The sequence below is a fragment of the Ziziphus jujuba genome, chromosome 12 (assembly GCF_031755915.1).
Source record: "Ziziphus jujuba cultivar Dongzao chromosome 12, ASM3175591v1".
Taxonomy (NCBI): domain Eukaryota; kingdom Viridiplantae; phylum Streptophyta; class Magnoliopsida; order Rosales; family Rhamnaceae; genus Ziziphus; species Ziziphus jujuba.
Window position 1 is genome coordinate 20094414 of NC_083390.1, and position 70366 is coordinate 20164779.

General features: G+C 30.9%; 6 protein-coding genes and 1 non-coding gene across 13 annotated transcripts; 4 read left to right on the top strand and 3 right to left on the bottom strand.

The window, feature by feature from the left end:
- Positions 1 to 3639: 3639 nt before the first annotated feature.
- Positions 3640 to 5168, top strand: LOC125418592 (uncharacterized). Its single transcript, XM_048462455.2, has one exon. It carries the CDS (start codon positions 3949 to 3951, stop codon positions 5050 to 5052), a length of 1104 nt encoding a protein of 367 aa, XP_048318412.1. The 5' UTR covers positions 3640 to 3948; the 3' UTR covers positions 5053 to 5168.
- An 85-nt stretch (positions 5169 to 5253) lies between these two features.
- LOC107429326 (uncharacterized) lies at positions 5254 to 7651 on the bottom strand. 4 transcript variants are annotated; one of them, XM_048462457.2, is made up of 3 exons: positions 7402 to 7651; positions 5965 to 6039; positions 5254 to 5769 (listed from the first exon to the last, which is right to left on the bottom strand). In XM_048462457.2, exons 1-3 carry the CDS (start codon positions 7504 to 7506, stop codon positions 5428 to 5430), a joined length of 522 nt encoding a protein of 173 aa, XP_048318414.2. In that variant the 5' UTR covers positions 7507 to 7651; the 3' UTR covers positions 5254 to 5427. The 4 variants fall into 4 exon arrangements, with proteins under 4 accessions (XP_048318414.2, XP_048318413.2, XP_048318416.2 ...); XM_048462456.2 differs by having other exon boundaries at positions 5965 to 6048; XM_048462459.2 differs by having other exon boundaries at positions 5965 to 6085; positions 7402 to 7545.
- A 21181-nt stretch (positions 7652 to 28832) lies between these two features.
- Positions 28833 to 33616, top strand: LOC125418733 (quinolinate phosphoribosyltransferase [decarboxylating] 1a). 4 transcript variants are annotated; one of them, XR_009635296.1, is made up of 11 exons: positions 28833 to 29487; positions 29630 to 29763; positions 29898 to 29961; positions 30039 to 30121; positions 30701 to 30784; positions 30879 to 31031; positions 31341 to 31517; positions 32032 to 32099; positions 32672 to 32801; positions 33328 to 33410; positions 33501 to 33616. XR_009635296.1 is itself a non-coding variant. In XM_060813658.1 (10 exons), exons 1-9 carry the CDS (start codon positions 29250 to 29252, stop codon positions 32766 to 32768), a joined length of 1098 nt encoding a protein of 365 aa, XP_060669641.1. In that variant the 5' UTR covers positions 28833 to 29249; the 3' UTR covers positions 32769 to 32801; positions 33328 to 33616. The 4 variants fall into 4 exon arrangements, 3 of the variants coding, with proteins under 3 accessions (XP_060669641.1, XP_048318996.2, XP_048318995.2); XM_060813658.1 differs by having other exon boundaries at positions 33328 to 33616; XM_048463039.2 differs by lacking the exons at positions 33328 to 33410; positions 33501 to 33616 and adding an exon at positions 32938 to 33269.
- Positions 33617 to 41551: 7935 nt separating this feature from the next.
- On the top strand, positions 41552 to 50279 carry LOC107418264 (putative 1-phosphatidylinositol-3-phosphate 5-kinase FAB1C). Its single transcript, XM_016026957.4, has 11 exons — positions 41552 to 43444; positions 43994 to 44791; positions 44889 to 45042; positions 45129 to 45473; positions 45630 to 46388; positions 46474 to 46805; positions 46896 to 47022; positions 47187 to 47351; positions 47513 to 49051; positions 49159 to 49425; positions 49602 to 50279. Exons 1-11 carry the CDS (start codon positions 42882 to 42884, stop codon positions 49854 to 49856), a joined length of 5304 nt encoding a protein of 1767 aa, XP_015882443.3. The 5' UTR covers positions 41552 to 42881; the 3' UTR covers positions 49857 to 50279.
- Positions 50280 to 51786: 1507 nt separating this feature from the next.
- Positions 51787 to 54545, bottom strand: LOC107418234 (uncharacterized protein At1g66480). The gene is made up of 2 exons (XM_016026918.4): positions 53713 to 54545; positions 51787 to 52016 (listed from the first exon to the last, which is right to left on the bottom strand). Exons 1-2 carry the CDS (start codon positions 54388 to 54390, stop codon positions 51960 to 51962), a joined length of 735 nt encoding a protein of 244 aa, XP_015882404.2. The 5' UTR covers positions 54391 to 54545; the 3' UTR covers positions 51787 to 51959.
- A 2732-nt stretch (positions 54546 to 57277) lies between these two features.
- Positions 57278 to 60425, bottom strand: LOC107418223 (U-box domain-containing protein 11). Its single transcript, XM_016026907.4, has 4 exons — positions 59966 to 60425; positions 59250 to 59366; positions 58718 to 59167; positions 57278 to 58588 (listed from the first exon to the last, which is right to left on the bottom strand). The coding sequence occupies exons 1-4, from the start codon at positions 60311 to 60313 to the stop codon at positions 57518 to 57520; spliced, it is 1986 nt and encodes a 661-aa protein (XP_015882393.3). The 5' UTR covers positions 60314 to 60425; the 3' UTR covers positions 57278 to 57517.
- A 5080-nt stretch (positions 60426 to 65505) lies between these two features.
- Positions 65506 to 65579, top strand: TRNAN-GUU (transfer RNA asparagine (anticodon GUU)). Its single transcript has one exon. It is a non-coding gene; the product is annotated as a tRNA-Asn (tRNA).
- The last annotated feature ends 4787 nt before the right edge of the window (positions 65580 to 70366 follow it).

The following is a 70366-nucleotide window of genomic DNA, read 5'->3' on the forward strand; positions in this document are numbered from 1 at the left end:
AATGCATAGAGGCCCAGTTTAAATATCACCTGCCCAAAAAACCATGTGCATGCGAGAGTGTCTCTAATTTTGATTTTGATTTTTTATTTTTTAAAATGAATCTGGATGGTTTTTTTTTTTTTTTTTTTTTTTTTTTTTTTTTGGATAAACGGAATCTGGATAGTTATTGGTTGATAGAAGTTTCTGCTAAGCTTATTTTGGACTTAATCGTACCAAAAGTTTTGTGATCTTGTTTTGATCCTAATTATTCATAATCATGAATACTTGGTTGGAATTGGTATTACCTTATAGAATTACTCTCTGGTCCCTGCCAAAATTATCAAACTTTTCACGTAAGTCGAATAATAATAATAATTGTGGAAATTATCTACACTAAAATAAATAAATTAAGTTCAATGTAGAACCTTTATGATTCTATAAATTAATAATATTTTAACGGTTGAAATTGAGATCATAGTTGAACCGGTAAATATCATACTTTTTTATTTTTTTCTGCACAAATTTAAATTTATAACAAAATAATAATACCGATAATTATCTTAAAAATAATAATAATCTTTTAGAAATGATTTAAAAGAAGTATGCATAAATAAAACCAATTTGATTGTAAGCATATATAAATAAATTCAATTATTAATTTTTGATATATATATATATATATATATATCCTTACACTTCAACAAAAGTTTACCTTTTTTACAAGTTATATAAATCATACACACGCACACACACACACACACACACACACATATATATATATATATATATATATCTGAAAACAATTTGATTGTAGAGCATTGAAAAATAGTTCGTCTTGTGTAGTTAAGGCTTAAAAATTCATAAGAATGACTAAATTTGGGTTCGGGATTGGAATGATTATCACTGGAATGATTGCAATTGTTTTTACAGTTGAAGTAGAAGTAAATCTTCCTCTTCCACCACCACTTCCATCCCATTTTTTTGCACCTTTTTCACTTATCAATGATAAATGCACCTACTTCACTTATCAGTGCGCTCTTTTTTTCTTTTTCTTTTTTTTTGATAAATAACTTATCAGTGCACTCTTGGTTGTACCAAATACAGAACCACTGCAAATAATATTAATGTTGGATTAGGTATCAAAATCTACCTCTTATACTTTTAATTTGGTTCAATTATTTTTTACATGCAAAGTTATGTATCTAGATGATAAACTAGAACACTTGGTATATGAATATGGTGTTCATTATAAGATAGGAGAATATTCCGCTAAACCAAAATAACATATATATATATATATATAGATAGATAGAGAGAGAGAGAGAGAGAGAGAGAGAGAGAGATAAGCTTTTGATATTATATATATGTGTATGCAAGCATCTGTTATTTGTTTTCAAAATTATAAAATTCTTGTCACCAATTCCTTACATTAACAAAATTGAATCAAGTGAATGATTATACGGAAACCTGCTACAAGGATTGCAAGAAGGAATATTAGCTATATATATATATATATAGTTAATTTGTTTTTTATTTTATTCTTTTGTTTGTTTGCTGGTTTGTTGGTTTTTGTTTTGTTTTATTATTATTATTATTATTATTTTGACGATCACTGCCTCTGTTCTGCGGAATGTAAGGCATTTGCCATTTGTTGTGTCATCAGTTCTCTTGAGTTTCTTAGGCTGGCATTTATATCTTAATTAAGATAGGAGCTTTTAGAAATGAATCCGATTTTCTCCTCAGCAAATCTTTTTCAAACATTTTTAGAAATTTGCATGATCAAGACCTAAGAATTTGTTTGGTCAGTTGTTTTTTAAAAACAAATTTTTTATTTTAAAAAAATAGAAAATAGTTCTTTAAAACATTTATATTGTATTTGGTTGTTGTTTTCTTAAAACAATTTTTTAAAACAAAAGCGAAAAAACAAACAATAATATTTCTTCATTTTCGCTTGTTTTTCAAACAATTTTAATATGTTCAAAAAAAGTTATGTAAACAAGCAATTTAATATCAATCAACGATCGAAGGTCTAGGTTGAACCGGATCAAGATTTGAAACCAAATAGGTTTGGAGCGCTAGAATGGGCTGCAATTCTGAATTGCTAAACACCCTTTGTCTGTTTGTTTGCGTTATTATTATTATTATTATTATATATTACTTCGTTTTTGTAAAACTATATAAAAAGTGTTTTTTTTAATTTATTCTTTATTTAAAAAATAAAAAATAAAAAAAGCACAGCCAATCAGTGCCTATTGAGGGGTTTTCTTTACAATTCGAAAATGATTCTATACAATTCTATTATTTATACACTATTATTTAAATATATAAAAAATATAAAAATACTTAATGCAATATTATTAATACTTAAGATATCCATGCTTCGTACCATTTCAAAATTACATATCTTTTATAAATAAAATTTTTTTTACAATTCTAAATTAACTATATACAATCCTATAAAAATTAATTTTATTAGATTATTTTTCTTTTCTTCTTTCTCATTTTGAATTAAGGTTGACTTTCATCTTCTTTATTTTTTTATATTTTTTGTTAGTTTTTAATGATATGAAGTGTTATTTATTTGATAGGAAAAAACCAACCATCACGAACAAAGTAGGATAGCTAGAGACTGGGTTTGACATGATTTATGAACATATTTGGAATATTTGAATTTGTTCAATCCAACAATTTCGTAACATTTTTGTGAAGTATATTCTTAGATGGTTCGATTATAAACTTTTGTTAAATTTTGAAATAGTTCGGTTATAACCTTTTGAATAGATTTAAAGTAGTTCATACGTGTACTTTTGAACATATTTAAAATTATAATTTACTATTTTGGAGCATTCGATCATAAACTTATTATTAAGTGTGTTCATTTGTATATTTCTGAACACGTTAAATTTATTTAATCCAATAATTTCAAACTCTTTTCATAATATATTTTTTAATGCTTCGATAGTAAAATTTTGTACAACTGAATATGTTTAGTTATAAGCTTCTAAACATATTAAAGTTGTTTAATTGTGTACTTTTGAACATCTTCAAAATTATAATTTATTATATTGGAGTGTTCAGTTATAAACTTCTATCCAAATTTCAACAACACATTTTAATCCAACACTTCCATTATCTATATCATTTTTATCCTGCATATATTTTATATTCAATTACATGTAAATCGTCAATAATTAAAAAAAATGGACATATTTCATAATGTTAATATATGTATAAATATATAATGCTCTAGATAAATGTCAAACATATTAAGAAAATACAGATAAACGCTTCTGAACAATTAAAAAATATTCAGTTTTAAACTATCAAATAAAAGATAAATTTTAATATAACATGATCAAATATAAAAGTATTGTTCCGACCTGATCGTTGGTAAGCCATGGAAAAAAAAAATTCAAACTAAAATAATTATTAGAAAATAAAAAAAATAAAAAAAAATTAAATACATTTTACTGTACCTATTTTTAGACTTATTTATAACGTATAATTTGAGAAAAAAATAAAACTATATAAAAAAAATAAATAAATAAAATTAATAAATATTTTTAATAATAATTTTAAATAAAAATATAAATATAAATTAATAATGAACTCAATAGAATCCAAATACTAATAAGATTAGAAATCCTATTTTCATGTACTTTTTATTATTATTTTCTTTTATCTATACGTCTCCACGCATAGAAGAAGAAGAACAGCGGATGATACTGCCACGAAGCGTTCGTTCCAATCCGATAGAAGCCGAAACCCATTTGACAAGAAATTCATGAAATTGTTTCTTTTACAAGAAAAACATTTTGTCTTTTTTTGAATGAATTCTTTGACAAGAAACTCATTTCAATAGCTTTTGGTCGTCTATGTTTTTTAAGGTAAAGTTTTGGGGTCGTCTATTTAGTAGCTTTTTTTGGTTACTCTCACCACCAACAACACTCTCTCACCCCCAATACTACCATGTCTCGAATCCAGTCTCAACCGTCCATAATCATCTCCTTCATCTTCTTCTTACTTGCCCCACTTCCATACCCGACCCGAGCTCGAAACCCTCATGTCATCGATTTCCGATCCCCAGATCTCTATCCGGAAGGCATCACTTGGGACCCATCAGCCCAACACTTCATCGTCGGCTCCTTCCGCCACCGCACTCTCGTCTCAGTTTCCGATGCCGGCGTTGTCGAAACCTTAATTTCCGACACCTCGCTCCCAGAGAACGTCAGCTTCGTCGGCCTCGCCGTCGATTCCGTCAACAACCGTGTCCTCGCCGCCGTCCATGCCGCCGACCCATTACCTCCCTTCAGCGCCCTCGCCGCCTACGATCTCCGTTCCCGCCGCCGCATCTTCCTCTCCGCCCTTCCCTCCGAAAACGACGACCTCAAGCAACAGCTCGCCAACGCCGTGGCCGTTGACTTCAAAGGCAATGCCTACGTCACCAACTCGATCGGAAATCTCATCTGGAAAGTCAACGCGCAAGGAGAGGCTTCCATCTTCTCCAAGTCGCCGATCTACACCTCCCACCCGGTGGACCAAAACGCACCGTTCAGTTTCTGCGGTCTAAACGGCATCGTTTACGTCAGCAAAGGGTATCTCCTTGTGGTGCAAAGCAATACGGGGAAGATGTACAAGGTCGACGCCGACGACGGCACGGCCAGGCAGGTTCTGCTGTCGGAAGATATGCCGATGGCCGATGGAATTGCAATGAGGAAAGACGGCGTCGTTGCGGTGGTTTCGCCGTATAAGCTGTGGCTGTTGAAGAGCCAGGACAGTTGGGGGGAAGGAGTGGTTTATGACAAAATTGACCTTGACAACGAGAGGTTTCCGACCTCAGTGATTGTGGCGGATGAGGACAGGGTTTATGTGATATACGGGCATGTTTTGGAGGCTATAAAGGGAAATTCCGGTAGGGAGGAGTTTAGGATAGCGGAAGTGAGGTCGGAAATTGAGAGTAGGGAAGAGAATGTGTGGATTTATGTATTGGTCGGTTTGGGTTTGGCCTATTTCTTGTTTTGGAGATTTCAGATGCGCCAGCTTATTGGAAACTTGGACAAAAAGACCAATTGATTTTTTTTTTTTTTTCCTTTTTTTCTTTTTAAATTTCCACTCTCTGTCTGTAAAACTTGCTCTTGTTTTTATTTCTAGTAAAGTTTAATGAAAGAAAGCTACAATCTTTTGTTTGATACAGCCTTGCTTGCAATGGTGGCCACATTTTTTTTTTTTTCAACTAGATGTAGCATAAAGTACAGGAAAAATGTTATGCAAGAATTTAAACTAGTAAACCCAAATTCAGCTATTTCCATTATTGCAAATGTGGCAACAGCCTCTGTAGGAAGTAGTTTAGATTTACATAAATTACCTTGCAGAAGTACCAGGACTTTTGGTGGCTTGCAATTCATAATGATTACTTTTTCTTGCTTTTGCTAAGGTACAGTGTTTCTGCTACGGTAGTGTTGCTTCACCCAAAGGTCGAACTAGGCTTCCCATAGAATTGAGAGATGGTGATGAAGATTGAAGCTTTGTGGCCTTACCAGATGATTCTGCTGCTGGAGATGAGTTTTTTCCACTCCCAGTTTTTGGTTTTGAAACCCCTGCTTCTTCCCTAAGTTTCTCGAGCTTCTCAAAAATCTTTCTCCTGGTTTCAGGCTTAACAACACGTCCATTGGCCGGTTGTGCTGTGAAAAATGCAATTCCACTAAGCGTTCCAGCCGTCAAAGATATCATCGTATCCCTCCGTGAAAAAACGGTTTCTATAGCTTGTAATTTATGTCCTTCATTTACTACCTGCAATGGCAACAAAAGGAAGAACCTAAATAAATTTGCAATTCAGAAAATACATCATAAAATGAGGGCTTTCTTTGTCATATTCAAATACAAATGCTATCTACTAACACTAGTTCATATTAACCAAAATGATGTTTGTGCTAACAAAGTATTAGGAATGTGATCTCACAGGAGAAATTCATTTTGGTATCTTACCTGTGGCCATATCAAATCTGTTCTGATAATACCTTTGAGGCTCATTGAGCTTTCAAAATGGAAAGCATTCTCTGCCTGCATCATCTAGAGGTTTCCAACATTGAACATTGATCTGAATAGCCTGTACGTAAAATGTTTGGTCGTCCTTATCTAGCCAGGCATCTTTTTTTTATATTCTGTTATTATTAGTGTTAAGTCTTCCAAAAATTTACTCGCACATCCAATAGAATTTAATTCCGTAACTCTTATATTGGCAAAAGAGTTTTCTAACCAAATCAGAAACTCACATGTTTTCTCCTCTCTTTCCAAATTGAGGAGTAAAAATCTAAACTAGAAGAATTAAAGTAGAAACAGAATAAGAGTTTATCCAATTTGCGATTAGCAGGCTATAAGTAAGAAACTGACTGTATCAAAGCAAATACACTTTGTTATGACCAATAAATATTTGTACAGTACAAATTAGGGCAATAAAACTTGTAGCAACTTCTAAACATTCTGAGACTGACCATTCAAACCACAGGAAATGAGTATTTGGCATAAAGTCAACAAATTATTTATTATAAAAAAAAAAAAAAAATCATGAATTTGGAACTGCATATTATATCGTTATCAATTCTGTAAGCTTTACTTAGAGCATATATCAGATCAAAATTTAAGCAACACAAGTAAAAGATAGCTTAAAAGATAGATCTGGTGAAAGAATAAAAAGTTCATGATGATAAGTAGAGGAAGCACAACATGAATTTGTCTCGTTTCCCTCCTTCTCAAAGCAAGTTTATAAGATCCAGATAGTAAAGAAATGTGTCAACAATGAAAATCCATGGATGGAAATCAGTTCTAGAGTTGTGTAAGTTGGACCTTGGTTGGCATATTAACTTTAGGTGTTATATTCAAACTCTAAAAAGAATCGAAGTTTTTCTTGCAAATGTTCATATTTTTAGCTTTTCCACTCATTGCTAGAGAAAATATATCCAGCTTAATCCTACAATATTGACAACTTCTAAATGGCCTTAGTTAACACATATCCAATTTCAAGCATAAACCAATACCAAATCACCCAAAATATTTGGATTATACCCTGAAGCAGCACCTAAGTCTACCATTTTTAGGTCCAATAAAGGAAACCCATAAGATTCTTTCCCTTTATGAGTGTCACAAAACCCACCACTAATTACAAATTTTTTACCCGCATAAGCTCAAATTTCTGTTAACGACCTAAATCTTGTCACAACCCACCAAAAATAACTACATAAATAAATAAATAAAACTGAGCTCCAAATAGTCCAAACGGTGCAGAAGTAGACGAGTGGTAGGTATTATCTTAATAGGTTTCACTTCCCATTTTCTTTTCTGTCCATCACACTCTCACGGCATGAAAAACAAAAAAATAAAACCCAGATTGAAAAGCTATTTGTGGAAGATAGTTGAAGTTAGAACCTGAAGAGGACGAGCTCTCTTTATGGATATGATCCTGGGTAAGGTATTCTCACCGATGACCGGAGTCAAAGGGCTTCCGACCAGCTTCAGACAAACGAACGTCATTTTCCGGCGAGATAACCGTCGTCAGACTTGTGATATTGACGATGTTGAATAGAGTACTCTTACAATACGTTCACTTTCCACCGACTGCGTAATCGAGCTTTTGAAGGTCGAAAGATGGGCCAGCCTCCTGAGCTAGTTAGGGTCTAGGCTGAGTCATTTAAGAGTTTTGGGCCTAGAATGAAAGCCGATGCGGGCTAACTGTAGTAATTGTGTTGCTTTGGGTTAATTTGATTGGGCTGACTGCTAAGTCTAATTATACTCTGTTAGTTGAGTTCCGCAAATAAAACAAGGCTTGTATAATTAATTTGATTGGTTAATTTGAAGATCCATGCTCAATTTTCCCATGATTAATTAATAGGTTAATATTTAACATAAAAAAAAAAAATGGAAATTGAATAACCAGTCCATGTCCGAATGTGGCCAAATCATTTTTATTTTTTTATTTTTTTTGGGTAAACTAATTGTTTGAATTTCTAGCTGGCCTTCCCGAGAACAACAAATTCAAGTCCAAAGGATAAGTAGATGAGTGTGTAATCAAATCAACAAATATGGTTTTTGGTTTTACTCGTGAGTGTGTAATCAAATCAATAAATATGGTTTTTTGGTGTTTCTCGTTCTTTTGTTAGTGTTCGATATATACTTTTACAATATTTAGTTACATTTAAAATTGTGTCTTATCAAGTCAATATCTTTCTTTTTCGATTTAACTTTTGAGTTGATCCAAGAAGTTATCAAACTCCCTAATTCCTTAGAGTAAGTTGATACGGAAGTTATTAACATGTAATGAAAGTGACTCTACATAATAGGTATAAACTTCAAATAATAATGGAATAAGAAGATTTTAGCCAAAAAAAAAAAAAAACAAAAAAAAAAAGAGCCAATGACCCGAAAAATAAATTGCAATATCATAAGAGAATAAACCAACTATATAATTATAATTATAATATAATTTTAAGAAATCACAAGCCCCTTTAAACAGAATCATATATATCAATGTGAATATTTCGATATTAGTTGTATCAGTATATATACATATATATATATATATAATACCATTAAATATGATGGATGCAGAATTATCTAAAGGAGGCAAAATGTTACTTGTAATTAATTGAATGGATGTGTTCTACTTGGAATGAAATATATAATTAATCATTAAATTAGTTTTAATAAAAAAAATGATTGATTGAGTTTATTTTATTTAAGCACATATGATATGAAACCTCGAATTATTGGTCTATCCGAGGTAATGCATTAAATTTTTTTGTTCTTGATAGAAATTAGTGAATCAACTATTGTTAAAAAATGGATATTATTAAAGTCACATTTGATATATATAGAATGGTTATTCTTGATAAAATAGGAATATCTATTCATAGAAATTAAAAAAGAAAAAAAAATATTCATATTGATATGTTTGGTTATTATCTTGAATTGGGTTCAATGTTTAGTTTTTATGATTTTTTTTTCTTTCAAAAAAATCAAATTTTGTAAAAATTAATTAAAAGTTAAATTTTATTGTCATTTATTTATTTTTAGCTTAGGATAATCATTTGAATATAGTTTAAATATAATAAGAATATTTATTTTTCAAATGAAGAAATAATAATTTTGAACTTTTTGAAATGAATAATTACTCCTTAAGATGAGAGAAAGAATAAGTAATTTTATGGAATATTTATTTTTGAAATTTAAAATCTACCAAATATAATAATAGTTAATCTTATATATTAGCTGTTATATTTCTACATCTATTCCACATATTAAGCATTCCATAGAAAAAAGAAAAAAGAAAAAAAGAGAAATCAGCTTATGGTTGGATTGACAAATTTACATATGCATGCACTGTGCCACTTATAGCTTCCAAGAGTAAGGGTTGGATAGATGTATTTTCAATGGACTATTTATTACAGTTAATTGAACTATAAGTTTGTACATGATTCTCAATTTACAAACAGCTATTGCTTGAACCAAGTCCATAGGAACAAACCAGGGATAAAAATCATTTTTTTCTCTGATAATAATCTGATTTCAAATTCATCTATATTGAAAGGAAGGAAAGACGCCTCATTCAAACCCGATCATATTAGAATCTGAAAATGTATTCTTAGAGACGATTTCATTCAAATCAGATCATACTAGAATTTGAAAATATATTCTTAGAGATTTTACTATTGAACCAAGTCTAATTATTATATGAATACAAAATAATAATAATAAATAACACTATTGGTTGAAATATTAATAAATAAACCAAGTAATCAAATTTTGTTAATTAAATATTATTGTCCAGAGAAAAAATAGTTTTACTATTATGCTGTACTTTGAACAAATCTCAGTCTTGCATTTACTTTGATGTTATTGTTTAAAAGTTATGTTTAAATTGAATTATTATTTGTATTAAAAATTTAAACTGATAGGAGAAGGATTATCATTTTTTCTCCAATAGCACTCTCTCTTTTCTATAATCAAATAAGCTATCATTTTTTCTCTAATAGCACCCTTTCTTTTCTATATTCAATTAAACATTTCGGAAGAAATTAAAGCAGGCTTAGAAATACATTCATTTACTTAAAGCCGATTTTTAGAGCTAGAAGTGACAAAATAATATTTTTCATACATATATATAAAAGGATTGGAATTAGAGTTGTACCTGTGAGACGTAATAACTGTATGTGCACCATACCTGTAATTCCTTGATGTTTGGCTTCGACCAGGAAAATTGAATATATAACATACATACCATTCTGTGACAAAATTAGGCTTTGAGTCTTGAAATCCGCAGAGGGTTGGAGGTGTTGGATTCCATGCAAATCCTTGTCAAATGAACAGTCCTTGCTCATACCTCAGTTTCGTTTTCTATTCGACCTGTTAACTTTGCTCAGCATGCTTCTTTGAATGAGTAGTATTTTATACCTTGTTATATATACGTGCGTGTATATATATAGAAAAATATGTGTGTATAAATTTCTGAATTTAAGTAGTAGTGTTACTTAAAAAAACAAATATATATATGTATATATATATACATGTATAAGTAACTTTTTTATATATAAGAAAAGGTACTATCATGAAAAAAGTCTATAATTTATAGATTTAAGTAATATCAACAATAATTACAGATTGAAGTGCTATTCTGTACCTTTGGATGAAGATTAGTTAAGATCGAGTTTAGGTGACACTAAGAAAGTCATTAAGATCGAGTTTAGCTGACACTAAGAAAGTCAAGCAATCTTTTCAAATCAAAACTAACACAGAGAGTTTTATTTACCCAACATTTAGATTACTATATGTCAGGGAAAATATATAGTACTTATTAAAAGATTCTTATTTCTGTTTTACACAAATAATTTCAATATAAGAGATTGTGTTTTTCGCTATAATGAAAATGCCTGTAAATAAATATATATTTGTGTGTATATATAAATATTAAAACACTGAATAAGATAGAAACAATACCCCAAAAAAAAAAAAAAAAAAGCACATGCATACAATAATGATAATAATAATAATCTTTGTTTTGGTAATACTTCAAAAGCAAGCATAAATTGGGACCCGTTGTGAGATATTTCTTGTGGGAGCACAAGTAACGTCTCTTTCCATGTACAAAAACCGTACAAATACTAGTGACCGGTAGATAATTTGCTTTCATTATATATGTATAAGTTTTTTGTGTCAAAGTACGTAAACCAAAAAAGCCTGCTTAAAAGTTTTAGTATAGGTACCGATCAGTGATATATTTTTCGGCAAATATTGTTGAGCAAATATATATAATTTTTCTTTGGTAAATGAGTAAATACATTTTTCGCGGAATAAATGAGTAAATATATATGTATATATATATATATTTATTTATGACTTAAATAATATGGACACAAGATCAAAAAACACATTTATTATGAACAAATCTTTTGCATTTTCTTTTCATGGGGTTTCTCTCTTAGTTTTCAAAATATGTCTATATGAACCAAATATCTAACAATATATGAAAAAGTAACCAACTAAATAGGAACTATATATATATATATTGAAAATATTAAAAAATAATTGAAAATATTAAAAGATAAACTAAATTTGACATATGAACTTGATAAAAAACAAAAGCATAATTAATTCATATAATTCTGAAATCCGTATTATTTTATTATTTTCTATTCTTTTATACCATGTATCGCTAATTTTACCATGTTCATTAAGTATAAATTAACTGACACAAACATAATATAAATTTTTTTATAATTTAAGAGACAGACAGCATCTTTATTTTAGTTATTAAGGTGTCTTAGAAGAATATTAGGATAAAATATGATGATGAATATGTATGGATCCACATAAGAATGGTCCTATCACTTTTACTTGTTTTGGTAAAAAAGATTGGTCCTATTAATGCTTCTCTACATACGTTGGCCTTTTCATCATCTGGAAATTAAACCAGTTCATTTATTAATCTGCCAGAAAGTTGGACTACCTAGCTAGCAATAAATCCAAATCCTGCCTAGACAGCTTTTGGTCACAAAATCCCGACAAACTTGAGCTCTCTAATCATCAAAACTGATCTTTTTTTTCTTTTTTTTTGGTAATTGATATGAAAATTGATCATTAAATAAGTAATTAATATTTCTTTATTCAGACACACACACACACACACACACACACACACACACACACACACACACACACACACACACACAGACATATATGTATACATGCATATATATATATATATATATCTATACATATATATATATATATATATTGAACTACTTAGTTCAATCTTTATTTTCTAATTAAAATTACAACAATTAATTATGAATCTATTGTATTCACCTCATAATCTTTTCAAAGTATACCAGTACTAGTCTTCAGTCACAACGCTCATGTGAAAAAGATCGATACGTTAAGTTCTACTCATGTCTTAATCTTATGTTGACAATTATGGGTCAAGAGTGTGGGATTGGTGCAGCTCTTTTATTTTTGAAACTTCTATAATGTATATTTTATGCAAGTTAATAAGGCGCAGAAAGGGTAGCTGAATTACTCCACCTACAAAAGATTAATATCTTTTACCTAAAGCAGTTCATCATACATGAATATCCGAACTTTGTAATGCATAGAATCCAGATACAAATACAGCTAACTAATTTCTCAGTAAAGAGACATTGGATCCCAAAGATTATATGCAGTGAGTGTATTTAGATTTTGCTAAAATCTAAATATCTGGATGTCAAAACCATTGCAGAACTGTCAAAAACTTTTTTAATTTGCCCCTTCTTCTAGTCCTGCCTCCTTAAATTCTTACAAAACTAATATGGATGTCCCAATATATCCCATGTAATAATCCTACAATTACATAACACCTATCATTTAAAGTTTCTTTAATATGTGATTTAAGACCTAAAAGAAAAACAAACTTATCCAATAAGCATTTACACTAGGTAGAAAGTTGAAGTTGCAAGGTAGAAATTGAAACAGATTGATGTCGATCAGTGTTTATACAGGAATATTTTGTTTACAAAATTTTACCGCTTCCGGGCTTCCAAAGCAAAAGAAAACTGATTACTTAAAAAATACTATATTTAATTTTATCCTCTAAAAGCTACAAATCTAATAGAAATTTTGGTATCTAATATTCAATCTTATCGTACCCATATGATCATATGTGAAGTGAAAAGTACTTCAAACATAAAATATCATGATGGGTTTATAATCATGGGAATATATTAATCAAAAAGTTTCTTTATGTTTTTTATATTAATTGGTGCAAAAAAAGGTAACTAATTATATAAACTTATAATATGTATGCATATCATATATCATGTGCTCATGCAAGTTTTTATGCCGGATTTATTAGTTTGATGCATGTTGATCATAAGGTAATTAGGGTTTATCATATGTATATGATCTATAGTCCTCATAGCATAGAACCAAAGTTCAGGTCGAACAGACAACGAAACAAAGATTAGTATGCAAAAAGGGACTGCTCACTTGACAAGCTTAGCATCGAATCCTCTCACCCGTTCGTCATGATCATATCATGATGATTGCCACATATAGAAGCTTAATTAATTCAACCCCATCTGGAAAAAAAATAAATAAATAACTCATAATCAGAAATTAATTGATTGTAAATATAAAGTTAAAGACCAAGTTGTAATAAATCGACCTAAACGAAGAAGAAGAAGATAAAGAAAGAAGAATAAGTAAAAGAGAGGAGTACTTAGTGGGTATATAATGGTCGGACTACAGAAAGACCTCCATATATGGTTTTTCTTTGTACATGCTGTGTTTTTTAGCTTGGTTTTTATAGAGATAAGATGGGAAAATAAATGATTTTTTTATTACAATTTTTTAATATTTTAAATTGATGAAGCGTGTAATTTTATACCAAATCTGCATATGCCACAGCACAGACACGTGAGGAACTTTGACTAACTGGTGATATTGCTCACCAGTCATTTTTACACTGTCTTCATATTATTTTATTTTCTTTACTATTTCTTCATCTCCGTAATTTCTTGTTTTATTTTATTTTATCTTCTTTTCTCTTTCTGCACCCCCCTTTCGATTCTCTCTCTCTTTTCTCTCTCTCTTTTCAAATAAATCAGAAAAATAAATGGCTTGTTGGTTGAGTGGAAAGGTTTAATTGCAATTGCCGACCTTTTAATCGATATAGTTAGTGGGATGATTCATCAGATATTTTCAAACTTGTCATGTTACCAAAAATTGAAATAATATTTCAAACTTCTTGATGGTTTATACTTTACACCGACCTTTTTGTGCTAATTAATAAGTTTAACAAATTGCGATTTTTTTATAAGTTAATTCTATTCTTAATGAAAACTGGAACTTTGATTTTTTTTTATTTTTTCTTTTAAAAGCTATGCATGCAGCATTGATTTTCATTTTTCTTTTCAATTCAAAACATAATAATGAAGAAATTATATTTTCATATTTCTTAGCTATACTATTAATTACCAACAAAATTTTGTTTCTGGTAACTTGTACTTACTTTTTGGTTTTTTTTAGGTCAAATAGACGGTCACTTCCATGAATTATTTGATGTTTGTCAAAGTAAGTAGTTAATTAGAAGGTAAATCTTTTCAATTTTGGAACAATAAGGTTTGAAATCAAATTTAGAATATATTATGCAATTATGCGCAATATTTCATGATTAATTAATGTTAAGAGGGTTAAACTAGTGCAAATGTATCTCATTTTCCTTTTCTTTTTTTCTTTAAAAAAAAAAAAAAACCATCTATAGCATCGTCATAACTTTCTTAAATAGTTAGCAGTATTCATGTCTTCTGCATGTCGGAAGGAACTTCCTGTATACTGGTCAAAAAACACATATGACCAGGTCATCTGTTCACTGTTCGAAGAACACCAAAAAAATGAAATGAATTAATAAGTTGATAGTATTAAACAGGCCGTATAAATTTGCTTTGTTGTTTCCTTGTATCATGGATCAAGCATATTCCGAGTTCCATATTTATCACAATATAAGCCAAGGATTACGGAATCAAATGCTCCAATCAACCGCGCAACTTAAGGAAAATACTTTACAATTTCACGTTACAATTTCCCATCCGTACTTTAAGGAGCTAACATATAATTTGTCTTTTTTGTTTTTTGGCCTGTTAAACATGCATTTAAATATAGCATGTAATTCTTATATATACACACTTCTGATCTAATTAAATACATGGTAAGGACATTTGGTAAGAACAGTATTTAAATAATATTTTGAATTTTTTATATAAAATTTAAATCGGAATTAAATTTGCATTAAATCCATAATATTTGTTATAAAAGATTAATTTCATATTTTTTTTTATAATTTATTTTTTTATGTGGCAATCAATATGAATCATATGACAACCAAATAAGATTTGTTTACCGTAAATTTCTTACTGTGTTCTTAAACACTATATCAAAATTTTGTATATACATCTCACTAATTCCACGGGACCAAATATAAAATTTATTATTCAGCCCCATTGAATTCTTCACATGGTTTACTCATGACATAGCATATAACTTGATACCAGATTATGTGTTCGTTTTACAAGAGTTCTATCGTACCTTCTGATATTAATTGGTCCATATATATTTGATTATAAGTCAGCTGTCGTCTTTAATAGTATCCATATTTTATAAGTCTTCAGCAATATTAACATGATAAATTCTTAGTATAATATATTATCAAATTGATTTAAAAAAAAAAAAAAAAGACTATAGAGTCTACAAACATCTGGTGTGCATTCAGTCAAAATGCAACGGATACAGTGTGGCAAATAAATATTGTTGAAGTAATTGACTTTCTTTTTTCCCTTTTTAATCTTTAGACTCTATTACCCTTTTTTTTTTTTTTTTTTAATCATGACTCTGTTATTAAGTTAATCCTAAACGTTAGTTGGAGTAATGGACTTAAATATATCATCATATCATTTACAATTAGAATGTCGCTAATATATCATACACTTCGTTATATATTTTCTTTAACTTTACGTAAAGGTTTATGAGCATCATCATACACATATAGAATTAAAATCCTAAATTTAAAAAAGAATATGAAAATATTTAATGTTAGCCAAAGGACTCCTTAAGTGAGCAGCGAGCTACCGAAATAGCATACTGACTCTCTGTGTGTCTTTTTGAGTAAACTAGCTAGCTAGAGCTTGGTCATGTCTTTGTTGTCTTATGTAAAGGAAACAAGGAATGGACTAAAAAGCTGACTAATTAATTAAAGTTCAAATAATACGAAGTAAAATAAATAAATAAGGAAATAATACTAAATTATTATAAGCAACTAAGAAACATGTGAACGTTAAACCCAAGTTATACATACTAATTAATCTATATATATATATATATAAATGGTCCAAATTGGATCTATAACATATTAAAAGATATGTGTTTTATATATATGTTGTTGTATATGAATTTTAGGGCTAAACATCAATACAATAGCATTCAATTAAGAAAGAAATAGAGATACTAAACGTGGAAACTCACCTGGAATGATTGAATTATACCTCTATTATGATAGTATGTCATTTTGGACATAAAAACATCTGAAAGTTCTAGGGTGTCAAATCCCATGCAAAACCTTTCAAGTAATCCGTCCCTCGCTTAAAACCTCAAATTCATTGTCAGATCGACCTCAAATATTATATGTTTACATATACATACATAAAATATAATGATCTACTATGAATATATGTATGTATATACATAGTGATGTCAAGCATAATCAACATTGTGGCCAGCACATATATCTCTAAAGTTGAGGCTCTTACTTAGGATTTTGGATTAATTTAAAAGTTCAAAAACAATCTATAAGCATTAATAGGCACTTAAAGAGCTAACAAAGGCGTCTATAAGCGCTTGTAATCCGTTTCAAAATTTTCTTTAAGTTTAGGATCCTGAATTAAATAAAAATTTTAATTTATACAAAGAAAAATAAATAAATAAATAAAACAGTGAAAGATATAAGGAAAGACTCTAGTTGATCTTATTGTCTAACAACAAAAATAAAAATCTTAATAAGCTAATGAGTTAACCTTTTGCTACTTCATCTATACAGGTAACCTTATATGGCAATCACATTTATCATCGACCAGAAAGTTCTACTCCTACCTGGTCAAACCACATTTCCTGCTCTTTGTTTCTTCTTGAACTTGTATTGAAGAAAAGGTACAATGACCGGGTGGTTCTATATATATGACCTTTCTATGCAGGTAATCATTTCTCTTACCGGTATGGATGACAAATTTGAGGCGTAGAGGGAAAAGATATAATAGGTTTTAGATTACGAAAGCAATGGCCTTACTTATATCAAATAGCTGTCACATTTCGTTTTTTTTTTTTTACTTTTTTTTTTTTTTTTTCCTTGCAAAGGTACAAATTATGTATAAGCCAATTAATAAACTTGCATCGTTGTTGGTATATATACCGGCTAGGAGGGCAGAAAAGTTAACCTCCCCTGGGTCAAGTTTGGGAATGAACCTGAACCACAAGTTTGGAATCATTGGCGTTTTTGTCGCTAATAAATGGTAAAAGTGCCTTGGGGGTTGAAATCCAGTACAGTTTCTATTTCACAGAAACCTATGTACCAACTAAAGTTTTTCTTTTTTTTTCTTTTTCCTTAGAAATTCAGCTTCAGTATATTACCTGAAAGTCACATGCAAAAATCTGTATAAACTAACGTCATCTACATTTTATAAGTTTCAGCACCTAACAAATTAAACACAGAAAATATAAACATATATATATATATATATATATAAATATATATCTAATTACCTATAGCATACACATGTTTACATACGTGCATATGCGACTGATAATCCCTTAAATTACATATTGCATGGACTACTTATCAATTTATAGAAAACAATTTGTTTCTGCATAGTTATGTGAAGGAAATTAAAAACAAATCTAGCCATTTAATTAGATTTTTTGTTTTTATAAATTACCATTAATTTCAAAAAATTTAAACTTTTAAAAAATAAATTTAATATGCATATCAAGCTACATCATCAGTCTTAGATTGAGCACGGATTCAAGGTCGAACAGACAACGAAACCAAGGTTCATAAGCGGAAAGACTGCTCACTTGACAAGCATGGCATGGAATCCACTCACCCAAACAAAAAATATGGACTCCAAATCTCCAATATCTGAATACATATATATAGTTGCATCTGGATTTGAAACTGTCACCTCGCCTGATCACAACCCATCAAAAGGAAAAATACATAAAAAGAACAACAGGAAAAACAAAAAGTCAGAAACAATTTCTGAATCAAGCAAAACACAAAGCAGGGTTGTATAAGAAATACAGAACTTGAAAAAGAACAAAAGAATGATGAAGAAGAACAAGAAAAAGAAGGTGAAGATGAAGATAAGAAGGTACCTTCCAGTTCCCTTTTGGGGGCATAGATAAACGAGCTCAACATACTCCTGAACTATGTCCTTTCAAAGGGTCCAACCTGATTTTATAGAAAAATAAAAAAAATAAAACAAAAATAAGATAGTCAAGAAGCGTGTGTATCTGCTACATATGACACGTGAGGAAGTTTGACTCATAGATATCGATGAGTATTAGAGAGAAAAGTGATGCATGTGCTTCCCCTGTTTAACAACAACCTTCCTTCTTTTTCTTATTTTTATTTATTTATTTATTTTAAACTCTATGCTAGTGACTGAGAGAGTACCAAAGCCAAAGGGAGGTATCTGTGATTGCGAAAGCATCAGTCAAGAGAGTAAGTAGATGTGGAAATTTTGAGTAAATTTTGAGTGGAAGAGCGAGTGAATGTTAACGTGGAAATTTTGAGAGAGATAGCAACAATCAAGTGGTTAGCTGTGCTCGTGTAAATCTGAAATGTTGATGGAATGCCAGACTTTGATGTATTTGCTTTGTGCCCAATTGCACATGATCCCACTTCCATCTACTCACTTCCCATTAAAATCTTTCTGTTTTTTTTTTTTTTTTTTTTTTCTTTTTTTTTTTCTTTTTTTTCTTTTTTTTTCTTTTTTTTTCTTTTTTTTTTTTCTTTTTCAAAAAATATATAACTCAATCACATCACAGTGTATATTCACAGTCCCTTTCATAAGTACTCTATCTAGTGACTGTGTATTTACGTATACAGATATAGATATCGCTATATACATATCTATAGATATAGATATTTAAATTTGTAGATACATGAAAATTTGAGAACCATCCTTTAATTCACTAGGTTGCAAGACCGGCCTGATCTTGATATTTTAAAGGAATATTTGTCATGTGAAATAGTTTAAAAGTAAAAGCTATGCTAGCTCAATGGTGGGTGATCAATGAATAAGACGTGTATACAATGTAATTAATATATAAATAATTATGTGTTTGAATTTTTGGTTTTTTATATTACTTTTTTTATGTTTATTCATAAATATATTTAATACGATAGTTTTGAATCCTAGCTTTTGGAAAAAAAATATATATATATATATTATTTTTTGCGTAATTACATTAAGCAAAATAATATTGTTAAGGAATTTCTAGAATTTAAAGTATCAATTTTTGGCGCTTCAATTCATTATAGAATTTAATATTAATTTTCTGTTTCCTTTTTGAATCAATTAATTATTTACTTTTTTCTAATTTACCAAATCCTCCCTATAAAAAATCTTCTTGTTTCGTTTTCAATATATTAGAGAGTGCTTGAGTGTGTGACTTTTTATTTCTTATAGTATTGGCTTAACTTTGTGACTAATATTACATAAGAAACACATCAATACCCGATCACAATCGGTCTTATATATCCCTATCAATTTCATTCATGAAAGCTGCTTTGCATCTGCTTCATCGATCGGTTGGCCAAATCTTCAAGCAACTTGGAAAATATTAGATCGGCATTGATCATCAAGGATTCTGCTTTAATCCAGCCCACATCTAGCAAATAAATTACTATAATTAACTAATAGCGACATCTAAAAAACCAGATATATGTCACATATCTATATTTATATATATATTTCCAAGTATATAACTAAGCTTTAATTTGACCTATGCAATGATGATATTCAAACTTCTGCATTTGATCATAATCCAAATCCCTTACCAACTTATCTACTTATCTACTTATCTATTAACATTAGTATTTTGAATAAGCATATATTAATGGTTAAGCTAATCAATGTCCAGAGAAAAAGAAATATAATATATATATATATACACATATATGGAGAGAGAGAGAGAGAGAGAGAGAGAGAGTAAATGAGTTAAACTATTCCAATTAGTGCTTAGATGAATATAGGTTTGTCATATAAAAATTTCTATAAAAGGTATGTAAAAAATTTAGATTACTTTTTTTTTTATTTGATTAACGTTTTAAAATAGAAATTTGAACCTTAATAACTAACATCAGAGCTAGCTCCAGCCAAAATTATTAAATCTTATATATACATTTATTTTTTTATTTTTTTATTTTAACAAACCATAATGAGATCAATCTCGATCATAGAAATGAACCGTCCCATGTGATTGTCAACGTCTAGGATAATATTTCGCTTCCCTTGAACGATTTTTCACTTCTGAATCATAATTAATTAATTTATTTTTACTTAGTTGTTGGTGGAGAATGCAAGAAGTCAAAATTATTCTAGTTTTAACAGCTAATTTTTTATGAGTTGACGAAACAATTTTTTTACCAAATGGGTTAAAATAAGAAAGGAAACAGTACTTGTGTACTCTCTAGTCCCTTCCTCACCGTGCCTTTATTTATTATTATTATTTAATCTAAACATATAATAATTTTCTTTGAAAGCAATCTAAACATATAATAAAAAATAACAAAATAAAAGTTTTTATAGCAGGTACACTCTAAACTAACATGATCGAAAATCTTTCTTTCTTTCTTTCTTTTTGTTGAATAACTTGATCTAAAATCTATCATATTAGTCAATCACTCTTTCCATTTTTCTTTTTTCCATATGCATGGTACATTCAATATTTTATACTTGTTTTCTCAACAACTATAATATGTCATCCTTGCCAAGTAGATGATGATAATAATAATAATAATAATAATAATATCGATGCAGTTGGTTTTATAAGGAACGTGTAACAAGTAAAAACTTAATCCTAACTTTTTTTAAATAATAATTTTAAATTTGAATTTCTCATATCCAATATGAAAGCAACCGCCTGCAGTCTGCTTATGATGAAAGGGCCAAAAAGAAAAATTAGGGTTCTGTAGTTTATTATTATTATTATTATTATTATATTATCATTATTATTATTATTATCATCATTATTTTAACTTTTAAAGTGGAGCCCAAGACTTAAATTAAGTTGGTCCAAAACTTTTGCACGTTGAAGCCGAGGAACTTAGAATTTTAAATGGTCATGATCGATGGTAGGTCGTACTGAGGCTTTCGATGTTGGCTCGTTCATAGTCGATACACTGTGCACCAAACCCCCTCTGAAGCCCCCCACCAACTACGATATTCATTAACTAACCCACCTTTTTACATGGTGTGTGTGTGTGTGTGTGTGTGTGTGAGTGCTTTTTTTTTTTTTTGCTTGAAAGGGTATGTGTTTGTTGGGTCTACATCTCCATCTCCTAATAGCTCAATTTTTTGTTTCTACAAAAAAAAAAAAAAAAAGAAGAGCTCAACTTTTTGTCCCCATCTGCATGTACATGAAATTGAAAAATAAAAAAAAAATAAAAATCAAAGAAAAGTGTTAAAGAAAAGTGTGTATAACCTATCTATACCTATAGCCTATATAATATTAAGAAAGCTTAGAGAAGGGGGGGAAAAACAAAAGTCTTACGTACATAACTATTTTAATACTCATACATGAATTTTATTACCGAAATAAATAAAAAATAAAAAATAAACTATTATTAACCGATTCTCAGTTAAAAAAAAAAAAAAAAAAAAAAAAAAAAACTGTGAAGCTCTGTATATATCTATTATATATAAAAATAAAATTTATAACCAAGATATCAAAAACCATACACTCGCTATATGATTATTGCCGACTAATTCACAGTTCGGATTTGAATAGGAACAAATTAATTTTATTTTACAAAAGAAATCTTTCTTTATTTTTATTTTTTTCTATAATTGACACAATTAAAAAATAATTAAAGAATTTGTTGGTTGGTTTGACAAGTTTATTTTCCTGAAAGGGAAAATGTTAACATCACAATCGCGGTACGATACAAAGTTGTATGAGCTGTATTGCCACCAAAGTAATTAATTATTAATATTTTTTTTTTTCAAACACAACTGTAATGAATAACACACCATCAAGTCACTTACTGTTTTGCTATAACTACGTTTAAATTTTATATTTTTAGAAAATTATTATTAATTTTTTATATTTTCATATTTATTAAAATAGATCTATTTGTCAATTTTATCAATTAATTTTTATAGTTAAAAATTATAAAAAATTAAAAACTAATATTTTATAATTAAATAATATTAAAAATATAATTATAATATTTAAATATTAAAAATATGCACATAGGCTCTAAATAATAATTTTCAAAAAATATAAAATTTAACTGTAATTAACATAAAATTGAAAAAATTAAATGAAATATTTATTTTATAAATAAATTCTTATAAAATTCTATAGAGGGAGGCTGTACTAGTTAAACGGAAGCTGCCTGGCTAACATTATTGAAGACTCTTGTCCTCATGAAGATTTTGACTTTTTGCTTCTTCTTTTTTTTTATTTTTTTTTTTTTTTTGGGTAAACAAGAAAACCCTTTATATATGATTTTGCACCGAAAACCATTAATAAAATAATAATAATAACAATAATAAAGATATATAGCAAACCCATATGATCTATTTTCCTATGTTGGGCTACGTTAATAAAGGCACCCAGTATAATATGCGATATCCTAGAAAGGTCTATTTTTATTAAATGTTCTAATCTTTGGGATAGTCAATTTATTAATGATTTCGACCCACATCCACTTTCCCTGTTCATTAAAAATAAAAATCAAAACCAGGAACGCTCATCCACTTACTTTTTCCTGCAAACCAAACGCAATCCTAATTTCGTCTCCGATGAGTTTGGACCATTCGATATGCAAGTGGGGAGCCAGAGTTAGTGGGTTTATAAGTCTTTGTCTTAATAATTAGAAAAATCATTGCGTGAATCTTCACGAGTTGTTCATTGTATTTTCACAAATTTGTATCTAGTTTACTACGTCTACTTCAATGGATAGGAAAATTAATGTTTTATATGCATACCAAGACTAAAGGATATTGGAAAAAAATTATTAATTTTCTGGTCAGCAATTGTTGCCTTCGACATCATAAATGTATATCATTTTCTTCTATGCAGAAGAATAATTTAGTGAAATATTATCTCTGGTCTCTGTGATTTCTTATTGGTTATAATTATATCATGTATGTGCGTACACCATAATTGACCAAATGAAAGGTCTTAATTTGGCAATTGGCAGAAACCTACATCATATTCATATGCATATCCGGGTGTTGAAGCCCTCTAAACATAAAAGATGAATTATGTCAGAGATGCTAAATTTTACCAAATAATGTGCCCGAACATTAATGGTTAACATAAAATTATATTTTAACTTATAGAAAATTATTTCAATAATATTTTATCATGTACAGATAAATCGTAAATCGAACATTATTAATTATTAATACATAATACATGTATGCTATATGATAATTATGTAAATTATGTAGGATAGTTTGCAATTCCAATGGTGGGTAGGTGGGGTAAACTTTTTTCTTTTATATATATATATATATATATATAATTTTATGCTTTGTAATGATTATGACAAAAATATATATGTATATATATATAATTTTATGTTTTGTAATGATTATGACAATAGACATTAGAAATATTATAAGTATTACAGAGAAAGATTATTTCTCAATTTTACCAAAGGGGTTAGTGGATGAAATTTTCCATTTTAAAATAAGGGGTGGATCGGATGAGACAGAGAAATAACATGTGTCATATTTTAATCAACTAAACTGGTTGCGGTGGATAAGAACCTTGGCTATTCAAGCAAACCACCAAAACCAGTGATTGGGCCAGTGGCTCAAGCATTCATCTCCAAATAACACCATAAAGTTCTTACTTTTAAAATTAATAAAACAAAATGCAAACATTTCGATCTGTTTTATTGTTTTTTTTTTTTCCTTTCATTTTTATGTCAATTTACATGATTTAGATAATGAATTAAATAAATAAAAAATTGGCATAATTGCATTACAAGGAAAATAGTTTAAAGACCATCGGAAATAAAAGTTGATTGATAGACTGGCCTCAACTGGTTCAGCCCAATGCGATCGTACACACAATTTTTGGAGCCCAGGCCCAGCAGTGAGATGCATTCTTATACTCGGTTAGCAAGCGTGATGATTTTTTTTTTTTTTTTTCTGTTTAAACTGTGAGTAATTTGTTTAACTCAAATATTTTTTTTTATTACACTTAACTCAAATGTTTATTGGGGTTGGTTAGAATTTATAAGGCTCATTAAGTAAGTACAAAGTACAAAGTTAAGGAAGAGTAAAATAATAATAATAAATACCAAATTTTAAATTGTATTGGTTTTTTATTTTTTATGTAAGTTATATAATAAAATAAAATAGTTAACAAACTTTAACTAATATTTATAAACATTTGAAATAAGTAAGCAAATTACATACACTTAAATAAAAAAAACAAAACCAATGCATTACCTTTTTTCTTTTTTTTGTTTTTGTTCATTTTATTTTTGTTTTGATGTAAAGATCGTGGTAGATACCAGATTGTGCCGTTATTTCATATAAATAATATGTATTGTTTCGGTTGAAATGTATTCTGAATATGGGCCTCATTTCGTTTTCGATCCAACTAATTTAGACCTTCTTTTATTATTTTTGATTTTTTAATACATTGGGCTGCTCCAGGACACTAACTATAAAACTATCTTACAATCCAATTATCTGTAGCCATTGTTTTCTTGGACCACAGTATCAAAATATATATATATATATATATATATATATATATATATATAAGTTATTACTGTATTAATAGATTTGATTCGGAGATAAAATTATTGAAAATGTATTTATAGATTTGAATTTATATATACTTACAACAAATCCGGTAAGTGAAATAAGGATTCGAGATTTTATTTATTTATTTATTATTATTATTTTATTTATTTATTTATTATTATTATTTTTTTTTTTGTGGTAATAGACTGGATACGAGATTTGTATTGTATATGGGATCCATATATAAGTTTGAATTTAGATATACAGATTCTTTTTATTTTTCCCTTTAGGATAGAATAGGTATTTTATTTTTTAATGTATGTAAAATATGGCGGGAATATATAACAAATATTGTACTGTCGTTAGAATTTAGAATTGCTCTTCAATAAATTTGAAGTATTTAATATTTGAACAATTAAGAATTAAAAAGTCAACATAATCGAGAGAACTTTTCCTTATTACAATCAGATTAAGAGAACTTTCAGGAAAAAAAAAAAAAAAACACTATTGCAGGAGAGTAATTAATCGGTAGCTAATTAAATATTGATTATACAAGGTGAACCATGATATATGACTTCATCATTTATTGTATTTGTTGGATACCATTATAAAAAGTCGTTTTTCCTAATTTGCTAGCTAAATAATAAACAAAAAAATCAGATGAAAATTTTGATAGTATTTTTCTATCTTTGTTTTTTTTTAATATATATCTAAACACTTAAAAATTACAGGCTGCTCTAGTTGAGCTCTGCACAAATTAAAATGAAAAAAAAAAAAAAATGTTGCCCAAAAACTAAACAAGGAATTGAGGAAGAACTAACTTTGACCAACTGAGTCATATTCTTCTGAGGTTGGTAACAAATATGTTTAAGAAAAAAAAAAAAAAAAGAATATTGAAAGAAAATAAAACAAGTAATACTTCTATGGTTTAAGGGCAAGTGACATAGTCGTCGAACGGAGAAGATTGCTGGGTGTGCCGGTTAGGACTGAGCTTGTTATGGCAAGGTGAAGGACCAGAAGGAGGCAATGGTCCTCTTGGAAGCCTGCTTACCAATAAGCTTTGATGATCCCTATTCTTCAAAGCTCTGCTACAACTCCCCATGGAAGCCATTGCCAAAACGAAAGCCAAAAGAATTGCAACCTTTAAACCCTTTAGATATGATATTGATCTCCTTGGACATGACATGCTTGCCTTAATTTCTTTCAAAACTTTTGTGTAATAAAGTTGGTGAAATTCCTTGTACTTAAAAGAGAGGAGATATATATATATATATATATATACACAAAGTGAGAAAGAGAGAGAGAGACACTATTATTGGAGATAGGTAGAACATTAATATTTCAATTACGAATATTAAATAAAAATATTATTAATGGAAGACTATTTCAAATGTTAATATATGTGAATTTCAACGGCAAGCAACATAGGGTGCTGTGTTCAAAAGTGGAATAATTTGTAGTAGTTTTGAATGCCCGGAAGTGAATGTCAAACTCAAATAGTTGAACAACTTAATAGCAGCCATATTGGAAAAATAAAGTAAATATTTCAGAAAAATTATTAGCCAAATCAATAGTCACTGCTTGTTACAAATGGGAAACTGAATGATGCTTTTGGCGATGCTTAATGTAAACATTAAAAATAAAAGATGTAAAATAAAAAATCTCAAATTTTCAAATAATTGAACTTTGAAATTGACTTGCATCATGGAGAGAACAATATATACATATATATATATATATATATATATATATATATGTCTGCAGTGTATCTCAAATGACCAATATCTATTAATCTTACATTAACTAATTTAATTAGTACAAATAAATGAAATAAAAAAAATTTGCAATACCAGCATCTTTGTCTAGTCATTTGTCTAATCTTCTAACTTGTTGGCTATATAAGTATATTTATAATGCATATAGTGTCATTTTCAGTATATGTTATAAAACGTGATAATTTTGTGTTAAAAGTATAAATGAATGGGGAAGCCGCTGGGTTCTGAGAAATTCCCTAAACCCTTGATTAGTCATGATTGGGGAGTTTTGCAGCACATGGATTGGCTCTTGTTTTTTTTTTTTTTTTTTTTTTCTTTTGCAATTTAAATCTTAATTTCCTTCTCTATCATCACGTGCCTATAAAAAGTTAATATAAACCACAAATAGCTATGGCTCGCCACTGCTGAAGTTGACCCATTCAGAGATTTGATATGGACTATATATATATATATATATATAGGTTGAAGTTTGAAGACTCAAAAACCATTTGTGCAGCTAGTATAAGCAATCTTAGACTTTAACAATACCAACAGCAACGTTTCATCACCACAATAAATTATAAGCACTGACCTCTCCTTCTTGTTTGATTACTGATATACGGTTCTGTTATGAAACCCAACTCCCATCTTCCTTTTGTTAAACCAGAAAATCCAATTTTAGTCCACCTTTTATAAATTTTGAACTTTTAAAAACAATGATACTAAATTGTGGTTTAATATATGGTTCCAAAACAGCAGGTCCAAAATTTTAATACCTGCAATTGTAAGTTTTTAAAGTTAAGTCCTTTTTTATGGGGTCAATTATATTCTCTTTCACTTGTTGAGTTTTCTTTGCATGGAATTTTCACGTTGAAATATCGGTTTTCTACTTGTAGATTGGCCAGCATTCTGGCCCAATACGAAAGAATATTAAAGTATATAATCAAATTGTAGTCCACTTCTTCCAGCTAAGGGGTTGTCATTTAATAAATACCCTTTTGGTTTTTTCCTCTACATATTCATAAATATTATGTAGCTTACTTGAATGGATTAATTGCATTTATACATGGTATAGAGCTAGTCAAATTGTAAAAACTGCTGTAGAAAAAATCCAATTAAAATGATATAGCTGAAATCGACTCTAAAATATTCAATGTTAATTTGTTAAATCCAATAGGAGAGCGCCACATTCACAAATTGCGATTTGACGATGTTTAATTTCTGCTTTTTCGGAGTGAACTGTGTGAATTCTTGCAGCAGCACATTTGTCAGATTGACATCTTTATGGTCAGTTTTTGTTTTTTTCTCTGTTTCTATTCATGTTCATCATCAATATAATAATGTCATTTTATTTGAATTTGAATTTATTAATTTTTTTTTTTTTTTTAAGGGATGAGATTATATTAGTCGAACAAAAATGGAAACATGGAAACAGAATATTTTCATCTGCTTTAGTCAAAGGTAATGACTAAAAATTTGGTCTTTGGAAAAATGGAAAATAAAATACATTAGTATCCCACTTAGCTAAAATTTGGGCTGAATTTTGTCCTAAATATTTATTAGCTCATGGTTGAATTCCCATCCATTACGTGTAGATTTGGCCATTGTTAGGTTCAACTGGGCCTTTATATGTAAGTTTTGATTGAAAAATCTATGAATGATACCACTTTGAATTAACATCTTTTTTTTTTTTTTTTTTTTTTCCCCTCCCCAAAAGTTAAAGAACTGGAAACGTGGTTCATTATTACTTTGATATTTACTTTAACAAAAGACTTATTAGCTTCTCATAACCAAACGAGAATGAAAATCAACGTGGTTTTGAATTCATTCATTCAAAGTGTGAATATGTGTCTTCAAAAAAAAAAAAAAAAAAGTGTGAATGTGTGAATATAAACTCTTTGAGACGCCATTCAGTTTGAAAAAAAAAAAAAAAAAAAAAACATTGAAATTAATTCCATTAAAATACTAAAAGCATTGTCTGCCACCATTGCCATCATGCTCTTTAAATTTCAACTAAAATACTTCGATCAGCAATGGTTACTCAAAAGTCTTATCCTTAATTTTTTGTTTTCTTAAATTATTCATAAAATAAAATATAACAGGGAAAAAAAAAAATGAAAGATTCATGATTCACCTAATCAAGGAGGAATATAATATTTCAGCTACATCCTATAAAATATTTTTATCAAATTATTTTGTTTTTTTTTCAGAATTTTATTGCTCTTGCTAACTAGAGTCAAAAACTGGTGGAAAAAAAGTGTCGCTTAGCTTAGCCGCTTTGCTCTTTTACTCGCTCTGCTGGTCCTGCAACTTGCCCCCTGCTAAACGGCGTCGTACTCCCTTCCCCACACCCTCTCTCTCTCTCTCTCTCTCTCTCTCTAGCTCGCTGGTAAAGATTACTGAAAAACGCGGTGTCGTTTTTGCCTCCAAAACAAGAAAAAAAATGATATCGAACTTATCGACGATTCTCCAACCCAAATGTCAATCTCCACGACTGCCCAGAATCCCAGTACTCAGAGATACACGCGCTCGCGTTGGTTCTTCGATTGTTCGAATGTCAGCTGCAACAGTGAATTCAAAAGTTTCAATGAAATCCATTGCAGTGAAACCTCCTTCACATCCCACTTATGATTTGAGGGGTGTCATCAAGTTAGCACTTGCTGAAGATGCTGCTGATTTAGGTTCATAAAAAGTTCCTTGCTTTTTTCTATTCCTTTAATGGGTTTTTTCTTCATTATTGAATTTTTTTTTTTTGTTATAATTATTTTGCAATTTATCGATAATCTGATGAAAAAAAAAAAAAAATTGGGTTTTTGTTGGTAGGTGATGTAACATCCATGGCCACCATACCATCAGACGTGGAAGTGGAAGCCCATTTCTTGGCAAAGGAAGATGGGATTATAGCCGGAATTGCACTTGGTGAGATGGTTTTTAATGAGGTTGATCCTTCTCTGAAGGTAAACAAAGCGATGTGCTTCTTTTTTTTTCTTTTTTCTTTTTTTTTTTCCAATTTGCCTGGCGTTGGGTTTTGGTTTTCTTGTCTTGCAACCATCATTTTTAATCATTGTTATTGTGCATTGCGTTGAAACAGGTGGAGTGGTTTCAAAATGATGGAGATTTTATTCGTAAAGGGTTAAAGATTGGAAGGGTTTATGGTAAAGTTGGAAATAGGAGTTTCTGTAGCTTCTAAAGCTTTTCTGGGAAGTAATTAATTTTACAAATTTATATGCAGGAAAGGCACATAGCATTGTTGTGGCTGAGAGGGTAGCCTTAAATTTTATGCAGAGGATGAGTGGAATTGCAACTCTAACTAAGGTATATCTGTTTCCTTCGGTTTTGGGGCAATGATACATCAATTAGTGTTATTGTTAGGTTGCATGAAACAGTTGTGTCTCTGAAAAGATGAAAAAAAAACTCAGCTTTTTCAATGTGGATATCATTGGAGATGTAAAAGGTGGTATGGATTCATGTGGGATGAATTTCAGATAAACCATTGTGGCAAAGTTTTATATCTCACCTTTGAAGGGGATGGTCTGGGGCTCACCATGTGGGAGGAGAAGTTTTCATCTGGGGCTCATTGTTTGGTTTAGTCTTACATATTAGAAGTTGTATTTGAAACTTAAATAGAATGCCATAAGTTGTCTTTTCTAATTGTGGCAACATTCACCTGTGTGTAGTTAAAATGGCATCGACAATGCATAATGTTGACGAGGAGGTAAACTGAATAAAATGCATTGTCGAATTGTAAACCAATAGCTTATCATGCATATACAAAGAATGTGATAGGCGCAAAATATGTTTCTTTGAATTGCGGTAATCTTGTTGAAATGCTTATAATCATATATTGACTTTGTCTAATGTATGAGAGATGTATAATGCTTTTTATTTCTGTAGGCAATGGCAGATGCTGCACATCCTGCACTTATCTTAGAAACGAGAAAAACTGCTCCAGGTTTACGATTGGTGGATAAGTGGGCGGTGTATATCATTACCTCCTTGTTTTTATGGCTTCATATTCCTGTAATATTTATACAAATATTGCAGTTGGCCTGATGAAGATTTTTATGTTTAGGTACTCATTGGTGGAGGGAGAAATCACAGAATGGGATTATTTGATATGGTATTAATAAAAGATAATCATATATCAAGTGCGGGAGGGATCATAAATGCCATAAAAGCTGTAGACCTGTATCTAGAGCAAAGAAACCTCAAGATGGAGGTTGAGGTAGTTTATTTTTTAACATTTAAGCTTTTGTGAGAGTTTCTCAGCTAGATCTGTTAAGACTAAGTATAGATTCTTTTAAATTATGAAATATTGTTCATTATTAAACTTATTTCTTGACTGTTGATTAAGATTCCTTCTTTGATCAGTTTGTTTGATTCCTCTTTGGTAGTACTATATTGCTTCCGTTTCATTTGCAAAAGCATTCCAAAATGCTGTGCTCTCTTGTTCAGTGTTGGGAGATGCTGGCATACACAGTATTCATTATGGTGAAACCATACTTGTTCCAGTGGTAACTCTTTTGCTTCCCAGGTCGAAACTAGGACATTAGAGGAAGTAAATGAGGTATTGCATTTTGCATCTCAAACAAAGACTTCTTTGACCCGCATAATGTTGGATAATATGGTTGTACCACTGCCTGATGGAGATGTTGATGTGTCTATGCTTCAAGAAGCTGTGCAACTGATCAATGGGAGATTTGAGACTGAGGTAGCTCAAGTTCTAAGTTATTCCTTTGTTATCTCATATCCAGTTTATTATGTACGCATAGCATGGTAAAAGTACAGTAGTAGTTCTTATGATTTTTAATTAAGTAAAACTTTTTTTGACTGAAGTTTATACTGGTGAGCTTCTCGTAACTATGCCTATGATCTTAATGCAGCAGCTTTTAATTTTTGACGTGAAGCATCTGACTAAAGACTTCTCATTCTAACTGTTGCATTATTGTATTGCTGTTTTTATGTATCATCTTCTCTTTAAAACCTTTACTAAGATGCTGAGTTGCCTTGAGCATTTCATATAGCTGGCTTTCCAATTTTGATCCAAGCCTTTTTCCGTAGCCCCGCTTATCAAGTTTTTTTCTTTTTGGAGGGCATGTAGGTTTCCTCTTACAAGTTATTTGTTTAATTCTGGCTTTGTAATTCTTTGAGGATAGGCTACTTCTTGTAATTTTTCATGATCTTCTGGTTAAGTTATTCATTGATGCTCTGAATCACAATGATAGGCATCTGGCAATATTACTCTTCAAACCATCCACAAAATTGGAGGAACAGGCGTGACCTTCATTTCTAGGTAATACATCCTCTTTTAACCTCATATGTAAACCTGTAATTTGGCATTTACAGAGTGGGAACTGGGAGGGAACGAAGGCAGAAGAGATTTTTGGTGATTAATTTATTTTTGGACGGTTGCTACCTATACCGGTGAGAGCAAGTCTTGGCAATTTATTAGTGCACAGCTATGAAGTTCTGCAATGGTCTCTTCTTGAAAGAGCATATACAGTGTCAAACTTGAATCATCAAGCCCTTGGTTTGCAATGTTTGTTGGAAAATACAATTTCTGGAGAATTTACTTGGGTTCCCAACATGCTGCATTTTTTAAATAGAAAAAATTTATTTCTTTTCAATCACAAGGAACGTGATAGAGTTCAATATCCCATGAAGATCATTTGGGTCATTTCTCATATTCTTCTGAGCCTGGGCCCTGGGCCAAGTTGCTAGCCCAAAAATATAAAGCAAGAAACACTCAATAGTATTCTTTTTTCTTTTTTTTTTTTTTTTTTTTTTTTTGGGTGAATACTCAATAGCGTCCTTTATTTATGAGTTTGATTTACAATACTAAGCGGCTTGTTTTTTGGTCTGCAGTGGTGCTTTGACTCATTCTGTGAAAGCTCTCGACATCTCCCTCAAGATTGATACAGAGTTGGCTCTTCAAGTTGGAAGGCGCACAAATCGAGCATGATCATACTGAATTTATACCCTCCTTTAATACATGGTATGTAACACCAAAATTCCATATTTTCCTCAAATAGGCCGTATATGAGTCTGACTTAGCTGGTCAAATAAATTATTTAAGATTCTTTTTATATATATATATATATATATTTTATATTTTGGGGAGTGAATCTCAGTTAGTTAATAATACAATCAGAAATGACTGGTGCAAAGAAAATGGGCACGAAAGGCAGCAAATTTTCAGATATCCCTTTTGTTAGTTGGTAAGTGGTATACGCGGCTTTCTCTACATCTACTATGTGACCTCATTGTGATGAAAAAGCAGAAGCAATTGGTTTTTCAGCAGTACAAAGTTAAAATATGTATTGGAGGTATTCCATTTTGATATCATTATCAAAGTTTCATTTTCAATAACTGTTGTAAGCATAATATATATAATTATGAAAGAAGTTGTTGAAAGTTTCAACAGAAATCTATAATAAGTACATAAGATGGGATTCTTCACTGATTTTTAAATGCAGAAAAATGGTATTTGTTTGGTGATGCATGATTATTGCATGCCTCAGGTTTGAATTTAAAATTTGGAAGCAAAGCAAACCACTAGTCTGAAGATTGTCATTAAGAGAGAGAAAATAGAGATGGATAAGCTGCTAAATATTATTTGTTTTTTGGTAAAATATTAAATATTATTTGTTGGTCATGCTTAAGCTGTCTGACGTTTATCTGTCTCTTTTTCTTAGTGCCTGACGTCTTTGAAGCATTGGTACAAATGGTTTTTAGATTATTATTCCATTACTATTACTATTATTGTGATTATTAATTTATAGGCATGCGTTGTGGAGTTTAAGATATTCATGTACCATGCACTGTTTCTTTCTCTATTTTCAATGTGATTTTTTGGCCGGACTTCGAGCCAATATTCAACGGACAAAACCACATCATTCTTTAATTTTTTAAACCAACCATCTGTGCATTGGAATCTTTTGTCTCTGGTAGTCTCATCCATTTCTCCTTTTTTGTTTTTTTTGGGCTTGTAAAGCCTATTCCTGAAAAGTCTAATAATGGGGGGGAATAAAAAAAGGCACTTTGGTTTTCGTTATTTGGTTTAAATTAAATCTAAAGGAGAAAGAAAATAATAGTATACAAATCAAACTAAAATAAGAATGTTTTACGCCATTTTTTTTCTTTTTTCCTATTAAATATGGAAATGTTATTATTGTTTTAGTGGATTTCGTGTTCCACAAGTAAGGTGGAAGTTCTTTTTTATATCATATCCTAATTATTTGATGATTTTTTGTTCGTTCTCTTCTTACTTCTATTGCAATATTATCATATTTTTTATTTTTTTTATTAATAATCGAATTTGTTACTGTGTCCTTTACTTAGATATTAATTTATTAGCATCGGAAATATAAAAAATGAATTTTATGTTCCTTCAAATTATATAAAAGCTGTCAAATGATATTGGTTTGGTTGGTAAGTTATTTACATTTATAATTTGAAGTGAAGTTTGAAATGAAGTTGGTTTGTTTGGTAAACTATTTATATCTATATTTGAAAAATCATGGATTTGAACTATGGAAATAAAATGAAAAATTATTGTAAATATGATCAAAATTAAATTAAAAGTGGAATTCAAATGAAAAAATTTTTTCGTTGGCAAAAAATAATAAGTTTGACAGAGTAATGAGAGGTTAGCAAAATAACACTTGCTAAAAGTAGAGATTGTAAAAGCAATGATGGAAAAACTTCAGATTGTAAATACAATAATGGAAAAACTTCATTCACACTGTTTCAGTTTTATCCCAATTATAGTTAGATACCATGGTTTTGAAAAAATATTACTTATCTCTTTTTAATTTTTTTTTTATATTTATCAATATAGATTTATTTGTAATTTTTTATTAGTTAATTTAACGTTAAGGGTCACAATTGTATTACCAAAATGTTATTTATTCATATGATCTTGAATTGTTAAAACTAAAATAAAAACTTTTCATTTGTTATTTATTCATATACCATAATTTTTAACCTTTGTTTGATGTTGAATTGTTAAAACTAAAATAACAACTGATAAATAAATTTGTTTTGATAAATGTTAAAAATTAAAAAAAATTAGTGATAATTTTTAAAAAGCAAAATTTAAATATAATTATATCAAATTTGAGGAATCTAAATAATATTTGTCCATTCAATAATGTCGGAGCTTTTATTATTAACATTTACAATATTCAATATCTATTTAATTTCATATAATGGAATAATGATTTTCATAAAAACAAAATCAAAAAAAGTTTGTGTGTAGCAACATGACACGGGCATAGACACCAATTTCTTTTACAATTAAAGAATTTTAATCAACCAAAAATGAATTAAGGAAGATAAAGTAACACGATTATTTCTCAATCCTGATTTGACAAATCACTTTTTATTTATATATTTATTTTATTTTTTTGGTGAATAGATTTGACAAACCATTTATTACATCTTTAACGGTGGACAAACATTAATGTCAAAGGCATGAGTCGTATGACTGCTGAAGGAAAGTAAGTAGTAATTCTTGAAGAACATTTGCTGTTCTGGGGGGAAGAATATGACCATGATTTTAGTGGTTGATATTTTGTTTGGCAATAAAAATAAAAAACTAAATTAAATTATTTTCTGAGGTGAAAATTTGATGAAGAAGAGTTCAAAGAGGTTTTCATAACCAAGTTTGGCCAATATACCCTCCTCACGGGCATTTCCAATTGGCCATTGGTAAATGGAAATACAACAGTCAAACGCATTGTCTCCACTTTATTAGTTTTCTGTCACTTCTAATTTTCTGTCCTCTTTTTTCTTTTTTCTTTTTTTTTTTTTGGGGGGGGGTTTATATCTTTGAAACAAAATTTAAATGAAACTAAATAGAGGAATTAGTCCAAAAAGAAAAATCTGACCCAGTTTTATTCCAAGGGGTTGCTTTGCTATCCCCTTTTTTTTTTTTTTTTTTGCCCTTCAATCTGGCTTCTGGGCTAGCCATCCAAATTTGGCATATAAAGCTACCAACTTTTGTAAGCTATCTGTGATTACTTTTGTCAGATAAAAATAATAAAAAACAACAACCAAAAATGAAAACCCCCTTCCAGAAGGAAAGGATGAAAAAACTAAAGAGATTTATAAAGATTAGCCAACTTTGCTGATTGGAGAACTTAATTGCTAAGCAATTTTTCTTTTATTTTTTGTTTGCTGGGATTTGATATGAATGTGGTTAATAATGACAAATGGTGATAATAAATCAATGTTTTTCTCCTACAATAAAGAATGTGGAACAAAAACTCTTTATGGTCTTATACACTAAATGAGATTGATAATTTTATCTCCTTTTTTATTTTTTTATTTTTGTGTATTTATTATATTTTGGTAGAGTAATTCATTTGCTATCTATAACCTTCTAGAGATTTTGCTTAGTAGCAGCCAATAGGTTTGCAGGTTGCTTCGTAAAGTTATGGCTGAAGATGGAACATTTAAAATGCGAATCTGGATCTGACCTACCAACTGTTTGGCTATATCAATATCACCATCCATAGGGACATTTCAATTTATTATGCTATGGGAATTACAAAGTCCAAATCATCTAATTAGAAATACAATAAATAAATAATGTTCAGAGTGTTAGAGCATCTCCAGTGCTCTTCTTTTTTGCTTCCCCAATGGGACATTACAATTTTTGGATTGCTATTTTTTGGTGCCAAGGCAAAATTTGGTATTGCATCTCACTACTATGAAGTTTGTGGACCTTATATCATTTATTGGATCAATTAATATTATTATATTTTTAATTGATAAAAGATAATGAAAAAATGGGTTCAATTACTATTTAAAAATGCTATTTTTTTAAATGTAAAGTAAACAATTAATGTTAAAATTTAATATTGATATTGAAACCATACTAATTTGGTACCAAATATTAAAATTGGTAATGTCAAAGCCATTTTCCATGGAAATTGTTTATTTTATTTTTTTAAAGCATTTCCATTCAAAATTATGGATTAGATTCATAAAATAATAATAAAAAAAAATTATGGATGAGGATGATTCTAGCCAACAAAAATTACAGCTTTATCGTGGTCAATTTCCTGCCCTGCAAGTTCTATCTAAGGAAGCCTATAATGCTATTTCCCCCCCCAAAAAAAAAAGGGAACCCTATATTGGAGTGTTTGGCTGGTATTCCTTTTCATAGTAAAAACTTTATCTCAATTATAAAAAGTTGTTTTTATAGCTTTTCCACTGAAATACTCCTCCCCTTTCCCGTCCCCAAGATGATAGCAATAGAAAATTAGAAAGAAACTTCAAAAGCTTTTAAATAAATTGGAAAAAGGAAAACAGGAAAAAGAAAAGAGAAAATATTAGAAGGAAAAAAGCTATAGTAATTAATCATACAGATAAGAATGATGCAATATCAACTGTGACTGGTGGGAATATTAATAGAGGATGTGATTAGACGTTATTAAAAAAGATGGTTTACTTAATCCAACCTTAAACGTCACTTTAATCCAGGTTCACAATCCCATTAACTTGTACTTTTATTCCATTCTTTGTCATTAACTATGCGTAGCAATGTTAAAAAACTATGAATTCAATGAAAGCCCAACCATAAAAAAGTTCTTGGTGCTTTAAGCACTTTCTTCACTTGGATTGAGATATTTACCAACTGATTAGAAAATAAAAAAAAAAGATAAAAGAAAAAAAATTGCACATTGGACCCTGACTGGAAAGGCTTTATAATTAGTGGAATTTCATGCCTTGTCAATGTCATTGGGATATTAGTCTTAGCCGACCATCGGCCGTGCCTAAGAAAATACTTGCATAATACAAAACTGTCTCACTGATTCTCGGATTGAATAATTATCAAAAAAATAAAAAATAAAAAATAATTATCAATTACATTATGATCTTTTAGCAAAACCATCTTCTTTATTCTGTCGGAATATAAGTTGATTAATAATCAAATCCAAACTCTATATTATTGATATTGTAAATGGAAAATTTTGAATTCATTTCAAAATTATTGTTTGAAAAAAATAATGGTTTTGCCGTTTCTGTATGATTGATGTTTAGTGGAAGTTTACGTAACGATCACATGTTAGTACTAAGCAATCTTATATTGATGGATAGATGAGAAAAATAAGTTTTTGATGGAATTGAAATGATTTCACATCTTATATTATACTTATTGTCTCCTTGTGTTGGTTTATATACTCCAATATATACATAAAGCTACCAAATACACCATAAAAAAGGTACGTATCTCATGGTGGGACTAACTAAGTATCTACCTTATCCAATGACTTACATTTTCACATTTTTAAAGATAATCCATTATAGTAAAAGATACAACATATATCTTGGAAGGTATCCTAGTGCATATCTTTGTTTACTTGTGAGCTAATTAGTTCACTTAGTGGATGATGACATTTTAGCATCATGCTTAAATATTCTTGCACCTAATTCATGTCTTCAAGGAATTAAAAAAATAAAACATATTAGTCACAATGAAGAGATTCATTTAGTCAAGAATATTAATTAGTCAAAATTCACACTTACATCTCAATGGGTATGTTCTAAAACACACAAGGGGTATTTTTGGCATAAGTTTGGTATTGTTTGTTAACTTGTCTATGATATGAAATTAAACGGACTGTAGACAATCTATTTTTACATAGTCATTTCACAAATTTATGATATATAGTAAAGATATAATAAAAACTTAATATTTAAATTACATCAATAATTTTAAAATCTTATCAATAACTTCAGTCACGTGTTAATAAATTTATAAACGGACAATGTGAAAATAAGTAGTCCAAAAACCACTTAATTTTTTTTTTCTTTCCTGTTTGGTTTTTGTTACATTCATAAATTATTTATAAGTGTTAATTAACGATGATTAAAATTTGTTATAAATATTAATTTTAATTACAAATTTGAAGATAAAAAAAAAAAAAAATAACATAATTTCAAACTGTGTTTTATTTAGTGTTTATATTTTTTCCTTAAATTTTTTACTAATTGCAATGTTTAACTACTTATTAATCAACACTAATAAAGAATTGAAATAAACAAACATATACACAATTTAATAGAAAAATAATTACAAAAGTTAAATATATTAATAAAAGGTATCTTATAATTTATTTTTTTTAATATTTTTTAAAGGCCGAAGAAAATGTGTAATGTGGGGGCCTTTTGCATCCTTAATTTGACGAGTATATTTATTTTATTTTTTAATAAAGAGAAATAGGTAAGGATTCCTCAAACACCAAACAAAAGTAATTCAACAAAATAACATATCCAACCACATGGAGATGAGTCATGAGTGATGATGATGATGGAAAAAAAAATTGTCCAAGGCGGCTCTTTTGCCTATGCTGTTTTCTTATCCTCTTAGGGACTGTTTGTGTGTAGAAATGATGTAACTTTTTGTGGGAACAAGGATTGTCTATCCACGTTGGCCTTTCCATTCGAAATTCGAATTTAGTCATGAAAAAAATTAGAGAGAATTGAAAATTGAATATATATATATATATATATATGTTTGTGTTAAAAGGTACCAATAGAAAACGCCAAGAAGATGAAGAAAAAATAAAATAAAATGAAATAAAGTAATGTCTTTCGGCATAACTTAGCAGCACACACACCATTGCAGATGTTGGCTTTCCAACAAACCAGTGCCAAACTAATACTACCAAACCCCCCTCAATTTGCCTCTACATTTCCACGAGACAAGCCATCTCACTCATTTTTGCAATCTCTATGCATCATGGGTCAGGCCAATTTTGGTGCTTTTGTCCCAAGCTTGGGAATCAATTTCATCACGAGGTCATCTTAATTGGATTCACATCTTCCGTTCTGTTTCTATGTCTCCATTTTTGTTCCATTGGTGATATTAATGTCATATAATAAATCAAATATGTAACAAATAACTATTTTTTACATGAAATAATATGGTATCATTGATCGGATAGAACAAACAAATGTAAATACGAGAAAATGAAACATGGATAATGGTAAAACATGGATAATGATTTTTTCATCAATTTGTGTATAATTATATATTATCCGTATAGGAGGTCTACGTAAGATGATCAATACATATATATATATAGGTGGTCTACGTAAAAATTGTTTGTTGATTTTGTTTAATTTTCTAAAAAAAAAAAAAGAAAGAAAGAAAAAAGAAGAAAGATAAAGTTGATTTGATATTGCCTCGTGTCACATAGATAACGATTGCTTCAAAGCTACTAATAGACCAAATTCATATGAAAAATATTTAAGTAATTTTTATAATTAATTATTCATAGAAATAAGCGCAATTAAATTGAGATAGGCCATTGTTGCTTTTAGATTTTTCAATTCACCCAAATTTTGCGTCAGTATATTTCATAAATATAACCCTTTAAAAGAAATTTATTATAGAATAAAAGCCTTTTTTTTTTTTTGGCAAGATTCTTAGGGAATAAACCTAATATCTATATATGTCCAAGCTGTCATATTAATTTATAAAATAAAGTTAATTACCATCTTGAAAACAGCCACAGTACAATTACTCGACCTTCTTCAATGTTTCATGGATTATAGCATAGCATATGCAATCTACATAATGACCTTCAATAATTCTATACTTCGAATTATTAAATTTTTGTAAATTAAATTGGAAACATTCGATTCCTTTACAAGTTAATCAATATGAACAAATACTCAACCACAATAAAACTAAACAATATATGCTCAACTATTAAACATCAATTTAATCTTAGCTTACTCCATTTTAAACTTTGCTATTCCTCAAAGTAAATCTTCAACGGTCAGCCAAAAAGAAATAAAAATAAAAATAAATAAATAAAGTAAAATTCTCAACTTTGAGTACTTGATTAGTAAGGGAAAAAATGTTTTTTTTTTTTTTTTTTTGGAACACTAAATTAATTAATGACTCTCAGTGAACCAAAATAGGTACTTCTCCCCGTATTAGGAATTAATGAGTGCATTTAATGCATGGACATGTGATAGGATGCCTTTGATTAGGAAAATAGTCAAACTTTTAACCAAAAAAATATGGGCTGGAGAGAGAGAGAGAGAGAGGGGGGGGGGGGGGGGGTCCTCTATTGTAGAGTAGGGGATGGACCTAAAATGTAGTGCAAAATCTATAAGAAATGTAACTCTATGTCAAATTAATTATGGAAAATATTTATTATGACAATTCTGATTTTGTAATATCCATAGTCAACCATAATTTGTTTTTCTTTTTATCTTTAAAAAAAAAAAAAAAACCCGAAATGTTCATCATAACTAACCGGGTCTTAATCAAAACCCGATACACGTCATGACCTACCAAAAAGACCAAACCCCACAACGAAACCAATTCTAGATGTTGTCAATGGCGCGTGTTCCTCACGCTCATAAAAACGCGTGTTGGGAATGGATAGAAAAGAAAACTACCACGAGTGCCACCAAATACGTATTTTTCTTCTTCCTCTTCTTCCTCAAGAAATAAATAATAGTCCAACAAAATCCATGTATTAATGCTGACTGAGCTTGCGCTTTTTCTTTTTTCTTTTTTTTTTTTAAATAATGATAATAATAATAATTTTTTTAATTCTGTACACTGATTCTGACCAATGAACAGAAACAACTTCAACCTACAAGAAAAGTAGGAAAACCCCAACTCCCAAAAAAAAAAAAATAATAATAATAATAATAATTAAAAAATTAAATAAAAAATTTTAATCTCTGATTAAGCTTCATTAGGACCAATGAATCGGCAAGGAACAAGTTCTTCGTAAAATACCCAGAAGAAAAAAAATAAAAAAGATTAAGTAGATTAAATAAATTAATAAATTAACTAATTAGCTTGAAAAAAAAGAGAAAAAGAAAAAGAAAAAGAAAAAGACAGAGAAGGGTGGGTGCTTTTTAAAAGGCAATATTTTAATTGGAGATGGGAAGCGAGCAGAAGAAGTGCAGGTAGGAGAGAGAGAGAGGGTGTGTTTGGCGAAAATGAAATGAAAAGAAAAGAAAAGAAAAACGGCGAAAGAAGATGATGGTAAAGAAGATTTGTAGTAATACTAATAATACAAGTAGTAGTAGAAGTGGTGGTGGTAATGGTAATGGTGGTGGAAGTAGGAGAGAAGGAATTGAGATTCGCGCCGACTCCGGTAGAAAGGGAGCCTCGTCCGTACTCCTCCTTTTTCTTCTTTTGATTCTCATTCTTCCCCGTATTTAAAATTTTATTAAAAAAAAAGGGAAAAAAAAATCAAACCCACTAAAAAAAAAAAATTAATCTTTTTTTTTCCATTGCTACGTTTCACTGTTGCTTCAAACGCACTTCTTCTTCTTTTTTCTACTTTCGTCTTCTGGTTCTTTCTGATAGATCTTCTGGGTCTTTTTTTCTTTTTTTTTTTTTTTTTGGGAGCTGGGATTTTATTTGAATCAGTGAGCGATTTTGGGATTAGGGTTTTGTTATCGTGGTTCGTTGGGTCTTTCTTCTTCTTGTGTTTTTTTTGTAACTTAATTTAACGGTAATATTTTGTTTTTTTTATTTATTTTTTTGTTTGTTAAAAAAATTTCGTATGGGATTAATATTTGTTATTGGTGTTGAATTTGTTTTTTTGTTTTTGGGGGAGTGGGGGGTGTCCTAGTGTGTGATATGATTTGGTTGTAAATAGTATTTTAGATTTGTGAAATCGTGTAGCTTTCGATTTTCCTCCTTGGATATATTTTCTGATTCTTGGAGGTCTTACTTTCTATTTGCATTCCAATTTTAAAAAAGGAAAGAAAAAGAAGACAAAGAGGATCAAAATCGGTTCTAAGCCCTATATAAACACATCCAAATCCTTAATCACCCACCATTTTTATTGTGGGTCTTGTTCTTACCCTTTTTTTTTTTTTTTTTTTGTTTTTCCCAATCTAAACTGGATACTAGTGTCCGGGTAAATTGAGTCCGAGGGTAGATATTGTTTTTTTAAATTTTTTGTGAAAAAAAGTAAAAAATATTTAATTTAGGAGAAGAACTATAAAAAAGATTTATAGTTTGAGCACGGAGGAACAAGTGGGGGGGTTTCAATTCTTTGTTGGGTTGTTACATTCTATGGGAATACCTGACAGTTCTCTACTAGATCTAATAGAAAAGGTTAGGTCTTGGATTTCTTGGGGAAGAAGAGACTTACAGTGCTTGTCTGGCGGATTTGAAATGCCCGATAACTGTAGCAAAATGTGCTGTGAGTGCCATACAAACTTTACCAATACTTGTCATAGATTCCATTGCCAAAGTTGCGGTCAGTGGTTTTGTGGGAAGTGTATTCCTCATCATGGCTTAGATAGTTTGAAGGGCAATGCTGAGGGTGAGGAGAGTATCATCAAGTTCTGCAAGCTTTGTTCTGAGATTAGTTTGAGGAAGGAATGTGAGAGAAAATATGGTGAGAAAGTTCACCCTTCAGTATCTCCCCGGGAAAGCCCCGAACCACCATCGCCTAGCTTTAGTGGTGAAAGAATCAAGTGCTCTGCAGATGGTGAATCCATTCAGAGTGATCATTTTGCTCGTTATATTGAAGCCCGGGATTATGGGTATTATCCCCATGCTATGACAAGTGGTAGTATGTCCTCGTTTAGTGCTCATCCATCGCCAGTGCACGTCCGTCGCTCTTCCAGCAGGTAAGCTTTCATTTAGATTGCATAAGGCCTGATAGGATGCTGTTTGTACTTACCTTGTTTGAATCAGCTCATAAACCTTTTGAATGGGAAACGTTTTGGGTGTTTTAGGGGAAAGGAAGGCAAATTCACAGCATTTGAAACTTTCTGAGAGTCTTATATTTAATTATTTCAACAATTCCTGCATATGTATTTATATGCTTGTGCTTTATCTGTGTATGAATGGATATTTATATGTTTATATATATATATGTCTTAATATTTATATATGTAATGTTGAATTGGTATCTCCTTGATTGATGTTATATTGAGCATTGAAAAAAGCTAAATGGACTGCTGACTGTCAAGTGCTCTAGTCTTGTGAACTTTTATCTCCGCTAATACTTTTGGATTCTAATGCTAATGCTTTACAACTCAAATGATGGTGGGCGGTAATATTTATGATTTCTTAAGCCGTTTTGTCATTCTTTTTGTAGTTTTCTATGCCCTGATTCTGTATATTTTCCTCCTATTGAATGTATTATGTTGTTAAATCTCTATCCACTGATGTAGGAGCGATGATGAAGAGGCAGAGGATTCTGGGAAGCACTTTTACAGCCCTTCAAGTGAATACTTCCATGATAATTCAGATGTAGATTCAAGTAGTGTTAGTGCTAGGAATGAGTTTTATAATTTTAAGTCAGTGGGATCAAGTCCTTATGACAGTCCTTCTAGGATTGATTTTACTTCTAGTAGAGTTGGGCATTGTGTACAGAAGTGGCAAGGAGAAAGTCCAGTGTCTAGAAATGATGGTTCCAATGGTCAAGAGACTATGGCTATTTTAAAAAAGCCTGATATAGGGACTGAGGATCCAGATAATAATGATGATTACACTGATGATTTGTCAGTTTTCCGGAGCCAATATGAGAAGTCACAAAGGCCACTGGATTTTGAAAACAATGGTCTTATCTGGTTTCCCCCACCACCTGAAGATGAAAATGATGAGGTGGAGAGTGGTTTCTTCACTTATGATGATGAAGATGATGAAATTGGGGATTCACGTGCGGTGTTCTCATCAAGTAGTAGCCTACCTAGCATGTTTCCAGCAAAGGAGAAACAGAATGAGGGCAACAAGGAACCCCTAAGAGCTGTTGTACAGGGGCATTTTAGAGCTCTTGTGTCACAGTTGTTACAAGGTGAGGGCATCAAAATCGGCAAAGAGAATGGAGATGAGGACTGGCTTGACATAGTAACAACAATAGCTTGGCAAGCTGCAAATTTTGTGAAGCCAGATACAAGCAAAGGAGGCAGTATGGATCCCCTTGATTATATAAAGGTTAAATGTATAGCATCAGGAAATCCAAGTGATAGGTATAATATCCTAAAATTCTAAATATGCTTTTTAGATCTTTTTCTGTTAACTCTTCATGCCATAATATTAATTTTTTTGGATATTTTGTGTTTGCAGCACCCTTATAAAGGGAGTAGTTTGTACAAAAAATATAAAGCACAAGCGCATGACATCTCAATACAAAAATCCTAGATTACTTATTTTAGGAGGAGCACTAGAATATCAGAGAGTTCCAAACAAGTTGGCTTCTTTCAATACACTGCTACATCAGGTTCTTTCTTAATGTACCAATCTATTAGCTTTTGCAATTAAAATGCTATTCGATTAAGAATTATTAAGCCTGTATTTCTCTGACAGGAAAATGATCATCTAAAGATGATTATTTCAAAGATAGAAGCTCTACGACCAAATGTTCTGCTGGTAGAAAAAAGTGTATCTTCATATGCCCAAGATTACTTGCTGGCTAAAGAAATTTCTTTAGTACTGAATGTTAAAAGGCCCTTATTGGAACGAATAGCTCAGTGCACCGGTGCTCTTATTACACAATCAGTTGACAATATTTCAACAACTCGACTGGGGCATTGTGAACTTTTCCGTTTGGAAAAGATTTGTGAGCAACATGAGACTGCCAACCAGTTTAACAAGAAGCCATCAAAAACCTTGATGTTTTTTGAAGGGTGTCCAAGGCGTTTAGGTTGCACGGTAATGCTTTTGATATAAACTTCCTATTCTATACCGTTACAACCTTGATTTTCTCATTGTGATTTATTAATGAAAATTTCAGTGTACCAGTTTGCCTAACCATAAAAATTTTAGACCTTCATGCTGTTACTAATCATATTCTTGTGGTTCCTGTAGGTTCTGCTGAAGGGCGCAAGTCGTGAAGAGTTAAAGAAGGTTAAGCATGTTGTTCAATATGCAGTTTTTGCAGCCTATCATTTATCCCTTGAGACTTCCTTCCTTGCTGATGAGGGTGCTACTCTGCCCAAGATGACACAAGGAGGGCACCCAATTGCCATACCGGAGAGGGTGACAGCTGATTTTTCGATTTCTGCAATCCCTGATTCTCTTGCTCCAACTAATTCTGAAGTAGCAGCTGATGGTTATGCTCAAGATGAAGAGACTCTGATTCTAAATCCTGAACGTGAAGGATCAGAACTTTTGTCTGGGCATTTTGGTCCTGGATATGGTTTTTCTTTGTCTTCTAGGTCTATAGACTGTGTGGATGGAAGTGCATTCTTCACTATATCCCATTTAGCATCTAATATGGGTTTTGATAGTTCACCAAATCAATTCAAGGATATAAAACAGTCCACCGCACTTCCATCTAACATCAGAAAATTTTCTCAATCAGAATTCCCAGAATTATCAGCCCCGGAGGAGAGTCGACCTGAAGACATTCACGAATTGACAAAATCTGAAAGAATTGATGAAAATGATGTTTCAAGTGAGTACTTTTCATCTGCTGACACTCAGCAAAGCATATTGGTATCCCTTTCTAGCCGTTGTGTATTGAAAGGAACAGTTTGTGAGCGCTCTCGGCTTATGCGCATTAAATTTTATGGCCGTTTTGATAAGCCTCTTGGGATGTATCTTCGAGATGATCTTTTTGATCAGGTAATTAATTTTGAGTTTCCTTCTGTGTCATGTGATTGTCAATTGTACATACAGACCCTCAAATAATGGGATTTTTCATTGGCAGGCAATATACTGTCGATCTTGTAATGAACCGGCTGAAGCCCATGTTATTTGCTATACCCATCAGCAGGGAAATCTTACAATCAATGTTAAGCGCCTTCCTTCGTTAAAGCTACCTGGGGAGAGGGATGGTAAGATATGGATGTGGCATCGTTGCCTGAGGTGTACTCATGTAGATGGAGTGCCTCCTGCAACACGTAGAGTGGTTATGTCAGATGCTGCTTGGGGACTTTCTTTTGGAAAGTTCTTGGAACTTAGTTTTTCAAACCATGCGACAGCAAATCGCATTGCAACTTGTGGTCATTCATTACAGAGGGACTGTCTTCGTTACTATGGGTAGGTGCTAGTACGTTTGAATTCATTACCAATTTTACTACAGTTGAGTGTGACATTGCTGATTGCAGAAATGTGAATTTTAATTTCCAGGTTGGGAAGCATGGTTGCATTCTTCCGATATTCCCCCATTGATATTCTCTCAGTCCATTTACCACCATCTGTGCTTGAATTCAATGGTTGTGGGCAACCAGAGTGGATAAGAAGAGAGGCGACTGAGGTGTTTTTAAGAAACCAAACTTAATATTTGAGATGATCTTCTATATAGATGCTAGATATAAAGCTGAATGTTATATTCTGAAATTTATGAAGGCAAACCTTTATATACTGATGCTTGAATTTTCGTTGAACGTTTTATCTTACTTTATTTATTTATTTTTACAGATTATGGGAAAAATGGAAACCCTTTATGCGGAAATATCTGATATACTTGATAGCATGGAAGACAAAACTAGATTTTTGGGACAAGAATCATCTGATACAACAGACTTACAGAACCATGTATTGGAGATGAAAGATCTTGTGAAAAGGGAAAGGGTTGATTTCATTGTAAGTACTGAATGGTGAAAAATTTGGTGTTAATGTATCACGTTCAGTGTTATGTCATGCATCCTCATCCATAGAACAAAGTACATGTAGCATTAATTTATTTTAGATCATTCAGATTGTAAATAGGTCTTCCTCTAATCAATCTTCTTGCATGACTATAGGGTATCCTGCAACCTGCTATTATTGAGACTTCACAACCAGGCCAAATGGCTGTAGACATTCTGGAACTAAATCGCTTGAGGTGTTCTCTTGTTATTGGTTCACATGTTTGGGATCGCCGTCTTTATTCAATGAATTCTCTTCTTAAAAGGAATTCTATTTCCAAGGCCACGCAACCAGATGCATCTTTTGTCCACCATAAAGAGTTGATGAGTGATTCATTGAGTAAGGATGGTAGGGTCGACTATGGGCAAGAAGAAATTGCTTGCGAATCATTAAAATTACATGAGTCGACTGAAAATGGTATATTGTCAGAGCAGAAAGAGCCTGTTGTATCACCCTGTGAACCTTACGTTCCTGAAGACTCCACGGTATCATGTCATCAAAACAGACAGGAGGAATTTTCTTCAGATGGGGAAATTACTGTTATTAGGGCATCCTTTGAAAGCTTTCCTTCCCATGAGTCCACTCTTTCTGACAAAATAGATTCTGCATGGACAGGCACAGATCAACTTCTCATGAAAGCTCAACCTGTGCATGTTTCAAATGCAGATGGAAGTCAAGCTGCTACTGTCAGACAAACATTTCAAAGTGATTATCCTCCTTTTAGAAGATTAAGATTGCCAGGCAGAGTTCATTCTTTTGATTCTGCATTGAGGGTCCAAGACAGAGTGCGGAAAGGATTGCCCCCTTCCTCTTTGCATTTGTCAAATCTCAGATCATTCCATGCTTCTGGAGATTACAGGAGTATGGTCAGGGATCCTCTGTCTAATGTAACGAGGACTTTCTCTCAAACACTCCCTCTAGAGGCTCAAAAGATGAACTTACTACTTAGTTCTACACCCACCTTAATCTCCTCTGCATCTCAAATGGCTGAAGGGGTTCGATTGTTGCTTCCCCAGACAGGCCAGAGTGACATAGTTATTGCTGTTTATGACAATGAACCTACCAGCATCATATCATACGCCCTTAGTTGCAAGGAGTATGATGACTGGGTTGCTGATAAGCCATATGAGCATGAGGGAGGCTGGAGTGCTCATGAGAGTGGTAGAGAAGATTCTGCAGCTTCTACCTTCTCGGCATGGCATTCTTTTGGTTCTATTGATTTGGATTATATCCACTATGGAAGTTATGGAACTGAAGATGCTTCATCCTCAATGAGTTCCCTATTTGCAGATACCAAAAAATCTCCGCATTTAAGGATCTCTTTTGGGGATGAATCTTCAACTGGTGGGGGCAAAGTGAAGTTTTCTGTCACTTGTTATTATGCAAAACAGTTTGATTCTCTAAGAAAGAAATGCTGCCCTAGTGAGGTGGATTTTGTACGCTCCTTGAGCCGCTGCAGGAGATGGAGTGCTCAAGGTGGGAAAAGCAATGTCTATTTTGCCAAGTCATTGGATGAAAGATTCATTATAAAACAAGTTACGAAGACAGAGTTGGAATCATTTGAGGAATTTGCACCTCAATATTTTAAATATTTGACCGATTCCCTTAGTTCAGGAAGCCCAACTTGCCTTGCTAAAGTTCTTGGCATATATCAGGTTAGGCCTAATATTTAGATTGTCTACATGTGCTTTTCTCGAGTGGTTGGAGGGGGGTAACCTAATTTTTCTTTATTATAATTCTTTTTTTACTGATTGAATGGCAGGTTACAGTTAAACACTTGAAAGGTGGGAAAGAAACTAGAATGGATTTGATGGTGATGGAGAACCTTTTCTTTAAGAGAAGTATCTCAAAGGTTTATGATCTTAAGGGCTCTGCTCGATCTCGTTATAATTCTGATACAACAGGGGTAAACAAAGTACTGCTTGATATGAATTTGCTGGAAACACTACGTACAAAGCCTATATTTCTTGGAAGCAAAGCGAAGCGAAGTCTAGAAAGAGCTATATGGAATGATACGGCCTTTTTGGCGGTAAGCTTGCTCCTTTATTTAATAAGAGAGTTTCCTTTGCCAGTCCAGCATTTTATATGGACCTAAATTTTAATATCAAGAATAGGAGTTTGAAATTTTGCTTGTATTTGAGTTATGCATTTCCCATACTTTGTTAATTTTTATTGATTATGCTATTTTCTATCATGGCTCTCCAGTCTGTTGATGTAATGGACTACTCGTTGCTGGTTGGGGTGGATGACGACCGAAAAGAGCTGGTTCTAGGGATCATTGATTTCATGAGACAATACACCTGGGACAAGCATTTGGAGACATGGGTAAAGGCATCTGGAATACTTGGAGGACCGAGGAATGCTTCCCCTACCATTATCTCACCGAAACAGTACAAAAAGAGATTCCGAAAGGCAATGACTACCTATTTTCTCACTGTACCAGATCAATGGTCTTCTTGATTCTGAACTGCAGCATTTGCATATTCTTTTGTCAACAAAAGTGTTCAATTAATAAAAGTCTGGGGATTATCATGGCTGCTAAAAAGAGAGTGAGATCCCTCCAAATGATTCGTTCTTTTGTTCTTTTCCAATGTATTTATATGATTTAACTATATACATATTTGTCCATTTGTTTTGTATATGGGCAAAAACAAGTCCCAAACGAGAGTCTTTGACACTGAAAATTTGAAGAGTTGGCAACATTTCTTCTCACTTTTTACATGTCAAAGTTAACCCCTTTATTTAAATACATGGGGAGATAGGATATGTGTGTGACTTTGGGAGAGACTAATGTAAAGATGAGTATCTTCTTTATTTTGCGTTATCCGTCAAAACATTGAACTTGTATTGGTTCTTTAACCATTTAAAAAGTTTTTTCTAGCATTCAACCTTCTTCATTTTTCCATTAATATTCAACTGATAAAACTTCATCTCTGCTCTGTTATAGAGTTAGGGAATGGTGGCCATGGCTACTTTTCTACTTGGTTGATAATTCACCTGGGAATGGGAAAAGAAAAAGAAAAGTGAAGCAATTCAGTTTGTCTTGTTTTGCATATAAGAAAATGATGCAAAGAAAATTATACAAAGCACTGGTTCATGGACAGAACGACAGGTTTGAAAATCTGGCTTCGACTTGAAGTTGCAGGTCAGAGTGAGAAAGCCAAATGTTAAACTATTTTTGTGGCGTATGTATTGAAATCTGGACCATGCTTCTGTTATATGGTGTTAAACCCTTTATTTAAATACATGGGGAGATAGGATATGTGTGTGACTTTAGGAGAGACTAATGTAAAGATGATTACGTCAAGAACATTGAACTTGTATTGGTTCTTTAGCCATTTAAAAAGTTTTTTTTAGCATTTAAGTTTCTTCATTTTTCCATTAATATTCAACTGATAAACTTCATCTCTGCTCTGTTATAGAGTTGGGGAATGGCGGCCATGGCTATTTTTCTACTTGGTTGATAATTCACCTGGGAATGGGAAAAGAAAAAGGAAAGTGAAGCAATTCAGTTTGTCTTGTTTTGCGTATAAGAAAATTATGTAAAGAAAATTACACAAAGCACTGGTTCATGAACAGAACGACATGTTTGAAAATCTGGCTTTGACTTGAAGTTGCAGGTCAAAGTGAGAAAGCCAAATGTTAACTATTTTTGTGGCGTATGTATTGAAAGCTGGACCATGCTTCTGTTATATGGTGTTTTGAACTTGGAGAAGTAAACGAGCTACTTTCAGTTTAAGAAGCAAGTTTGCTTTGAATTGTAGTTGGCAAAGTATTGTTCTGTGTTTGGAAGGAAGTTACCCTTTCTTATTATTACCATTTTTTTTTTTTAATTTTTCAAATAGTCTTGCTTCTGTTCGTTCTCTAAAAGATAAATAAATGAATAAATCTTATCTAAATAAATAAATCTTACTTCTATAAATCTTATCTAAAAAATAAATGAATAAACAAATCTTACTTCTGCTTTTATATTTTAATTAATTATAATCTCCTTTATGAGAATAGCTGAATCCAAAGGACGTGCAATCATAAGTCAACTTTAGGCGTAAAGAAAATGTATAAACCATCTTAGGATGATGATATGAACTTGACTTCTAGGTTTTCTCAATTGGATAAGAAACTAGATCAATCGATCTTCTCATTCTAAAAGATGTATATATATATATATATAGGTATATATATTTTGGGCCAATTTCATTTTATTAGAATCCTTGGTTCTCATCACAATTTGGGATGTCATGCAATTTCTTTTTTTGAGCAAGTAAGACATTGTATGGAAAAGAAATTAAGTTTAACTTGAAGAGATGGTAAAATTGGAAGTAATGAAAAAGAAGTTGCAAAAGTTTCTGTTGGACAGCTCTCAAGGAAGATATATATTGGGAAGAGTTCCTAGTAAATCATGAGCATCTATAATCTCCTTTCTTCCATTTACAGATCAGTGTTAAACATAGTGCATATATATAAGTGTTTGTACAAACAGAAAACATATTCTACAAAGATTGTGAAGTAGAGGGCCTAAAAGCCCTTCGCAGCTTCACCTTGATCCTCACTTGCATGCTATTATTAAGCCACAGCTATTTGAATCTCACCTTCATTGATTGGACAGAAACTCACTCTTTTCTGCAAATTTAAACATATACATTGTAAGAAATTGGACGAAAAAATTATTTCAGAACAATTTCAATTAAATAGTATATAAATAAAGTAATTTAGTTAACAACAGTTGACATTCAAGCACGTGCTTCTGGATTTTGGAGTTTCAAAAGAGCGCAAGATTAATTTTTTTAATGGCTGAAATAGGTTAGTCATAGGGTCCTAATTCTTATTTTTAGGATACGATTTTGGAAAAATGTATTAAGAATTATAGGGAAAATAAAAAGTCAAGGACTTTAATAATTTTTTGTTTTTCTTTAGTAGCTCTGAATTACCAATGCAAGAAATCAGAAATATTATATTCTTAATTAATCTTTTCCTTATTTTGGTTATTAATATACCTTGACTAAAAGAAAATATTCATATATACTTGTAGACTATTAACTATTAACTATTAAACTATTAGATAGTTTTTTTTTTTTAAAAAAAAAAATTACAAAAACTATTAAATAGCAAGTAGAGTAGCTATTAGTTTCTTTCCATCCACATGGGAAATGGGTCAATGTCTCACCAAGCAAACATGGTAGGTTGCAAAAACTTGACCAAATAGCAGAAAAAAGAAGAAGAAAACAATGCAATCTGGGGAGTGTGAAAGCTTGAATAAACCATCTCACATTTTATTCACCGAAAATGCTATCTTACATTTTGCAAATAGTCTCCCTCCCTTCATTATGGGTCTAGAGTTTTTTTGTTTTATTTTATTCATTAGAAAAATAAATGATTGTCCATAAAGGGTCCCAAAAAGCATGTTCTCTTCATGTTATAGGAGGAAAAAGAAGGATCTTGCCTGCCAAGGCTTTTGACTTTTCTGTGATGCTTACAATTAGTAGTAGTACGGATATCGAAGAGAAAAAGTGAGACACAAAATTGTTTTGCATAGTTTCAATGAATATGGGCTTTTCACCTTTTTTTGTACAGGAAAAAGTAAATTTGAAAATTTAGATTCATATTGATCGGTTGGAACAAATTTAATAGGTTGTTGGGGGGGAATGAAATAGACTTTAAACCAAACACAAGCTTTTCTCTCAATTTGTGTACGTTATAAAATACTATTGACTACAAAACAAATTTTTTTTTTTTAAAAAAAGAACATTTTTTAATTACCAAAGCATTTCAAATCAGCTTAGAAATTAATTTAGCCTCAAAAAACACTTGAACAAACTATGGAGGAAGATAACTAGTGGATTATCTATATATACATATATATATATATATAAAATTTTATGTCATGCAATATGTTATCCAGTGACAAAATATTTTGTAACATGCTATGTATTACTGTTGCTCTAAATTGATAGAAAGAGAATTCTTTTAAATAAGAGAATGACTAAAAATATATATAATTGGCAGTTGAAAACTGTTTCTTCTCACCGAAATATACCTAGAATTTTTAAAAATCTCAATTGTAATCTTCTAGATAAAGTAATTTGTAAAATCATAACCCTCCAAACTAAAGAAAATACTTCCAAGATAAGCAAAATTAAAATCTGGGGGTCCCTGTATATACTTATTTTTAATTTTCTATTTTTGAATCATAAACTAAAGAAAAAAAAATCCATAATACTTCCAAATTCACAAAAAAATAAATAAATAAAATAAAGACAAAATCCCATCAAACAGGGCATGAAAACAGGACAAAAGTGTCTCAGAAAAAAAAGCATACCTCAGCCCTGTTTTTGATACCATCTCTAACTCTTCCATGGCCATCCTTATTATTATTATTATTATTCCAATGCATTTGCTGGTTCAATCTCAAACTAACCTTATCATCATCATCATCCACCTTCTCTGCAATCTGTTTCCCACCATTTCCATTACCATTATTATTCATCAAATAGATCTCCATGATCTTCTCCGCTGCTTCCTCTTCGTTTTTGCTTTCCTTCATCAACTTCTCAACCTCCGCTTTCGGCAATCTCATCCTCACCCTCACACCACCACCATTTTCCGATACTCCTCCTTTTGTCATCATCTCATCTTGGGAAATGTATGTCGGTTTCATGATCGAAAGGTCGGAAATCGATCTCCGAGCCAGCATCAAATTCTCAAGCCTGTCTTTGGCGCTCATGTTTATGCCCGATCTCACTCTCCTTGGAACTTGCTCTTTTTGAACTTTAGGCAATTCCACAAGGAAATACAGCCTCTTTGGCTGCAATTCTTGGTGAGGTTCTAGAGGCTTAGCTCTTGTTCCGAAATGCTTCACGGATTCTGATTCTAACAACACGTGACCTGGGTAGTCCTTCACTACCTCATTGGCTTGGATCGGTGTCTTCAATTTGAATGTCTCACCGTTTATTTTCATCACTTTGGTTGTCTTCTTGCCTCCCAAGCTGTTTCCCATTTTTTGGAACTAACAAAAAGAAAAAAAGAGCGAAAATTTCAGAGTTTATAAAGCTCTCTATGAAAATGAAATGGGTTTGTTTAATTTGTTTCTTGCTAGTTTGGAGGGATATATGCGTTTCTTCTCTCCCCAAAAGCCTTAAAAATAAGGTTCATATGGTAATGGGGTATTTATTTGTTGGTGGGTGTGAGATAAGGACATGGTTTTTGTTTGGTTTTTGGGTCAACAAAGAAGGGCAAAAAAAATTTAGGACCCGGCTCGTGGACATGGTGATTTTTTTTTTTGGGTAATTGACTAGTGGACATGGTTTAGTTTTTGATGGAAATTAAAAGATAGCACGTGTATGCTTCCGCTTTCATTTTATTTATTAATTATTAACTAACATTTCGTGTATTTGTGTGTGTGTGTATTTAAAAAAAAAAATTGTCATTTGTTACTATGGTAATGGAGCACCATCAGAACTAAATGTTAATTAGTTATGCATTGATAAATTATGCATCGAATTTTTTTTGGATGATCTAATATATCAAATCACGTGTAGTTCCTACCGATGACAACAACAAATAGGATTTTGCAAAACAATTATATGCAAGGAATTGGATTGATGATCACTGATAGAGACAAATAAAGAAATTTTTTTTTTGTTTTTGGTATTTTGTTCGTTTGCTTTTTTATTTTTTTATTTTTTTTTTCCTATGCTTTTCAATATTCATTTTCAACAACCACTTTCATCTTTTAGATGAAAAATTAGCTCCCTATATGGCCCGTGATGAGTGGAACAAATATGATTGCATAATTGTATGTGTTTTCGTCTTCCATGTAAACTAATTGTTTAAAACAAATAAATAAAAAAGTCTTACGGTAATTGCGGCGAAGATTCAAGATGAATGTTGAATTCTCATAGCTAATATGATTTTGACTTTTGCTAATTTACTTTGGGAAATTTTCTTTCTTTTTATGGACACAAAGGGATTGAAAATCTGGTGGGACTAATTGAACTCTTTTTGATATATATATATATATATATATATATATTTTTATATTAAGCTTTTGCATATATTGATTACTAATCACGGACTACGTACAAAGTCAGAAATTGTAGTCGGCTCAACAACGTGGAAGAGAGTTGAATTTTTCAAACACCATGTTGGAAAGATTGGATTAAATTTCACTGCTTGACAGGATATTCTATGCTTCCGCTCATATTTGGTTACTTTTTCCGTTGTAGATCTTTGCATAACATTCAATTGAAAAAAAAAGAAAAAAAAAAGGGTCATAATGTGGAAATATGGGTTATTTTAACATGCAAAGTTACGTAATGAAAATAATTAAAATAAGGTTTTCAAAGTTGCATGCTAATACTAGAAAATTGACAAGCTCAAGGTGAACTTGAAGGCATGCATTCCCACTTGTGCGACTAATTCTCGGCTTTCAACTTGTTATCTATATAACTGAAATAAGATTCACACCCAGCTTAATCCCCTCTATTTCCACGAAATTCTTTGAACTTCAAATTTTTTTTTTTTTAATATCAAATTTTTTGTTTAATGTATTTGATTCATGATATGAAAGTAGTTTTCATTTGATTTATTCATAAATTTTATAATTGATTTATAAAAATAAAAATAAAAATCAACTGTTTCAAATATAGAATTTAAAATTAGTTTAACTAAATATTTATAATTATCTAAAGAAGACAGAAAGAAAAACCTTAAAAGATTTTAGGTCTCACCATCTTTTCTTTGTGATTTTGAAAATTCAATTTTTAAAATAAAAAAAATATATATTATTTGGCTTATAAATATTGTTGTCAAAATTTTGAAAACAGAGGAAATCTGTTATGAAAATAACCCCACCAAACTGTTTTTCATATTTGCCATTAATTTCCATTCCGCTCCTATACCATTTTTTATCGTATTGGCACTTCAGCTTCATGACAAAATGTTTTCAATAACGTCCAATATGGTCACGATGAAAAGTAAAATTCAAACCAAGTTATGCAACGGCTTCATAGCAAGGAAAAGGGGAAAAAGGACAGAATAGCATTCCTTATCCCTGACCACCATATCGCTTTCAACTTTTACTTTTTTTTTTTTTATATTTTTAGGTTTGTATTACTTTTATAGATTGTGGCTCAGTTGGACTAGGATTGAATTTTTGCATGAAGCTTTTGAACTCGTGCTTTGTTGTACAAAACTTACCAAACCAAAAGTATATGATAATAATATGATATCAGCAAGCAGGGAAACAAATTGCTGTGCGTCTAATAAACGTGCTTATTGACTTCCACAAAAGTGTCATCGAATAAGAATATTTCTTCAACGGGCAAAAAAATATCGAAAAAGAAAAGAACCATTAAAAATTAAAATTAAAATTAAAAAAAGGTTAACTGCCCTATCCTTAATCTTATCTATTCTCTTCCTCTGTGACTGAGAGAACCTGTAAACTTTACAATGCTGGAGTTGACAGAAGGAACATGGCAATTTCTTTATTGTAATCTATAAAAAGGATCCAAGCTTTCTTTTTTTGACAGTTCTACTTTATTCAACAGATTGACCTTTTACTGTACAAAGACCCAAGAAATTATGATATAATGATTCAGTCTAATCATATATAAGATATAATGATAATAACAAAAGAAGGAAAATGGGTAACTTTTTCATTCCTGTAGGTTTCTAATTCTGCCTTTCTTGTTTTTTCAAATCTAAAAAGATTCGATCGGGAATATATAATATAGGTTACAGAGAGTAAATTTTTATATTGTCTGCTGTGTATTCACCAGTATTTATTTCAGAAACTTGAATCCGGATGAAATTAAACAGTGAACAGAGAGTGAAAGCAATTTATGCTTTTCATTGTAATTATTAATCAATTCAAACGGAGTGACTAGACAGGAAAAGAAATTATTGTAGTAAAGAATATTGTAACAAACATAAGTATCAAATGAATTTATACACTCTTGCAGAAGGGAAAAAAAACATACAGAAAAGCGTTGAGACTTAGCCTTATTATCTCAAGCTTGTATTCTCAGTTTCACACCAGAAAAAGAAATAGTGTAACATTAGTTGAGAATAAATTGAAAAAATAAAATGAAACAAATGAAATTCCATGGTACAATTGTACCTTGTTAGACCTGCTGTAATTTTCGAAGATGTTCCAACAAAGAAGTAGCCTTCCGTTTGGCCCTCTCAGTGCCACTCTTTGCGAGTTCTGACAAGGGTATGACTGCACCAAGCCTACTTATGGAGGCAAGGTTCTCGGTATCTCTTTTGCACAAGGCAAGTAAAATAGCAGCTGCATTCTCTTTGTTCCGTGGCAGACCTGTCCTCATTAGATCTATCAATACAGGTATAGTGCCGGCCTTTACAATGGCAACTTTCGCTTCTTGATGGCTAGCAAGAACAGACATAATAGTAAGAGCTTCATCAACCATGCCATTGCTAAAATCTGTGAGCATCTTCAGTAATGCTGCGATTATGCCCGCCCTGACAGCCCTCCCCTTGTTTCCCTGATAAATGCACAAATTGAATAATGCGGTTGCAGCATCCTTCTTCCCTCTAGTGCTCCCATTTTGGAGCAAATCCACCAGTGCTGGGATTGCTCCCGAGGCACCAATTATTATTTTGTTCTCATCCGCAAGAGACAAACTAAAAAGGGTTGCAGCAGCATTTTCTCTGGCTTCCATGCTCCCAGCTCTGAGCACTTGGACAATAGAAGGAATGGCACCAGCTAGCATTATAAGTCCCTTGTTATTTTCATAAATAGAGAGATTAAGAATAGAAGTGACTGCATTCTCCTGTGTTAACACATCTTCTGTTGTTAAAAGGTTGACCAGAATAGGTATGGCACCTGCTTCAGCAATTAGTATTCGGTTATCTGTGCTCCTTTTGGACAGTGATCGGATTTCAGTTGCAGCAGCTCTATGCTCCTCAATCGACCGGCTAGACAGCTTGTGTACCAGGGCTTCAATTACTGCTATATCCCCACTAACATCACGAAATGATCCGTCACTTTTTTTTATTTTCCCATTAGTCAATCCCGTTGGTTGTTCAATATTGTGTGTATGACACCACTGATTAATTAGACTTCTCAAAACATAGTTTGGAGTTAGCGTCAAATTTTCCAGCTTTTGCTGAGTTTTCGGACATGTTTTGTTCCCACAATCTATCCATCTCTGTATATATGATCTCTCATATGTCTACAAAATTTGGAGAAAGATACATCAGCCCCTATATATAATCATGACTGTGAACCATTAAAGTTGCAAAGCAAGAAGTCCACGAAAACAAAAATAAGAATGATTAAATGGCATCTCTATGAATAATACCTGTCCCGTGGCCACAATAACCGGATCCCTCATTAGTTCCAGGGATATTGGGCATAGATAATCATCAGGAATTATTAATGAATCAGGTTTCTTGATTTCATCCAGATTTTTACTAGCTGGATTCTCTTTTCTATCAGCATCCTTGTCATTGGTTGAACATAAATCAGGAGTTGAAGAAGAGGTCCTCAGCACTTCTGATTTCTGAATCATCTGATGATCTACATTATGGCTTTTCAGGCTTTCAGTTCTCCGAATAGCATTCGGCTTTACGGTAACTTCAAGATCATAATTACCAGTATTCTCTTTATGCAAGCCATGTACCATTTTTCCCGATTCAACCTGAATTTCTTTGTCCAGAGGATGGGATGAAGGATAAAAGGATATCTTCATAGAATTCATAGACCCATATCTTTCAGTGGCTCTTTTTAATTGAGCTCTCACCAAATCAACCTAGATAAGAATGAATCAGCAAATAAAGTTAAACCCAAAAAGGGTCAAAACAACAGCATCAAATAGTTTTTTCAATTCTTACCTGTTCCTGAACTTCCTCTGAGATTTCATAATGATCATATGGTAAATTACCCAGCGCTTTCTCCAATTTCCACGTCACACATTGAAATTGAAAGGCGATCTTTTTGGAAGCTCCCTCCTTAAAAAAGTAAAAATCAAGATGTAGGACATTTCAGACACAAATCTTTAGAGTAAATGTATATACCCATTACAGAATCTTTAGCAAGATCAAAATTTTCAAACCCCAATAATTAACCCAATAAAAAAAAAAAAAAGTCAATTCAATCCCCTTTCGATGTCAATATTCAGGTAAATTAGAAACAATAGGCTTCACATCTCCAAATATAGATTCACGCGTAATGCAGCTTTGGGCATCAAGAAAACGATGTTGACTCGCTGAGCTTCGCTCATTTCCACATCAAAAAATTACATATTTTCTGATTTAAACCCACCAAAAGCTGCAGAGTAAAAAGACCCAATTTTTTTTTTTTAGCAAGCTTAATCACTACTAACTTTTGTTATCCAAGTGGGGATCGATCATGGCGAGCTAAGAATAATTCAAATTACGTTAAATTCACAAATTAGAACGCACATTTCGGAGAACCCCACTTAATCGATTCCAGTAACTAGCAGGACAGATCTCAAAAATCCATAAAAGGGCTGTGCATTTTACACATTGATCTGTTTGGAAGGTGAGAAAATGTAGGAAAAAAAATGAGAGAGAAAGAGACAACTTACAAGAGGGGCATTATCGGAATGGAAGTTGGCAACGACCAAAAGGAGACGCTTAGCAGCTTGGAGAGCAACCACCAGATCAGTCACCCAAGACTCCTTCGAAGAAACAGAAGAAGAAGATGAAGATGGTGAAGAAGAAGTCGATGCATCCAACGGCATAAAGTTCAAATGGGTTCCTTTGAAGTCCCTTATCTCTTCGAACAGATGCGAAAGCAAGGCGATTCGACGGACGAGATCCGTTCCGTCTTTCTTGAAAGCACCGCCACCAATGGACACCCCAACGACGTCGTGCACCAACTTCAGCAGCTCCGGCGAACGGTCCTCGCCGTCTCCGGCGACTTCGCAGGCCATTGCCCCTACTTTAGCCGTACGCTCTCTTTCCCTCTCTCTCTCTCTCTCTCTCTCTCTCTCTCTCTCTCTATCTGTCTGTCTGTCTGTCTGTCTGTCTTTTGTAGTCTTGTGTTTTCAGCTTTCAGCTACTTTTCGGTTTTTATTTATTTATTTATTTCTACTACTCTCTCTCGCAGTGGCCGAACCTTTTATTAAAATATTATTTTATTTTTTACATTTACCGCAATTTCATCGAGTTTAAAATGCCTGCCTCCCTTTAATTTTCTCAGAAATTATTATTATTTAATTAATTTGCAGATAATTTTATTTTATTTATTATTATTATTATTTTTTTTTTAAAGGAAGAAAATGATTTAAGTAGAACAGAAAATGAAGAAACCGAGAATCTCGGGTGGGGAAAATGGGAACAAATAGGATACAGTTGGAATTGGAATATTATGATTTGTGTTTACAACTTATATCCCACCCAACCAAACTCTTCTCTATCTCTCTACTTCTCTCTTTCTCTCTCTAAAAGCTTTCATTTTCTATATGTCTTACTACCAAATGTCTAGCTCAGCTAAGTCTTTTTGCCAGCCTGTAAAGTCATTCTCTTTTCTCCTTTTCTAAATTTTTTTTTTTTATAAATTTCATTTTATTATTGAAATTAATTCGGTCACAATTTAATTTGTGATCAATTTGTACTTTTAGTTTCAAATTTTTCTTTCTATCTCAAAAAACTTATCTTAATTGTAGACATGTATTCAATTTATGCCTAAAAAATTTATAAAACTTGATACCATTGCAAAAGCAAAATGTATGTACTTTGTTTAAACAAAAATCAAAACATATTAGTAAAATTTGTAAAGAGAAAATCAAATTGATACAAATTTTTATTTCAAGTTTTTTCTCTCTTCTTAACCAATTAATTATACCATATCAACAAAAATTTAGGATTTGATTATTGTTTTAAAGGATATATAGCTCATTCGATCACCTTAATAATCACTTTTAAAGCTGAAGATACAAGCCATTGCCTTTTCTTTTCTTTCTTTTTTTTTTTTTTTTTTTTTGGGTGAGAAATTAAGGATGGTTCTATAGTGGTCATTCTTAGAATAGGAGGAGGGCGTTTTCTGAATTATTGTAATTTCTTAGAGCATATTAAATTATGAGTAAGATATTGATAATACAGAAGGTTTAGCAATTCTAAATAATGTTTGGTATGCATGAATGAATTGGCATAAGATACATTTCCAATAATTACAAGTTTTTGACCTTTGACATATATAATTAAATGAATGTGCCAGGAATGTTTCTTTCTTTCTTTTTTTTTTTTTTTCTTGGGGGGTGGTGGTGGTGGTGTGTGGTATGTATATTAATTTCATATTGATTTAAGTGTTTCACTCTTATTCTTTTACTAGAAAAAGAAAATGAAAAAAGAAAAAAAGAAAAATTCTATAATGGCATGGGAATGGTATTGACCAAACCCTGAATATATATGGAATTTGAGTATAATTATTTTTAGAATAAAAACATAAATATATACATATTTTTTTTTATTATAATATTGGCATCCTTTAAAATTAGAATTAATTAGTCGTTTACTAGATGCTTGTTTCATTGTTTTGTGTTTTAATTTTTTTTTTTTTTTTGGGTATATAGTTTTGTGTTTTAATTATAACAACTATATATTAGATGCTATTTGTTAGAGTAGTTAGTCGTTTTTTTCGAAATATTAGATGCTCATAGTTTAGATGTAAAAATTGCATTGTTTTTTCCAATAGAGAGGAAAGTAAAATAACATAAAACTGATTAACTGATGAAGAATATTATTTTGAAGCGAATATATACATATATGCTGCTTTATCTCCAAAAATCAAAAACTGGAATATTTAATCACCAAACATAGTTTGACGTGGAGCCTTCTCATTCACCTAATGGACCAACACAAGTTGCAATTAATTTTTAGCCAGCCATGCTTATTTAGGCTTCACAAATTAATTATTTTCTTTATTTTATTTTTTGGCTAAGAGATTTCCCTGAAGATAGGTAGCAGGTAGCGATTCTATAATACATATACATATCATACAGAGTAATGTTATGTTGGTGCATATATCCCTTATAAAATAGAAATATATTGATGCATTCAATACTGAGAATATTACATTAACTAAAGATTCAAAACTAAAATTTTAATTAAATAATTGATAACTTTTTGTAATTACTATGTCAATAGATATTCAATATCAAATAGAAACTATATTTTCAACAAATCAAACATGATATTATGCATACACAAATGTATTTAACGAGAGAAGAGAGGCAAATAAACATACTAATGAATCGTTTGTATATATATATATATATATATACATACATACATAAATGTGTTTAATAACAAATAAAAATATTATAAAGACTTGTTTGATTAAAATGATGGATAAATAAATTTAGTTCAATTGGTAAGTTATTTATACATATATTTAAAAAATTATAAATATGAAACATTGAACTAAAAAATAATTATTATAAATGATAAAAAAATAAAATAAATAATTTGCTATATGGATCCATTACTCTAGTAAATTTGTTTTATTATTTTGGCTGGTTTGATGTCAATTACATATTAATTAGGAATATACATATATTTTATGTATATTATTCTTAATTTTTTTTCCCTTTTTTATATTGATAAATCAAGAATGTATATTATATTAGCACCTTCTTCATTTTCAAATTAAACAGATGAGATTGTTGTTGTTGTTGTTGTTGTTGTTGTTTCCCCGGCCACAACAGATGAGAAGAAATTATGAATTAAAAAAAAGACAATCAGTCACGAGACACAACAATAACTTAGGCAGGGTACGCGGCCAGCAACAATAGGCATAGGGGGCGGGTTCTTCAATTTGTGCTTGCATTGGAAATATCTCTTTTTACCTTTTTCATCTAACGAACCAACTCAAACCATATTAGTACCCAAACCACAAGAAAAATATTAATATCAAAAGAAAATAAATAAATAAATAAATAACAAACCCAAATAGATCATCTTTAACCAAACTCTCTATGTAAAGTTCGCACATAGAATAATAATATTCCTATTCATCTGGTAACAAAATGTGACTATTTCCAATTATATATAATAATAAAAATAATTATAATGATAATATGTTGCCTTTTTGTTGGTTGACCTTTTGTAGTGAAAAATTTAATTAGCTAAGGGGCCTGATATTTCCTTTAAACATTGTTTAACAACAATGAGATTGAATATGGAAGTTTGTATACAGTAATTACGGTGCAGACAAAAATAGCCTTATGGAATATATATATATATATATATATATTTTTAAGTTATATATATAAATATAAAGGAAGATGACATACAATTTCTCTGTCGGCATTTTTCTTTTTTTTTTTTTTGTTTTTTCTTTTTTGGTCAACGAAATTGTTCTATCTGCGAGAGTAAGATCTTCCCCTCTCCAAATTGACAACGTGGTTTCCACATTGTTTTGTTGTTGCCTTGTTAAAGTACTACTATAAGGACGGCTAGACAGAATCAGCATTTCAATCAAGTCATATTATTCCCCCCCCCCCCCCCAAAAAAAAAGAAAAAGAAAAAAAAAGATCGTGTTCAATCCAAATCCTTTCTAAGTAACAGTGTCCTCGGATTTCGGTTTCTTTTCACTCTCAATTTCTATGAAGTTTTTTTGCTTGGATCAATTTCTATCAAGTTTTTCCATTTTTTTAAAATTGTATTTTAACATGACTATGCTTCATAGAATATCCTTTCATTTGTATTCTTTTATTTATTTATTTTCTTTTGCCCAAAAAATGCAAGAGAAATTAAGCTTTAATTATATAATCGGGTATGACCAAAAAAAAAAAAAAAAAAAACATTATATATTTGGGTCTAAATATAAAACATGCATGCATGATTTGGCAGACGACTTGGTCCATAAAAAAAAGCCATTTTGGTTGTGCACTCAATTTTTGTTGTTACTGTCTGTGTGTGTGTGTGTGTGTTTTTTTTTTTTTTCTGGTTTGTTTGGAGGGGTGGGTGAACCAGTCAATGTGTATGTCCGTTATTTTTTCTTGTACCTTTGTTTTTATTTTTTAATTCTTTTTTCCTTATGATGTAGATGAGCATGAACTGGTCATTTTTTTTTCCACAATGTTGTTATCCTTCTGAAAAATAATTAGTTTTTGTTCTTTCCACTAATGCTTTTCATTTATTAAAGTCATAACTAATATTTTAAAATTTTGAATCTGTGAGCTTTCTCAATTATTATAAATATATATATATATATATTTGGAAAGAAGGACTTATACATCATAGGTAAATTAATCTTTCACAATTAGCAGTGCCAAGCGAACTTTTCAAAAATAATACTTCAAAAATTTATAATAAAACATCACTAATAAAAAATTTGTAAAAAAATAATAATGATTGATAAATATTGTGGAATTATATTAAACTATATAACTCAATTCCGATCCACCTCTTACGTATCTAAGTTTTAAAAACAATCATATTACATTATTATTTAATACGGGTTATAGGTTTTGCATTCAATAATTGTTTCCTTTTACATGACCGAAATTTCTCTTACATATAGCATTCCATATAAGATTGCAAAAAACCCTTTTTATTTTATTTTATGAAATTTTTTTAATCCATTTTCTTTCTGGTTAGGGTTTCCTCCATAAAAGAAGGCTAGCGAATTTCAAAGGACATCCCATCCAAAGTAATTAAAGAAAAATGAACTAACCATAGCTGGTGGCAAAAAAAATCCTCAGGCTTTTTTAGTGACCATCGCAATTCTTCCCGCTATGGGCCGAGCCCAAAAAATGGTTCTTAATATGACTTCTTTCGGGCGTCTATAACATGCAGCCAGCAACGAATAGCTGGTGAATTTTCCCCAAAATGAAAAGAGTTTATGGGATATTTTTGTAATTTTATATAAAATTACTGCGCATGTAGAAATTTTAACCGTGTTAAAAAAATAAACACTTAAATGGTTTGTCACAAGCCCAATCTAATCGTGTAATGAAAATCCAAATCAGTTCAACGATGAGGCTGGACATCAGCCCACAGATCCAGTTATCACCAACATGGGCTTCGAATGACGTTTCATTCCCCCATCAGTGATCTAGTGCTTGGACACATTGGATTTCAAAAAGTTTTTAAAAACTTTTTAAATTTATAAAGCGTGGCTGGAATAGCTCAGTTGGTTAGAGCGTGTGGCTGTTAACCACAAGGTCGGAGGTTCAAGCCCTCCTTCTAGCGAAAAGTAAGTTGTTTTTGTCCATGAGTCATTAAGTATAACAAGCTAGCCAATTATAATAATCAAAATGCATTCAATAATTTTTTTAATAAAGGTTCACATGTTTAATTTTGACATTGTATGTTACTATAAGTTTTTTGTCTATGAGTTAACAAGCTGGCCCATTATAATCAAATATGCATTCAATATTTTTTTTTAAAAAAAAATAAAAATTCACATGTTTTATTTTGACACTAAATGTTACTATAACTATTTGAATTAATTATTTCCCCCCCAAAAAAAGAAAAACCCACTAGTTGTTGCGTTTGATCATCAACCAATGTACCAGGAAAACATGCATGCATCCAGAAAAGCCATTTGGGTTGTGCACTCAGTTATTTTTATTTTTATTTTTTTATTTTTAGTTCTTGGAGGGTGCTGAACCAGTCAATCTATATGTTCATTGTCCTAATTTTCTATCTTTGTTTTTCAGTTTTCATTTCTGAATGAAAAAATTTCAAACAAAGGCGGGCACTATAAAGTCCTTCTCTGATCTGGCCTGGGAAAAGTGGCAAACTCTAGAAGTTAGGGTGCCGTTCATCTTTGAACACGAACATTACGTTCTCAGCGGAAACATTTCCGCCTTAGAATTTGAACCTTGACTTATCTTATTGCCATTCAATCTAAAACAATTACCTTTTCGAAAAATAATGAGTTTTTGTTCTTTCCTTTGATGAAATTTTCAATCATAAAAGTCATCACTAATATTTTAAGATTTTTATTCTGTCAGCTTTCTCAAATATAGTACTTAACAATTTATAATAAAATATTGATCAAAAAAATTAAAAAATAATAATAGTTGATGAACATTAATTATGGAATTATTATTCCTTTAAAAAAAAAAAATTTACATTGTTTATCATTCCTATTATATAGATTTTGTTTGATTCATATATTTTCGGGCCTATCAAGCCCAACTTAAACGTGAAATGGAAATCCAAATCAGTTCAAACATGGGCTAAACATGAGCCTAAGAAATCCAATCATAACCAACATGGGCTTGGGTTGGCTAGAGGTTTGGCTGTTAATCCATTCTCATATAATTATAGTCAATAACATTTTCATTGCACCACAGAATAAATAAATAAAGAAAAAAGAAAAAAGAAAGACACAATGAATTAAATTGAACCCTTATCAACACTTGTATAGTTATTTAGGGTAACAAGCCAATTATAATCAAATATGGATTCAATAATTATTTTATAAGGTTCACATGTTAAATTTTGACATTGTATGTTACCATAACTAGTTGGATTGCATATTTGATTACTAACCAATGAACCAGTAACATGTATAACCGTCTTATTTGGATTCCTCATTTCAAAAACCAATTATCTGTGTCCCAATAATTCTTTTTGGTTATTTTTCAACAAGAACAAGCACCAACTACTGGTAGTTTTATTGCAAATTTACACCAAAGACCACGAATGTATGAGTTGGTTCAACTACCAATCTCTTGTCCACGTTCTTTTGCTTTTTTTTTTTTTTTTTTTTTTTTTGTTTTTTTTTGGGGCTGAAGAATAAACTTGTTGTTGCATGCATGACTACATGCACAATAGAAGATTAGAATCAAAGTGTGAAAGAGGACCAATAGCTAGCAAGCTAATCTGGTGGTGGTCCCCATGAAAGTTGAAATTTGATGAAAAGAAGTGTAAAATTAGTACCGTTCATATATATATATATATATATTGTTCACAAAATTGACAAGAGAGAGGATGGGTCCCAGTCATTTAATATATACTTTTGCGTAATGTAGGATTTTGCTACATCCATATGAAAATTGAAAATCTTCCATAAAAAGTACTGCTGGAATAGTATAACACAACAAAACTATTGTTACGTCAGAGCATTCCATTGACATTTATGTTTACTGATTATTCAGACCCACCGCTCCCAATATGCTTCATGACAAGCGACTTTGCCATCATCTTTATTAATCTTTCATACACCAACAAATTAAGGTCAATCGAATGACAATGGTGCCTGCCACGACCGACGGTTTCCCATCCCCCTCCCCAAAATTACCATTTCTATCTAGTTTTCCACCTAATAAAAAATAAGATTGTGTCCTTCCTCGTTTTTTAATTATTTTTAAAAAGTACATATATATATATATACATAATAATTATACACTAACTTATACATATTGTATACATTCATATCCCACCATATGTGATTAAATAATAGTTTTTCCCATCATATACGGCACGATATAAATCAATATGACATCTACAAGTTAATATCTATAGTTCATCAAAATTGTATATATATATATATATATATACATACATACATACATAATACGTAGATACATTTTAGAATTATCATATTTTCTATGTTTTTGCCATATTATAAATTGTTTATAATTTTGTATACTTCAGTTTTTAAAGATTATTTTGATGGCATTAATAGTACAGGCACAACTACTGCTACTGCTAGGACCAATAATAATAATAATAATAATAATAATAATAATAATAATAATAAAGTTTATAAATACCTATGTCAGGATTTTTACAATCCCTATAGTTCCCTACAGAAAGAAAAGTGCAAATTGATTATTGGTTGATCAATCTTTTTCTGGTGAATTGATTGATTGACTCTTCGATCCATTTTTAAAATAAGGACTGCAAATAGAGGGCCACATAGAAAACACAATTTTTAATTTTAGTTGAATCACTTGCCATTCGTTAACTTTTAGATGGAACCTGGAAAATGGTTAAAGAATCGTTAACTTTTCGATGGAACCTGGAAAATGGTTAAAGAATCAAACAGAAGGATGTGGTAGTACGGTGACAGTATAGCAAAACTGCCAATGATAGATTGTCCAACTCTAATCTGAACCCAAAAAAAGGGCATCATCATAACCTCAGAAAAATCTTTTTTCTAAATTTTTTTTTTATCAGAATGTATATCAAAATATGTCAAGATTACTCAATTAAAACCAAGAAATTAGGATTGCCTTATTTTAGCTACTTTGCCTTAATTTAGCTACTACCTATTTCAATTATTTTGATTTTACTAATTTGCGTTTTGCGTTGGCGTCATTGTAATCTCAGAGGCTTGGAACTGTGACACGTAGGACATTAGATCTATTACGACCAGGGCCACTGTTCTCCTTTCAATTAAAATTAACCCTTCAATTAAAATTAAACCAAAAAAATATGGTTAGATGTATATATATATATATACACGCATACAAATAAGTCAGAATTCCTAGTTTTATTAGACGAGGAATAATTTTGTGGCAAGGGATAATATTGTTTTAACAAATTAAGCGCTTATGAGCCCCCTTTGACATGGTTCACATGGATATCACATGTTGCAAAGGTCAGTAATGGAGTGTATATCTATGGAGGTTGTCCATATATCTAAAAACCTAGTTTCATGGTATGTAACTAAAACGTACAAGAGTTGATTAGATAGTCCACCAAACAATATTGAATATATACTTGGTAAGAGCACGACTTGTAGGTGAGAACGTTCAGAAATTCCAAATATATAAAGATGGTATCTCACACTCACATGCATCTAAATTAAATCTTATTTTTTACGTATCTTCTACTACTATACCACATTATCAAACAGTGGGTCAAATATATACTTTGTGTTGCTCGCAAGTCACAATAGCAACAACTCATATCTGGTCCACGTACAAAAGCAGCGTGGGAGTTGTTCCTGTGAACAGTAAAATTTCATGACTTAAAAGACGGACAAAAATCATTAAAATGATAGGTAATAATATTATGAATATAAATCTAAAAAATAAAATTATGATTTTTTTTTACTAGGAATATTTCACCCTTTATTAAATTATGAATTTAATTATTCATAATAAAATTTTGAATATGAATGAAAAATATTTGTAGTAAGTATATAGATATTTACCGGGGGCAAGGATGCCTGGGGGCATGTAATCAATTAAAAAAAAAAAAAAGGTATATAGATATTTTTGCCACATACATAGGCCACGCACTTTATTTAACTTAGGGGTCAGTTTAGTACGTGGAACGGGACAGAATTATTATTTCGGACTAGACCGAATGGAATGGGACGAGATACATTAATTCATTTTTGCGTTTGGTGTTAATTAAAAATTGACTCTTTTTTTTTTTTTTCTATAATGGTTAATGAAATAAATATAATATATTGAATTTTTCTGTTAAGCAAAAAGACTTGATTTAGAGAAGTCTTTATCTAATAATTTTTTAAAAAAGTTTATCTAATTAGATTTATTATGTTATTAATATATAAATATGAAAATTGTATATACTAGACATGGATAATAATTTCCCAAATATAATTTTTATTTACTAAGGTAAAAAAATAATAATAAATAAAACTAACTCAAAAACTTAGTTGAAAACAAAATATTAAGGAACGAAAAAATAAATAACTTAGAGAAAAAAAATATAATTAATAAAAAAAGAAATAATATAGAAAGAAATAAAGGAAATGAAAGGTTAAAAAAAAATTGATGAAAAATAAAGAAAATAGAAAATAGAAAATAAAAGAAAAAAGAAGGAAAGAAAGAAAGAAAGAAAAGAAAAGAAAAGAAAATGCAAGATAAAAGGAAAAAAAAAACTGAAATTAAAAACTGATGGAAAAAAAAAAGAAAAATAAAGGAAGATAAAATGATTGAAAGAACAAGAAAGAATATTGAAGAAGTACCAAAAAGAAAAGAGAGAGAGAGAGAGAGAGGGAGAGACTGAGGCTGCTAAAAGATCAGGAAAACAAGGATAAATATAAA

What these genes read in the sequence shown, in the direction of transcription:
- LOC125418592 (XM_048462455.2), top strand. Translation starts at nt 3,949, where the DNA reads ATGTCTCGAATCCAGTCTCAACCGTCCATAATCATCTCCTTCATCTTC.
- LOC125418733 (XM_060813658.1), top strand. Translation starts at nt 29,250, where the DNA reads ATGATATCGAACTTATCGACGATTCTCCAACCCAAATGTCAATCTCCA. An exon ending in TGAAGATGCTGCTGATTTAG is followed by an intron (nt 29,488 to 29,629) that starts GTTCATAAAAAG and finishes TTTTGTTGGTAG; the next exon opens with GTGATGTAACATCCATGGCC. An exon ending in GGCGTGACCTTCATTTCTAG is followed by an intron (nt 32,100 to 32,671) that starts GTAATACATCCT and finishes TTTGGTCTGCAG; the next exon opens with TGGTGCTTTGACTCATTCTG.
- LOC107418223 (XM_016026907.4), bottom strand. Translation starts at nt 60,313, where the DNA reads ATGGCCTGCGAAGTCGCCGGAGACGGCGAGGACCGTTCGCCGGAGCTG. An exon ending in ATTCCGATAATGCCCCTCTT is followed by an intron (nt 59,367 to 59,965) that starts GTAAGTTGTCTC and finishes TACTTTTTTAAG; the next exon opens with GAGGGAGCTTCCAAAAAGAT. An exon ending in TTATTGTGGCCACGGGACAG is followed by an intron (nt 58,589 to 58,717) that starts GTATTATTCATA and finishes CAAATTTTGTAG; the next exon opens with ACATATGAGAGATCATATAT.
- LOC107418234 (XM_016026918.4), bottom strand. Translation starts at nt 54,390, where the DNA reads ATGGGAAACAGCTTGGGAGGCAAGAAGACAACCAAAGTGATGAAAATA. An exon ending in GTATCAAAAACAGGGCTGAG is followed by an intron (nt 52,017 to 53,712) that starts GTATGCTTTTTT and finishes TTAAATTTGCAG; the next exon opens with AAAAGAGTGAGTTTCTGTCC.
- LOC107429326 (XM_048462456.2), bottom strand. Translation starts at nt 7,506, where the DNA reads ATGACGTTCGTTTGTCTGAAGCTGGTCGGAAGCCCTTTGACTCCGGTC. An exon ending in AGAGAGCTCGTCCTCTTCAG is followed by an intron (nt 6,049 to 7,401) that starts GTTCTAACTTCA and finishes GGAAACCTCTAG; the next exon opens with ATGATGCAGGCAGAGAATGC. An exon ending in CAGATTTGATATGGCCACAG is followed by an intron (nt 5,770 to 5,964) that starts GTAAGATACCAA and finishes TTGCCATTGCAG; the next exon opens with GTAGTAAATGAAGGACATAA.
- LOC107418264 (XM_016026957.4), top strand. Translation starts at nt 42,882, where the DNA reads ATGGGAATACCTGACAGTTCTCTACTAGATCTAATAGAAAAGGTTAGG. An exon ending in GTCCGTCGCTCTTCCAGCAG is followed by an intron (nt 43,445 to 43,993) that starts GTAAGCTTTCAT and finishes CCACTGATGTAG; the next exon opens with GAGCGATGATGAAGAGGCAG. An exon ending in GAGATGATCTTTTTGATCAG is followed by an intron (nt 46,389 to 46,473) that starts GTAATTAATTTT and finishes TTTCATTGGCAG; the next exon opens with GCAATATACTGTCGATCTTG.